The sequence below is a fragment of the Cannabis sativa genome, chromosome 4 (assembly GCF_029168945.1).
Source record: "Cannabis sativa cultivar Pink pepper isolate KNU-18-1 chromosome 4, ASM2916894v1, whole genome shotgun sequence".
NCBI classification, from domain to species: Eukaryota; Viridiplantae; Streptophyta; class Magnoliopsida; order Rosales; family Cannabaceae; genus Cannabis; species Cannabis sativa.
This window is the reverse complement of record NC_083604.1, coordinates 72,275,451-72,343,319: the sequence shown is the minus strand read 5'-3', so window position 1 is coordinate 72,343,319 and position 67,869 is coordinate 72,275,451. Positions and strand designations below refer to the sequence as shown.

The following is a 67,869-nucleotide window of genomic DNA, read 5'->3' as shown; positions in this document are numbered from 1 at the left end:
ACAATTTATATTTTTGAGAATATTTGTAAGAATAATTAGAATTTTTGTCCTCTGAACTTTTGATACTCCTAAAATATAGTAGTTACTGTTATAAATATTAATAATTATGTGGATGTCCAAATCTTTTATTTATTACCATTAATTGTAATCAACATTCCTCTTTTTCTTAGTTTCCCTTTTTCTTAGTTTCTTAATATCTCACTCTTGTATTTGTATAAATAGGGGTTCACCCCATTGGAATAAACAACTCAGAAATTATTATTCACTTTCTCTTTCTCTCTTCATCTTCTCATCTACTTTATATTATTTTATATTATTTTATAACACGTTATCAGCACGAGTCTCTGCCCAAGCTTCAAGCATGAGTCTCTGTCCAAGCTTCAAGCATGAGTCTCTGCCCAAGTTCCAATGTAAGTATCTTGTTAAAGTTCTTGAATTGTTTCAAAGTCAAAATACACTAAATATATATTTATATATATACTCATCTGACTGAAACAATTTCAAGAATTATTTGGTTTCTTTTTTCTTTTTATCTATATATCTATATATTATATATGTATATATGTTTTTATATATTTATTATTGATTTCATATATATATATATATAATGTTCTTATCATTCATAATATTTACAATATATGTGTGCCTATGATATGATAGAGAAAATCTATATAAATTATACATATATCCAGAAGATTATGTATCATCGATAAAATATTGCATATATCCTAAAGATTATGCATCATCGATAAAATATTGCATATATCCTAAAGATTATGCATCATCGATAAAATATTGCATATATCCTGAAGATTATGCATCATCGATAAAATATTGCATATATCCTGAAGATTATGCATCCTCGATAAAATATCGCATATATCCTGATGATTATGCGTCCTCAATAAAATCTTACATATATCCTGAAGATTATGCAAATGTAATATTCATTATATAGTTGATGGATATATAATGAAAGAGATGAATACATATTTATATATATGTTCTTGTATTCTTTGAGGACAATGAAAAGTAATCTAATATCGATATAGATTTTGACAAATATTTCCTGAAGTAAATCTATATTTATCGAAAAAAAAATGATTTGATTTATGTGAATACAACTAAAGAATCATTAAAAATGATTATTATTGATGCAATTTTATAGTGGGTTTTGAATACCCAAAAAGAATGTTAAGAAAATTGCATTGAAACATCAAAGTATAAGAATAACAATGAGCATGACTAATGTTATTTAAATACATGAGGCATGTATTTATTGTTCATCATTCCCTGCAGAGAATGATACGAATTGAAGTCAATTACTTTTAAAGATTCCTCGTATTAGTCATGTTATTATACATTGTTATTACTTGCAATGTTAAAAATTATTGAATCTGACATATGTTAAAGATTAAATTTTGCATACATCCTGGAGACTATGCAAAAATTACATTAATATATTATTTGAAATATCGTAAAAGAAATTGTTGATTAATTTCTCATATTTTTATGGATGAACAAGTAATAAATTTTTAAGAAATTTATAATAATGTTCTACTTGTTCAACGTCATCTCCCGAAGTGAATGTAATGATTTTAAATAATCAATGACATTATTTACTACTCAAATATTTCCAGAAAAAAGTGGAAACAACCAAAAGATGAGATACCACACACAATCAAAGTGCATGAAATCTATATATCATGTGTGGAATTGAATAATAGCGGTCGCGTACTTGTAGTACGGACACACTTATAATCAAGATAAAAGTATACTTGATTATTTAATAGAATGTGAATTGTACAAACTTATTGTACATTTAGAATATTTAAATATCATTACCTAAAGAGAATGAATAGGCATGAAATTCTATTTCAAAGAATATAGATTTCACATATATTGGTGATGTCAGAAGCAAATTAATATATACATATTTTATTATTTCTTGAAATCAATAGTTTCAAACTATTGTTGGTACATGATATGTAAATATATAGTTACCATATAATTCAGTTTGCATATTCCCAAAAGTGGATATATAATTTACTAATATTTGTTAGTGATCCAATATAATCAAAGTGATAAAGAATCACAAAATGATTAGTTGAAAAGCTTCCTGAAGAAGTCTTACATACAATTGTTACTTTGAGTAGTAAAATGTCTTTGTATGTACCTAGATTTGTAACTTTTATCTAGTTATGAAAGTGATAATAAATAACTTATTATATGTACTTGTTGTACATTTAAATATATAATATATCAAGTCATGATAATTAGACTGATGAATAGTCTATTAATAAATTAGACGACTTGTTAAAAAGATATCAGGAAAAATGAATGATATGTTATGGTTATATCTATTTGACCATTACAATAACATGATGAAGTTGTCATGTATCTTTTAAATTATACACATCATTGAATTGATGATAGTGATTCCTGAAGAGTGTATATATTTTGGAGAATAATATAATTATATTATTCGTGTATATAAAAATGAAACTTGTAATGATTATGTTGTAATGAATTTACATTACATTTTGAAAGTTTCATTGAAATACAAATTATAGTGAACCTGAAGTTCATGAATTGAATTATTTTGACATGATCAATCATATGCAATAAATTGTCAATGAATTTGACTAAATTTTGTTGAAGAACCAGAAGATTCTTCTCATTGTTATTTATAAGGCTCAAAAGAAGAATGTGCATATATTTGCACATAGAAAATATTTAAATTATATTTCCTTAACAATCTTGAGCCATTGTTAGATTTTTATTGCATAGTTTCTTATCGATGTGATAAGATTATATAATCAGGCATTTACAAAATGTGTAAATTTATGTATTTCTAATTATACACGTATGACTCATTCTTAGAAATGAATTAAGTTCATAAGGATTGAACTTGAAACTGAAGTTTATTGAACCTGAAGTTCAATGTCATATAGTATATATGAGTTTAAACAAATATTGATTCATTGTGATATACTGAAATCCCTACAGTATTAATATTATTAGATATCACAATTTTTAAAAATTCTCTCGATCAGGGGGAGAGAAGCAGTTGGGATCGATGATAATTTTTGAAAAATGATCCTTGCACAAAGTATATAAGAACAATATAGTTCAAAATGATATACACCAACTGCAAATCAATATTATTCAAAGTTGAGATAGAATGAGTTGAAAACGCCTGAAGCGTAAATGAACAATGTAGAAATTATTAATAAATGTTCATTTGATTTGCCCTGAAGTTGTTAAATCTAGAGGTACTCATGGAGATACCTTAATGTTATAAAGTATTAAAATGATAACCGTGATGAAAACGGTACTCGAAAAGACTCCCAAGAGAAGTTAGACATAACACATTTGATCATAATTGAATCCCTGAAGTGATTCTATATAGGTACCTATAAATGATAAACATATTTGAAAAATATGTAATTTAAAGAGATCTCTATAAGTTATGTCAATATGGGAGAAATTATCATTTATTGAAATTTTTGTCGACAATAAATATTGAATGTTTGCATATGCAATAAACTAACATGAGACAGCAAGGATCATGGTATTAGATTTGTCGAGAATCATCGACATACATTTTGATTTTTGGCCAAAATATTATGACGCAATCCAGGCAAATTTACTCACATAAAGTGAAGTAAGACCTGTAGGGTGTGCAAATAAATATTTCTAATGAGAAATTTGCATATATGTATTTGTACATAATGAATTGTTGTACAAAGTTTGCATAGACATGAGATTGATTGAAGTAAGGCTTAAATATTGAGAAAATATAATCATGATTTGATTATAGCCTGAAATATATTTTATGAGGATTTATAAGCGTCACATAAATGTTGCAACAAAAGGTTATTTATTTGGAGCTCCTAATATAGTGAGAATTTGAAATAAGCCTTATCTAAAAATTCTAGAAGAATTTAATACATGTCTTAAGTGATATAAATTCAAAGTCGCGCGCACTATATGACAAAGATCTTTGTATAAAATAAAGACATGTAAGTAAATTATTATTTGAAAAATACCTATGGTTGTCTATGCAATATAAATATGTAAATTATACGTTGTGATAGACTCTTGAAGAGTTTTTGATTAATTGAAGAACAAACTTTTATTTCTTTTGTATTTCGAGAAATATTAATGTATAAAGTTTGTTCATTAGTATTGAAGTCCTGAAGTACTTCATATGTATCAAGAATTATAGATATATGATCATTTGATATGGAAATTAAGATCATAAAACAAGATGGAATAAATATATGGTCTTGGAGTACCATCATTGTCACAAATGAAAATTTGTATTACCATTAATGTGTTATGTTCATATCTACTTGAAATTTTAAATTTTCGTATGAACAAAGTTGTGTACTCACATGAATGATACAATTAGTTGGATAAATATTAATGTTCCACGAACCCCTCATCTATAATTTAGAAGTCCATACATACTCTGGAAGAGTTATAGAAAATATATGATCAAAGATTATATATGGTGATATTTTAAAAGTGATAACAATAATCTTATGAGATATATTATCACCAAAAGAATTATGGATCATATGTGCATGAGGGGGAGACATATTCATGTTGCACTCTTTTTCCCTTAGTTCAGGTTTTGTCCCAATGGGTTTTCCTGGCAAGGTTTTTAACGAGGCAACTTGCAAATAATTATGAATATGAAATATATATTGTACTCTTTTCCCTAGCTCAGATTTTGTCCCACTGGGTTTTTCTGGCAAGGTTTTTAACGAGGTAACTATAAATCATGTTAACATACTTGCATTTTATGAAGCAAGTAGAGAATGTGTGGGAGTGGGATCATTGACATAACATATTCGGGAAACATATGGATTGCACTCAATAAAGAAGTATCAACCCAAGCAATTCTCTATGGATAATACTGCTTGCATCGTTCAACTAAAAGGAGGTACATTGAAGGAGATAGAGTTAGAACACATTTCACGAAATTCTTCTTTATACGCTTCAAGAAAATGCATATTGGTGTTCAACATATTCAATCAAGTGTCAATCTTACAAACTTATTCACAAAGTTATTACCAACATCAACATTTGAGAAGACGACAGACAAGATCGAAATTCGTCGATTAGAAGATCTCCACAAATGTCTAACTGAGGGGGAGTTAGTTTACACTATACTCTTTTTCCTTTGATCAAGTTTTCAGCAAGATTTTTAATAAGGCAGTTATTATGGACATCCAAGGGGGAGTGTTATAAATATTAATAATTATGTGGATGTCCAAATCTTTTATTTATTACCATTAATTGTAATCAACATTCCTCTTTTTCTTAGTTTCCCTTTTTCTTAGTTTCTTAATATCTCACTCTTGTATTTGTATAAATAGGGGTTCACCCCATTGGAATAAACAACTCAGAAATTATTATTCACTTTCTCTTTCTCTCTTCATCTTCTCATCTACTTTATATTATTTTATATTATTTTATAACAGTTACATAATTATGTAATATATCCCTTCTTCTATTTCTTTTACCGTTAAAATTTAACATAGTCTTCTTTAAACTTTAACTAATACAAAATTTGCCCCATTTTATTTAAAAAAATTAATAATTTCAAAAATTATAATATTTTATTAATTTTGAAAATATTAATAAAAAAATTATGAAAAATTGAAATAAAAATATTAAATTAATAAAAAAAAATAAGTTTACTCAAAAAACTTAAATTATGTTGGGTTGAATAAAAAGTAACGTAAACAGACCAACGTACACCTCTATTGTCTATAGTATCCCACTAATATTAGTGTGACACTATATACTACACGTCTACACCAAATCTTTTTTATTAATTTTTAATATTTAAATAACATATTTATAATTAAACTTTTTGTGTATGTATTATTATTTGTGTTTATTTATAATTTAATAAAATAATATAGTTTTAGTGTAATTTTTAGTATTGTGATTGGAATAGAAATCAATTTAGTGTTAGAATTCTATTATTTTTGTGTTGATTTAACACTAAATTTAGTATTTATTATTGGAGTTGCAATGACGTGATGGAAACTGATAGTATGTTGGTTATGCCAATAGGAGTGAAGCTAAGTGTAACTAGTTGGAGCGATTAGGAGATAGAATTTTGATCTGCGGGGATGGGCATCCACCCCGAATTGGGCGAGAAATACCCACTTTGGTGGGTTATGGGGTAGGGGTAAGGGATAATTTTATATACCCGAAGCAATTTTGGGGCGGGATCAGAGGTAATACTACTCACCCCATACCCAATCCCAATACATAAATTCCAAATAATTTTCTAAATATTTATTCGTATAATCATATTAAATTATTGGGTACAAAGTTGATGATTGTCAACTATCTTCATATTACTGTTATAATAATATAATGTTCTACTTATCAATTTCGATTGTCAATATCTTATTTAATTTGTTAGTACGTACTTACAAATTTAACATCAACATATTTAGTTGATTATGTTTCTAGCTTATATGTCTTTTACAATTTATAAAGAATATAAAGTACAAATTAGATAGAATGATTATTTTAAATTCGAAAACTCTTTTTATTTTCATTTTTAATTACATTGTGTTATTTTATTACTATCATTTTTATAATCTTTATGGATACACAAGAGTTTCCATATCCAATAGGAATTCCCCAACCCGAAACTCATTAGAGATTAAGCGAGGCAGATGCAGAGATGAGGGACATAAATAGGGAGCGAGGACATGAATGGGAGGTGCATTCTTCGCTCATTACCCACCCAATTTCTATCTATTTAGTATTTAGGTCTAAATTATTTTTTGAGCATTTATACAAATACTTTTCTAAGTCAAATAATATTAATTAAGATTGTTTGATATAGCAGTAAATATTTCTTTAAAATTTAAGGAGGTCACACAAGTTTAACACTCTACACTTTCAATTTTTTTGTTTAACAAAAAATAAAAAAGAAATTAAAATATTATTGATGGGAATTAAACTATATAGCAACAAAGTGTAAGGTGAAAATATAAAATTTCATTAAAATCACTTTAATATACTTAAATATATTTTATTATATCTAATGTTATAATTTTATTAAAATTTTAAAGTCTTGACATAATATAAATATGTAATGGTTCCACTTCAACTTTATTTTAGGTTCACCCCAATATGTGAAGCTTCGAAAAATAAATATTCTGTAGTTGCCCATTTTGGCTTTGTTTTAGATGATGTTTTGAAAAATAAATAGGGTGAAAGTTTTGGTTTAAATCATTGTGAGAGATCAAGCAAAGCAATACCATTGCACATAATTTAGCCAAATAAGCAATGGTACACCATCTTATATATTTGACCTGATCTGTGTCTTTTTCCATAGACCATGAAACGTGTAAAATGAGAATATGCATTAATTTGGTGCCACATTTTGGGGTAGTAGAATGTAGAAATAAGAAAGCTTTGACTGTTCCACTAGTCCTGTTGATTGCTTTCGTATGAAATTGGTCAAACTTGAAAATTGGATGATAATTGATAATACAAAATTACAGATTAATAAGTCCTTTTTCCATGCCTTATATCAACAATTTGACTATTCCAGCCATGTCTTTTCTATAAAGACTTTCGCATCCATAACTTCCTCTTTTGTTTTTAATGAGATTTGAAGTTTGAAATTTTGTTTTTCATGAAAAATCGTGGAAGAAATTAGTTGGTGCCTTTAATTTGAATATGGATCTTAAGGCCATTTCCAACCCAACTCTAAAACATCAAATATAGTGTAGTTTCACACTATATTTACTCCAATGAGACTCTAAAGTTATATTCATAAATAGCTTTGTCTACAGTGTCCCACCAAATTTAATGGGACACTGTAGACCACGCTATTTTTTTTTAATAATTAAATAATACTTTTAAGAAAAAAAATTAAATTATTATATATATTTAATATTAAAATATTCTTATTATATTAATAAAATAATGAAATAATAAAGAATATAAAATTTGGTGTAATTTTTAGTGTTGTTGGAATTGAAAAAAAAATAATGTTGAAATAGTAGTTTTTTGGTGTTGATTTAACACCAAATTTAGGTTTCCCCATTCGAGATGCCCTAAGAGGCTATAGCCAGCCACTATTAGGCCTCGATTTTGGGGTAAGTTGAAAAATACTAATCAATTAATCAAATTTACCTCTAATTTTATATTTATTTGAAACATACCTCTTTTTATATGTATTGTACCTAAAATACCCTGACATAAGAGAGTCACATGGAGAGTATCTTGAAGTGACAGGGGCAAAATTGGTACAATGTTTAAAAAAGAGGTAAAAATGATACTTCAAAAAAGAGGGTAAAAATAAAAGAGGTTAATATAAAAATGGTATACAGTGTAATTTCCTCCTCGATTTTTACATATAATTGGACTCGCTTGAAATATATTAGATATGATTGAATTGGAGGAGATTGAATTTAATTTAATTTTTTGCTAAAGTTAAACTTAATTTTCTTAGTATTATATTATGTTTGGTACAGTATAAAACTATATAAGTATACAATATATTATAAGTTTATTAAAAACAATTTTATTTTAATAATTAAAAATATAATTTAATATTAGTGTTGTCGGAAGAATTTAGACAACATTAAATAATGCGAGTATTTGAGCAAATTAAGAACACTCACCAGCAGTTCTGTGAGTACTTCCTTAGAATTGCAAGTACTCAAAATTTGGGCTACGAAATAGACAAAAGCTAGAACAATAATTACAAAAATTTGGTCTGCTTAGTCCACTGTTGGTAATTGTTTTTTAGATTTTTTTATTTGATTTGGATCACCTCTTTATATAGAAAGTAACTATCTTTTAAAATTATATAACCGATCAGATAGGACCATTATTACAAAGAATTAAATTAACAAAAACATTCCAAGAGTAAATGTAAGAACAATTTTATCCGTTTTTGTCTTAATTGCAACAACATGTATGACCTACTAAGTCGTAGCTTGTCTAATAGACCATTGAGTTTGTAATTTATGAATGTCTGTGGTCATCTTTGATCGCATACTCAGGTTTTTCGCGCGTCGACAACTTAGAACATGCGAGTCTGTGACGAGTCATCGAACACATTAGTCATTCAGATCACACTTATGTAAAGAATCTGCATTTACTTGTCGCGAGAGAGATATACTTATTCGTCACACATAATCGATATGCGCGATCAATATTAACTTCTCTTGCCAAACATAATTATGCGACTAGACACTTGTCCCGATCGCATCTTTTCGCAAGTTTGAGTCATGCGAGGTTGGCTCTAGGAAAGCCATTATATTGACACGTCATCCTTTTCCATCGAGAATTGAGTCCACGTGTCCACTTCTCACAAGACTATACTCATATTTCAAGACAAAAAAAGTGTACTATAACACTTGCCCCTAGTTTTGCAATGACATCTATTTGTCAACAACAAAACTATATTTTTAAGGGACAAGCTAGTTGTATTGTAACATCGCGATGATTTTTGGTTGTCTTGTCGAGAATTTTAAAAGGATGATTGCATTTATTATTCCTATCTTTCCAAAGTGCCACGTCACTAGACCCTTCGGGGTTTGTGCAGGTGTGACTTGGATAACTGTTGGATTAAATGACCTTCGGTCTCCAAACACCGCATGTCATGATCTCAACGAATGAGTCTGACACCTACATACTTGACCCCTCCCTTGCCTTTGGAAAATTCTCCGATCAGATATATTCCTTAAACTGTGAATGGCCACGAACTAATGATAGAGTTCATGTTACTTGGCGGGCAATGGACATATGATGCAATACGCTAGCATTTGTCACAACTCTTGGCAAAGTTGATTGCATCTGCACGAAGCGTTGGCTAATAATATCCTTATTGTATAATTTTTTGGGCCAAAGAATTTCTACTAGTATGATTACTGCATATACCTCCATGTAGTTCTCAAAAAATGTAGTCGCATTTGCTACTATTAATGCACTTTAGAAGGGGTTGATTAAAACGTTTGCGGTAGAGTTTTTCATTATAAATAACATATCGAGTCGCTCGATACTATAATCTCTTGGCTTCATTCTTGTCTTCTGAAAGCTTCCCAGTTTTTAGATATGCAACGATAGGGGTCATTCATGTAACCTAGTTGTCTTCGTTTATCTACATAATTTCTTCTGGATCAATGGTTGGTTTATCGAGTATGTCAACAAGAATTACATTGAGTAAATTGGCCTCACGAGTTAAGGCCAATCGGGCTAAGGCATCTGTATGAGATGTTAGTACGAGGTATTCAGCTAACCACAATCTTTTTGAACTTGGACAACAACCTATAAGTGTAAACAAGGTATTTGGTAAGATGGCCACCTCAGGCTAGATACTCTCCATTGAATTGGCAAACAACAATTTATGAACCATTGAAAGCTTCAAGATACTCAACCTTCATTTAAAGTGCAAGTTTAATCTTGCAATTAAGGCTTCATACTTAACCTCATTGTTAGAAGCATTAAATCCAAACCTTAGAGCCGCGTGAACTTTAAATTTTTTTAGACTAATTAACATGATTCATCCCCCTGATTCTTCACTGTTCTAGGCTCCATCAACATATAGAGTCCATCCTGTATCCTCAAGGAAGTCTGGGTCAAGACACTCTTCTGAGTTTGTTGCTACATGTTCACAAGGAAACTTAAGGATAAAGTCGGTAAGGGATTAGCCTTTTATTACGAATCGCAATTTGTACTGGATATCAAAATGATTGAGCTCAATTGACTGTTTAAGAAGGAATCTAGATGTATCAGGCTTGGCCACTACTTTTGGGAGAGGATAATTAGTTAATTACTCGATTGTATGAGCTTAGAAATAAGGTCACAACTTTCGAGAAGCTACGATGAGTGCAAAGGCTAATCATTCCACTTGTGGGTAACATGATTTGGCATCAAGCAAATGCTTGCTCACATAATAGACAAGATGTTGTCTTCCTTGGTCTTCGCGAATGAGCACTGAGCTGATTGCATAATCAAATACCGCAAGGTACATGAACATTATCTCTCCAGGTAGTGGCTTAGAGAGTATTGGGGTGCCCCAGCTGCATTTTTAAAGCCTAAAAAGCCTCTTCACATTTATCAGTCTATTGGAATTTCTTATTACCTTATAAAATCTGAAAAAAAAAAATCTTTGCATTCATTAGAGGATCGTGAAACAAAATAGTTTAAAGCAACAATTTTACCAGTGAGGCTCTGAACTCCTTTAGGCTTAGTAGGAGATCGAATCTCTACTAAGGCTTTTATTTTTGCGGGATTGGCTTTTATGCCTTGATGATTTACCATGAAACTAAAAAAATTCCCAAAACTCATGCCAAAGATGCATTTGAGTGGATTGAGTCGCATCTTATATTGGCTTAAAATTTTGAACATTGAATCCAGATGAGTGACATGGTCGTTCGCGTATTGAAACTTGATGAGCATGTCATCAATATATACTTCCATGGTCTTCCCTAAAAGATCTACAAACATCATGTTAACTAATCGCTAATATGTTGCACCTGTGTTTATCAGACCAAATAACATAACTTTATAGTAGTACAAACCTCAGTCTGTGATCAAGGAGGTGTGTTCATGGTCTGGCTCATACATCAGGATTTAGTTATATCCCGAATATGCATCCATGAAGCTAAGTAGCTCATGACATGCAGTTGGATCAACGAGTTGTTCATTACTTGGTAATAGAAAGTTATCTTTTGAACAAGCTTTATTTAAGTCTATAAAATCAACACAAGTGCGCCAAAAGCCATTAGGCTTTGGGACTAAGTCAGGATTAGCTAACTAGTTTGAGTAAAATGATTCTTTGATAAATTCACATTGGATCAGGCAGTCAAATTCTTCTTTGAGCGCTTAGTACCTCGCGGGGTCTATTTTCTGACGCTTTTGTCGTACTCCTCGCACATCAGGATCAATTTAGCCGGTGATACATGATCTCAGGCAGTATTCCGACCATATCTTAGTGTTTCCATGTGAAAACATCTAGATTCTAGTTGAGGAAGGTAATCAACCTTTCTCACTGATGTATGGTTAGTTTAGATCCAACTTTTAAAACTTTTGAAACATCAGTGGGATCAATAAGCACCTCAATTGTTTCTTCAGTAGCTTATGCTGTGTTTGTGTAATCGAGGACTCTGGGGTCCAGGTCTGGCTTTTCCACATGAGGAACTTCCTTGATTCTGAATGACTCGTATCATGGCGTTGGTGCCTCAAGCATGTAAATCATATTACATGACTTATTCTTTTATGCGATCTTAACTGCAATGTTGTAACATTCTAGTGAGTCAGAATGGACTCCTTTCACTGAACCTACACCTAAGGGTGTAGGAAACTTCATTGTGAGGTGGTAGATTGATGTCACGATCTTCATTTCCTTCAAGATTGGGTGGTTTATTATCGCATTGTATGTTGAATGTTGATCAATCACTATGAAGTTTGCCATCGCTGTCACGTGTGCTTCACTAAGCATTATAAGCAACTTGATCATTCCTTTCAACTCAATTGTGTCTCCAGTGAACTCGTAGATGTTTGAGGCAACTGGTTTTAAATCTTTCTCATGTAGTCCCATCTATATGAATGCATGGAGATTCAAAAGGTCGACGATACTACCATTATCCACTAGAATGATGTGTACATTATCGTCCCAATATTTGCAACTACTACTAGTGTATCTGTGTGGGGGTGGTTCACCCATCTCGCATCACTCTCCATGAAAGTGATATCATCACACTCTTTTTTAAACAACTTTGCTGGTCTGTCACTCAAGTTGTTCACGTTGGTCAGCAGTTTCTCCTTGGCTTCCTTTGCATATCAATCTTGAGCCTTCTTCGAGTCCTCGCCAACATGGGATCCTCCAATGACAATCAAGATATTGTAAGGAGCCTTAGAGCCACTCGCTTCTTTTTCTTGGTCAACTCTATTTGCGTGGGGATTCGCCTCACTGTCCTTCTTATATTGGTCGAAATGCCCTAGGCAAATCAACTCTTCGATTTCATCCTGGAAATACCAACACTCCAAAGTAGTATGGCTAATATTCTTGTGATACTTATAGTATTTTGGGGGTCCCTTTTTCTTTCGATTGCCCCTGATTAGAGGTGGCTTTCCGAGGACACCCTTATACTCTTCAATAACATGTATGTGATCGTGAGGCACACTTAGTTCTGTATAATTGATGAAGCGTGGGCCTCCCTTATACTTTGGAGAACTTTCTTTTCTCGTTGGGGACTTTGCTAGTTTTGGGTTTTGATGTCTTGTTGGACTACACCTAGGGTTGCGTCCTCTTGAGCTTTTTCGTCACGAACTCCTTGACTGTGCCCTAGGCACCGAAGATCAGTGCTTTTCCTTAGCTTTCTCAAGTCTTGCCAATGAGTTCTCAATTCTTTTGTGGGGCTCTGCCATGGCAAAGAATTCCACCAACGTCTCGAGATGTCGCGCTTGTAATTCCTTCTAGAAGTCTACTCTTGACAATACCCCTACTATGATCATGCAAACCAGCAAAGACCCAAGGGCCTTCTCTACCTTTGTTACCTCAACATTAAAACATTTAAAATACTCTTGTAAGGTCTCCCCTTGTTCTTATTTAATATTTGCCAAAGTCGTGTAAGTCAGTTTATAAGTCATTGTCGCCTGAAAGTGAGTGAGAAATAGATCCACCAATATTTCCCATGTGGATATCGATGCTTCTAGAAACTGATTGAAACAATCGTGTGCGTTGTCCTCCAAAGTTACAGCAAGAATTCAAAATTTAGCCAATTAAGGTACTTAATCTACTTTCATAATTGTATTAAATTTGTCAAGATAATCAATAACACTCATAAAAATATTTCATTGTGTTTTCAAGCACAGAAATTAATTAAGTTGACAATAACACTCCTATAAAATTAATGGAACCATGAGAGTTGAAATCTTCCTTTTGGCATTTCTTGAGAGACTTTAGAATTGGGCAAAACTTAAACTACTGATGTATACTGTTAAACACGTCTAGAATAAGCTCCAATTGCTCAACCATAAATTCCTTAATCTCTCTTTCCCTTTAAATACACTAGACAACAAAGCAAAACGACTTTGGGGCAAGATAGAGTAGACTGACTTGTGACCAAGTCAAAATCAAATAACATACAAAGATAGTGTATTTTATGTCAACTGGAACTTACAATAACACAGCTCGTTTATATATATTTATTTCTATTCTTTTCTTCTTTTCTTCTTCTTCTTTTTTCTTTGCAGAGATAGACTCACAGACGATTTGGTCACTAGTATGATGATTGATTAATGCCATGTATACATTCTTTGTAGTTTAAACCAAGTAAATGATAATGTCAGAGAGACAAGGATGCTGAAATCTAGGGTCAACTTCATACAAAATGGTTTTGAAATTTGATTACCTGAACTAAGATATAATGTCAAGTAATGGACATTATTAAAGAAACAATCTATCAACATATATATTTATATCATTCCTTTCTGATATAAAAAATCACAGAAAAGCTCTGTCATCTCTGAGAATATGACAATACACAATAATAATGAACTGTCATTGCCTGTGGCTGTTGTGGTAAATGACTAAGCTTAAGAAGATAGTGGGAATGAGCTGAACTACTATTAGTATTTTCTTATCCTGTCCTGTGGTGTATGGTTTAAATTGTAGACATAATGGTAAGAAAGAGAAAACCTAGGACTATAAGACATGAAGGGCTAAAAATTGGCCTGCAAAGTCTGACAATGTAAAGAGTATGAGAGAGAATAAGATGAGAACTCTAAAGCAATTCACGGGAGTTGTATGGTGAGGATAAGATGTACATGCACTTGAAGTCTGATTACTCTTGTTCTTGTTAATCTCCTTTGTAGATTTTGGGGTAGAATTATTGCTTAGTCCTGCAGCAACAGCAGGAGGCACATTGGTAGAATTGGGATTTTCAGAGAAATTAGTATAGTCATCAACATCATAACCTGCATTACAGCACCCAATTCAGTAAGGTGTAAGAGAAAGATAAGAAAAATGAAAGTATTCATAAATGAAATGAACACCTACAATCGAATTTCTTCCAGCCCAAGATGAGTTTCTCTCTATCAAACACCACTCGATAGCCAGTCATGAAGTTCTCTGTCAAAAGTTAGTTATGGTAGCATAAGTAATATAACAAAGAAAACTGGCCCATCAAAACTGATATCATTGTATTTGTAACCCCCCACCAAAAATAAATAAATAATGAAAGTGTATATTCACCCAGTGAAATAAGAAAGGTAAAAGTCATCACATGGTTGTTAAGGCCTAGACAATAACAGGGATGTCTCATTTGTTGTTGTGGATATGATAACAATGGACTGGAATTAAAAAGACTGATTTAATTGATCATTTGCCAAGACTAAATTATGAGAAGATGATCTATATATAATAATTATCCTAAGTTCCTCAATGAGATTAAACTATCTCATTCTAGATGGATTAGTTTGACAGTTGTATACTTGAATTAACTTGTAATATATTCTTTAATTTCATAGCATACACACATGAGAAAAATTGTCAATTCCTATCCTGCTCTTCAAAAGTAACTTAGGAGTTCCAATATACTACTAGCATCACCAATGTGCATATTTGCCATTATATTGATTCATTATAATCAACTAGAGCATATGCAATCGCTCAACAGAAAATCCTGCCAATTACAATGTTAAAAGACTTACGTCCAATTATATTCAGTTCTGCACTCTTGACAACTGCCAGGCAATATACAATTTCATTCTGCAAATCAGGTGCAAGAAGGATTAGTACTTAAAGGATGTAGCGAATATATAAAAATTCAACAACTAAGAGGGAAAGAGACAGGAATAAAACTTACCTGAGTGGAGATGACAATGATGGGATCAACGACAGCAAATTGACTTCCACCTTTCATAGTTAAGCGCAGAGTAGGAATCAAACTAGAATTCACATCAACACTGCCCATCACCATCCAGAAAGAATTAGATTTGGAGGTAAACTTTTTTTGAAAGGAAATACGCATAAATGTATGTGCGTACTCAAAATGATGACAAACCTCATATCATAACAATATTCAAAAGGAATCCTTGAGTCTGATGGACGTCGTGTATCATGAACCTGTGAATGAAACTGCAAAAGAATATGAATGGAATGCAAGTGTGAGAGCAAAATTACAAAACCATAAATGGTGAGCATGCATTTCACTGTTTTTCTTACACTTTCTGCAAGCTTTGTATAGGCTGGGTCAACCAAATATGTGAACGAGGTCCCTGAATCAAAAAGAGCTGCCAAATCCACATCAAATAAAGTTGTTCCAACTCGAATTTGGGTAACACTGATATTGTATGTTGGACTGCCAGAAAAAAAAAACAAGAATATTACATAAATAACAATGCAATGGAAAATTTGTGTGTTTGAAGGTTATTCAGCATCTGTAAATAGCATAGTGCATGAGATTCAAAGAGTTATAAAGTATAGGCTGTATAGTATATATAGTAAGGAAACAAATGCTTGTAATTTCAGATTAGTTAATCGCCTAATGTCTGTTGAGTAGGCTTTGTCCAGGCGGTTTTTGTTGCCTGTTTGGTGTAGCCTTTTGGCTTGTTTGCTGATTAATGAATTCTTTTTCATTGATCAATAAAAAAAAAAACAATGCCATGGAAATCTTCTACAATGCCCAAATTTAATATTCCAACTTAAATAATTATCAGCATCAAGTACAAGAGAATTTACCACTTACTGTGATGGGTTCAAATTAAATGGGGTCTCTTCCTGATCGAGACTGCCCTTGTCACCAAAACTAATTCTTCCAACCCCATCTTGTCCAAAACACATGGAAAAAGAATTTGCTATAAACCCTTCCCTCGATAAAATGCTAGGTACTGATATCTTCTCCATTCCAAGCCCAAATAAACCATTGGGAGCTGCAACATCAAGGAATGAACCGCTTTGAACCTGTCCACAACTGCGTATAATTCATGATACATAATCATCTATAGACGTTTAAATTGTGAAATGAACAATACCAATCAAGTTTAACAAAAATTTCATTTATAACGAATAAACAAGATGAAATGGAACTCACCCAAAAGTGACGTATGCCTCAACAAGTTCCTGATATTTATCCTCCCTTTTCAAGTGCAGGACATCCTCTATCAATACTCCAGAAGTAGATGTTTCTGCTGAGACATAAGAGACCATGTAAGGGCAACTGCCTAATTCAAGGCAACGATTCCGACGGGCACACATAGTATTGTTGCAAGTAACCTTTTTGCTTGTTGAAGAGCCTTTGGGGTCATACATATTAGACTGAAAATCCTGGAACAATGAAGCATAACTATACACAGTTAATGAAGCGGCCACAGAAAGTATTTGAATGCAGCACTAACTATAGCATGTAAGGATGAATGTGCAAAATCATTCACACATATGAATGCGTTGAAGATTCCAAAAGTTTCACTTTCACTTTGTAACACCTTTTTCTATAAGAAATGACACTCCAACCGATAAATTTAGTCAATGTTCACAATCTAGAATTGGACACAGTCTTCTCTTTTGAAGTAGTAATAATTACAGAATAAAAAACCCTCCAATACCATTGAGCAGAAGATTAATATTAAGAAAAAGCACTGGTAATATCATTTTAGCATTAGATAAAATATTATATTTTCAATAAAGAAATGAATAAGGAGTTAAAATAATCAGAAAGCATACAGAGGAAAAAGTTGTGCCATCAGTAGGAGCACATCGGTTACAGTCACAGGGCACCCAAAATAGGTCACTTCCAGTATCTAGAGCCACCATGAACATCATTCCCGGAGTACCCAACTTGACCGTCGTATAATGCAGACTACGTTAATCTCCAAACACATTTCAAGAAAATAAAAAAAGAAATTTTAGAAACCCTGATTTCAAGAACCCAAACAGAAACAGAAAAAATGGAACAAAAACGAAAAGATAAGAAACATACAATCCCAAATTGCTGAGCCTAAAGGTTGAGTTTCCTTCGGAGAAGGCAAGCGGCGCATCGATTTCGGAGAGCTTCCGGCCACGGAGGAGGCGATCGCGGTGGGCCAATGCGGCGTAGTACTCGTAGCTTCCCTTCTCCGGCAAATTTTGAGGTGGAGAGAGCTTACCGGCACCGGAAGTCTCTGACCACTTCTTGACGGGTTCTGAGAATCGATGGTGCATCTTGAAGCTGAAGATGCGGCCATGGCAACTCCGGAAACCCCAGATCAAAACCAAGAAGGAAAAAACGATGACGGTTTTGGTCCCTAAAGGAAACAATGGCAATGGCATTTTTCTCTTTTAAGGAAATCTTGGCATGGAAAGAACACTCTTTCACTTGCACTACACTAGATCTTGGAGTTGCAGAGAACCAAGGAGAAAGAGAGTAAGAGAGAGAGTGGAGTGATTTTCTGAAGTGTATTTTCTTTCTTTCACTGAAACTTTTGGGTCTTCTTCTTTTTGGGGTCCCACTTCCTTCAGTCTGTGACAGTTAGGGAAGTTATATTGGCGGTTTTTTTCTTCTTTAATCCATACTCTTTTCTTTTCTTTTTCTAATCCAAATTAAAATTGTTTTTGTAAAGCTTATAAAGGAGTACTATTTACATTCTCTCTTTTTTTTTTTTTATAATTAATCAATTTTTAGATTTATAATTACATGTTAAAATTATAAATAATTTATTTTACTGAAAATAAAATTTTTTATATTCTAATCACACACGTATTCAAAAAAATTTCAAACTTATTTTTAACACTATAAACTATTCAAAAAATTTTAAAATTTTACAGGAATGATGTTGTAACAAATAACAAACACCTTGAAAAAAAAATATTCTAATACGTATTTGTAAATACATAAATTAATTAAGAAATTGTAATAAGATTTTTATGAGCATCTTTAACTTTAACTATGCTCTCTAAACACATTCCTTAGTTAAAGTTGAGAGTGAGAATGAGCTAGTAGCTTCTTACGTTTTTATTAAATTTTTTAATATGATTTTAGTCAAAAATACTTTTTTTTATTATTTTATAAAATTAATTTATATTTGATAAATTCAAAATATAAATATTATTCAAATAATTAAATATTACCAAAAGAATATAATTAGACCAACAATAATAAAATATAAAACTCTACTTTCATTTTCATAGCTCTTAAGTATATTTAATAACACTGATTTTTAGGGGCTGTATTCGCTATACAATGTTCCCAATAAGGCTAAGTATGAGGTATTATCATTTGATTATATAGTCGTGTTATTTTAAAGTATTGTTGTTTTCAAGATCTAGATCGACTGATTGATAAGAAAATTAATCTAAATCTTATACTATTAAGTAATTAATATTCTCTTATCATAATTTATGATTTGACTTTTGTAAAACAAAATTAATGTTTAATATTCATGTAACAAACAATTCAAAGCTCACAAGATTCCCTACTTATTTATACACCCAACAATCCTCCCCTCAAGTAAAACACTACATTGCCTCCCCTCAAACGATTATAAATTTAAACTTGAATCTCTCGATTCCAACACTCAAAATCTCCTTGAGTATCAAAATCTCTTCGAACACCTGAATCCTTTGATTCTAACACTCAAGATCCCCTTGAATAAGCTAAATGAATCTCTTCACTAGTTAGATTCGAAATCCCTTCAAATCAAATTTGAACCTTTAGCGACTTTAGCAGCAAGCTTTACTTCTTTTGTTTGTCAATTCGAGAATTCATTCACGTGGCTAATTTTAAAGGGGAAATTTGATTTTCTATACTTAGAAAATTTTAAATTTTTTTCCATAAATACATACTTAATAATATTGGTAATATATGACCACATTCCTAATATCCCACAAATACTCCTCCCATTTGAAAAAAATCAAAAACTGAAATCATCCATGGCTGCCTCCCGAACCTCTCTCTCCCATGGCTGCCTCATCCCGACCACCACGCCCGGCCACCGACGACTACCCACCACCCCAACTACGCACGACCACCGTCCGAACCACGCACGACCCAGCCACTTCTCTCGGACCCACTCTCTCTCTTCCTCTCTCTCAAACTGAAAAAAAAAAAAAAAAAAAAAAAAAAACCGGAGGTCCGATGGCTCGGACCACATGGTCCAATGGGTCCGACCCGTCGGACCATGTGGTCCGACCATCGGACCAGTGTCTCTTTGTTTTCCTCAAGCAATCAGATCCCACGATTATATATATATATTAAGATAATCGGTCGGACCTCTGGTTTTTTTTTTTCAGTTTGAGAGAGAGGAAGAGAGAGAGGGGTTGGGTCCGAGAGAAGTGGTTGGGTCGTGCGTGGTTCGGACGGTGGTCGTGCGTAGTCGGGGTGGTGGGTAGTCGTCGGTGGACGGGCGTGGTGGTCGGGACGAGGCAGCCATGGGAGAGAGAGGTTCGGGAGGCAGCCATGGATGATTTCAGTTTTTGATTTTTTTCAAATGGGAGGGGTATTTGTGGGATATTAGGAATGTGGTCATATATTACCAATGTTAAATTAGATCTCACTATAATATTTATTATTACTGTGTTACAAGATGAAGTGAAAAATACAGATAAAAGCACAAACAGAATACAACAGAAAAATAGATCCTATGTGGCTTTGCCTCTAGTGGATCAAGAACTAGCTGTTAGTTACAATCGAAGTTGTAACTAACCCCTAGTTCTGTGATCAACCCTAAACTAAAACTATAAAAGGAACAGAGGGTAGAGAGATCAGATATACCAGACTCAAAAGCCCTAGTTTACCAGATCTGAGAAGTTGTTCAGCTCCAGATGATGTTTCAAGTCCATGCACAAGAAACAGAAGTGAGTTAGTGAGAGAAATCAGAAAGAAAAAGAGAAATAAACACAGAAAACAAAAAGAGAGAAAAACCTAGAAATACCAGTCGATCTGTGACTTGGATTTCTTACCTGTTGTAATATTCTTTCATCATAGTGCAAGATCTGAGGTCGATCTTCAAGGCGAGCTCATCAGAGGATGTACCCCTAATTTTAGGGCGAACCTCTATATTTCTGGTGTTTGATTTCTTACTCTAAACTACTGTGTTTTGGCTAATCTTTGTGTATATGTGTTTGTGTTGTTTCTGGGGTGATTTTCTGGGTTAGATCGATCAAGAGATCGAGGGAGATCTCTGGTTCTAGGGTTTGAGAACCAGAGAGAAGGCAGAGAGAAAGAGAGAGAGTTTTGAAACTCTCGAAGGTTCGAGGAGAGAAATGAGCTAGGGTTAGCTCTGAACTCTCTTGTTTTTATTCGAGGAAGAACGTTAGATCGTTTTGATCAAACGATCTGTCGTGCAGGTAAGGAACGACAAATTCCTTTGTCATTCAACAGGAACGACCAAGATTGCCAGTGTCGTTCAAATTGGTTTTAACTTGAATTTTCTAGGACAATTTTGTCCTTGTTGTTTTAACTGTGAAATTGAGTTGGTGTAGGTTAAACTTGGAATTTCACCAAGTAAATTCCTACAGTGGTATCAGAGCTTTGGTTCAAGCTTAAAATCAACTCAAGAAAGAATCAAGAAAGTGACAAAGACTGGGAGAAGAAGAAGAAACACAACAAGAAATTGTGGACAGTGGAAAACCTGTGGAAATTCCACAAACTGATAATAAATCAATCTTTCTAAACTCAACTCAAACTTAATTTTGATTTTTCTAACATGAGTAATATCAAGGTTGACATTGATCGTTTTGATGGATCTGGTGATTACAGGATCTGGAGAAGAAAGATCAGATCACTGTTGGCTCAACAGAAACTACTTAGGGTTCTTGAAGACCCTATTGAATGGCCAGACAACACTTCAAAGATTCAACAAGAAGAACTGTTGGAAACAGCTACTGGAATCATAATTTTCAATCTTTCTGATGCCATTATCAGATTGGTTGATAAAGAAGAAACACCAGCTAAAATCTGGAAGAAACTTGAAGAACAGTTTCAACAGAAGTCCCTAACTAACAAGATCTACCTAAAAGAAAGGATCTTTGGGTTTAAGATGAGTCACACTAAAACCCTAGATCAGAATCTTGATGAGTTTCTCAGAATGCACATTGAATTGGCAAATTCAGGAGAGAATGAAGCTCTAAGTGATGAAAATCAGGCAATAATCATTTTGAATTCATTGCCTGATTCATACAGAGAGGTAAAGACAGCAATCAAGTATGGAAGGACTTCAATCACACTTGATGAAGTCATTTCAGCCCTAAAATCTAAAGACTTAGAGATGAAGAGTGAAAAATCCAATTCTGGACATGGTGAAATGAACCTAAGTAGGGGAAGGCCATCTCACAAGAAACCCTACCAGAACAGGGGTAGAAGTAATGGTGCACATCATCATAGAAACTCAAACAGAGGGAAGAGTAGATCACCATCAAGAGATTCTGGTGATTCTACAGGGTGTTTCTATTGTGGAAAACCTGGACACTACAAGAAAGACTGCTATTTCTACAACAACAAATACAAGAACAAGAAAGGAGGCAGATTTTCGTAAAGATCGATCAAAACAAACAAAGAAATGACGAGTAACAAGAAGCAAACTACTCAGATGGCTATGATAGTGGTGAAGTCTATGTTGCATCTACATCTTTCAAAGATGACTGGATTTTGGATTCAGGGTGTACTTTTCACATGACAAATTCTAGGGAAATCCTAACTGATTACAGGAATTCTAATGGTGGCAAAGTAATTCTGGGAAATAACAACACATGCAACATAGAAGGTTCAGGTAATGTAAGTTTCAAAATGTTTGATGGGATTGTCAGAACCCTAACTGGTGTAAGGTATGTCCCTAATCTTGCTAGAAATTTAATTTCTATAAGTGTTCTAGATGACATGGGTATTGTTAGCAAAATTGAAGCAGGTTCAATGAAGCTAAGTAAGGATGCTATGACAATAATCAAAGGCCACAAACATGAAGGGTTATACTACTTAGATGGAGAACCAGTGACTCACTGCAACAATGCAGTCACTAGCAATCCAGAAGACCTAAAAGCTGTTCTATGGCACAGAAGGCTGGGGCATATCAGTGAGAAAGGCCTACAGATCATGAGTGATCAAAGACTACTGGGTAAGGACAGAGTAAGCAAAGTTGACTTCTGTGAATCTTGTGTTTTAGGTAAACATCATAGACTAAAATTTAAAACAGGTATTCATAAAACTAAGCACATATTGGAGTATGTTCACTCTGATCTTTGGGGACCAGAGAAAACTCCAACACATGGTGGAAATGTGTATTTTATGTCTATTGTTGATGACCATTCTAGAAAAGTTTGGGTATTTTTACTTAAACATAAAAATGAGGCTTTATCTAAATTCATACAATGGAAAACCCTAATGGAAAATTTAACTAATCAAAGGGTTAAAACCCTAAGGACTGACAATGGCTTAGAGTTTTGCAGTGATGAATTTAACAGATATTGTGGCTCTGTTGGAATTCAAAGGCACAGAACTGTGAGAATCACTCCTCAACAGAATGGGGTAGCTGAGAGGATGAATAGGACCTTGATGAACAAGGACAGATGCCTACTATTACAATCTGGACTTACAAAAGGGTTTTGGGGAGAAGCTGTGTTAACAGCAGCCTACCTGGTGAACAGAAGTCCATCCAGTGCCATTGAATTCAAGACACCAGAGGAGATCCGGGTCGTGTAAGCCTCCTGATCTCTCAAACTTAAGAGTATTTGGATGTGCAGCCTATGCACATCAGAGTGTTGGTAAGTTAGAGCCTAGAGCTCTCAAATGTGTGTTCCTAGGATATCCTGAAGGCACTAAAGGCTACAGATTATGGGTAAGAGAGAAACAAGGGTTTAAAGCTATAAATAGTAGGGATGTTGTTTTTAAGGAAGATTTATTTCCTTGTATTACTAATAATAATGCAATATCTAGTCCTACTTTAGACACTAACCCTGCAGGCACATCTGTGGACATGCAAACAAGGAACACTCAACCTAATACTGTTCAGGTGGAACTGCACAGTGGAAAATACTCAGGGAGATGAAAACTTGGAAGGAAATGACCAAGTTCAGGATGACAACATTCAGGTGGAACCTATTACTGAAGAAGGACAAGAAATTGAGGCAATACAAGATTACCAACTGACCAGAGACAGAACTAGAAGGGTCCCTAGACCTACACAGAGATTCAGCTTCACAGCTTGGGAAGAAGTGCTAGCCTATGCATTTTTCTGTGCTATGGGAGTGGAAATGACAGAACCTAAGTCCTATGAAGAAGCTATGACTGATAAAGATGCCAAGAAATGGTCCAAGGCAATGGACACAGAGATGGAATCTCTGAGAAAGAACAGAACCTGGATACTAGTGAAGAAACCTAAGGGAAAGAGCATAGTTTCATGCAAGTGGCTTTTCAAACACAAAGAAGGACTTAATGAGACAGATCCTAAGAAGTTTAAGGCAAGACTAGTGGCTAAAGGGTTTACACAGAAAGAGGGAATTGATTTTAATGAGATATTCTCACCTGTGGCTAAGTATAAAACCATCAGAATTATACTTACCATAGCTACTCAATTTGACCTAGAAGTTGATCAAACGGATGTAACTACTGCATTTCTACATGGAGAACTTGAGGAAGAAATCTACATGCAACAACCTAAAGGATATGAGGAAAAAGGCAAAGAAGACTTGGTTTGCAAACTGATTAAGTCCCTGTATGGACTTAAACAGTCACCAAGGCAATGGAACAAAAGGTTTGATGAGTTCATGATCAAGAAGGGGTTCTCTAGGAGCTATTATGACACCTGTCTATACTACAAAGGCACTAAGATTGATGAAGTCATCTACTTACTGTTGTATGTAGATGACATGCTCATTGTGAGCAAGGAAAGGACCAGGATTGACCTAATGAAAGGTTGGCTAAGGGAAGAATTTGAGATGAAGGATTTAGGCAAGGCTGCTAAGATCCTAGGCATTAACATCTCTAGGGACAGGGAGCATGGGACACTAAGGCTACATCAGAAAAACTACATAAAGAAAGTCTTAGAGAATTTCTCTATGACTAATGTAAAGCAAACTAAGCAACCTATGACTAATCAGTACTATCTAAGCAAAGATCAATGTCCTAAAACTACAGCTGAGAAAGAATCTATGAGTGAAGTGCCTTATTCAAGTGCAGTGGGATCTGTGATGTACCTAATGGTCAGTACCAGACCTGATCTAGCCTATGCCATTAGTGTACTAAGTAAATATATGGCAAACCCAGGTAAGCAACACTGGGAGGCTATGAAATGGTTACTAAGATACTTATTGGGATCTACTGAAGTGGGATTAAACTACAAGAGAAGGGATAATAACATAATGATCACTGGGTACAGTGATGCAGACTATGCAGGTGACAGAGATAGTAGAAAATCTACCTCTGCCTATTTCTTTACACTATGGGGTAATTGTATCAGCTGGAAAGTACAACTGCAGCCTGTTGTAGCTTTATCTACAACAGAATCTGAGTATGTAGCTGTTACAGAGGCTATTAAAGAAGCCATTTGGCTTAAAGGACTACTAGATGAACTTAAACTACTAGATGAAGAACCTACAATCTATTCAGATAGCCAGAGTTGTATCCACTTGTGTAAGAATCCTGTCTTTCACGACAGAACCAAACATGTGGAAATCAAGTATCACTTTATACGAGATAAAGTGACACAGAAGGCTGTACAGATAGAGAAAGTTCCCACTGAAGAGAATCCTTCTGATATCGGTACTAAGGTGCTACCCTTAACCAAGTTCAAGCACTGCTTGGACTTGTTAGGGGTTGGTAGTGGTGGATGACCACTACCACTATGAGCTAAGACCCTTGAAGACGAAGCACAATAATAATAAACATTACAGAAGAGATCTAAGGTGGAAATTGTTAAATTAGATCTCACTGTAATATTTATTATTACTGTGTTACAAGATGAAGTGAAAAATACAGATAAAAGCACAAACAGAATACAACAGAAAAATAGATCCTATGTGGCTTTGCCTCTAGTGGATCAAGAACTAGCTGTTAGTTACAACCGAAGTTGTAACTAACCCCTAGTTCTGTGATCAACCCTAAACTAAAACTATAAAAGGAACAGAGGGTAGAGAGATCAGATATACCAGACACAAAAGCCCTAGGTTACCAGATCTGAGAAGTTGTTCAGCTCCAGATGATGTTTCAAGTCCATGCACAAGAAACAGAAGTGAGTTAGTGAGAGAAATCAGAAAGAAAAAGAGAAATAAACACAGAAAACAAAAAGAGAGAAAAACCTAGAAATACCAGTCGATCTGTGACTTGGATTTCTTACCTGTTGTAATATTCTTTCATCATAGTGCAAGATCTGAGGTCGATCTTCAAGGCGAGCTCATCAGAGGATGTACCCCTAATTTTAGGGCGAACCTCTATATTTCTGGTGTTTGATTTCTTACTCTAAACTACTGTGTTTTGGCTAATCTTTGTGTATATGTGTGTGTGTTGTTTCTGGGGTGATTTTCTGGGTTAGATCGATCAAGAGATCGAGGGAGATCTCTGGTTCTAGGGTTTGAGAACCAGAGAGAAGGCAGAGAGAAAGAGAGAGAGTTTTGAAACTCTCGAAGGTTCGAGGAGAGAAATGAGCTAGGGTTAGCTCTGAACTCTCGTGTTTTTATTAAAGAAGAACGACAGATCGTTTTGATCAAACGATCTGTCGTGCAGGTAAGGAACGACAAGTTCCTTTGTCGTTCAACAGGAACGACCAAGATTGCCAGTGTCATTCAAATTGGTTTTAACTTGAATTTTCTAGGACAATTTTGTCCTTGTTGTTTTAACTGTGAAATTGAGTTGGTGTAGGTTAAACTTGGAATTTCACCAAGTAAATTCCTACAACCAATATTATTAATTATGTATTTAGGGAAAAAAATTTAAGATTTTCTAAGTATAGAAAATCAAATTTCCCTTTTAAAGACTGACTCTGATATTACTTGTTAGACTCAAAGTAGACAATATCATACCAATAGAAAGATATATGGTGTCTGACGGTTCTAACTTAACTTATTCATTAGTGTATAATGAACTTTGTTCTTGATTTCTCTAGTGAACGAAGCTTTGATCTTCCCCTAAAAATATATATTGAAATCCAAGATGCTGTGAGCATTTAAATATTAAACACAGAAAAAGAGCAAATACAGCCATTTTGTTTAAGCCGTGGTTAAGTAATAGAGGAAATAAAACATTTTTTTCTAGGAAATAAAACATAATTAGTTAGACATAATTTAAGAAAAATACCGAAACAATTTTATTGATGAAATCATGTTGCTTACACCCTATTACAGCCCTTACAGAAAAAAAAAAAAAACAGAAAAAACCTATTACAGCAAAATTCAACGTTTAAAAAAATAAAAAGAATCCCTAATCTAAATAATATCATATATCTATTTTTAACAAAATTACAACAATAATAATAGTAATATATATCTGCAATTAATCTGTTATGAAATATGAAATGAGGTGGCAAAACGTGGTCGTTTTCAGTCTCAAAGAGGAGATGTGGAGTTGGTGAAGACAAATCTTGTATCAGAGAGGTTGGCTCGTGTCAATGGCGAAACAAGTTCCATCTGGTACTGCGTAAAATGGACGTCGTGAACCAACGGGTTATCGGTTCGACCCGGAGGAGAACCCGAATAACATGCCGCTACTGACTCTGATGAGCATATACATTCCCTTCTCTCCACTACACCATTCTTCACAACAACACCATATTCATTCCTTTCAATATTAGTATTATACATTTTATTAATATACAATCAATCAACTTTTACAATTTCAATCAATCCTAACCTTATCTTCTATCAAATTCAAGATTCCGCTTCTTTCATCGCTGCTATATTGGCTGTAATCACGAAAAAACACCAAACAATTTGGGGGCTGATCAGATTTTAAGACCTCAATGTGGAATAATAATAAGAAGAAGAAGGGTGGAGAAAGAAACCTGTGATTGGAGCATCTAAGAGGTTTGAGGAAGTCGGGAATGGCAGGTCCAACTGGTCGGCGAGGCTTGGGACAAAGAGGCCGTTCATTGCTGCTGCCGCCATAGCCGAGCTTAAGCTTATTTGGATTTGAGTTCGAATCTGAATCGAAAACATTGCTTTTCACAACAAAATGATGCATTTTTTTAAATGGGTTTGTTTTAGTTATTAAATGGGTTTATTATAAGTTAAGCCATGCATGCATTATATGTATGTATATATATATATATAGGAATAGATATGTGGCAGAGGGAAAGTGAAAATGATTAACATGTGGAACCAAATTGAATAGAAGACCCTGTTCAAGTGAAAGAAGAATAATAGAGAGCTTATTGGTTGGTTAAGAGTGACTATAGGGACGATAAAATTCACTACTTGCTTGGGTTGGTGGTGTTTCATTCATTTCCTTATGTTTCTCTTATTACTTGCACTAACCACAATTCATTTGGTCCACTTTTCACCTCACACTATACTAATTTTCAGGCATTTCTTCTTACAAGCAAGTCACCCACTTTTGAAGATGGTGTGTTTTCTTGTAATGAGGTTTATTTATGCCTAAGACCAATTGGTCAGAGAATCATAAAGGTCTCCTTATTTACACTTTATAATTATTTCTACTCTTTAAATTCAATTGCAATGATGGTTGTTTCACTTGCAGGATAAATGTGAATGTCACTAATCATTATCTAACATACATGTATAGCCTTGGGAAACAAACAACTAACAACTTGGTACTTATTTCACAAATACACAAAAATAATAAAAAAATTACAAAAATACGATTTTTATGTTGTACTCTTGTTAATTTTTTATCCTCTTTATGTTATTTTTTGTTGTTGTTTTAATGTTATTTTTATGTTACTTTTATGTAATTTTCTTATTGTTTTCGTGTTCTTTTTATAAAAAACAGTAAAAATATAAAAAAAAAAATTCTTTAAACGTAAAAATATAATTTTTTCACAAAAAATTGTACCTTATATAATTATTCTTAAATAATAAGATGAAAATAATTGCGAAGAAAGTAAGCAAAAATGGAGATCAAGGGAAGAATTATCAATTTTTCGTGTTTGTCATTAATTCAGTTTATACTTTAAGAGGGTTGAATAAACAATTGGGAGGAACAGTACAATTTAAATCATTGATAATATACATCCCAGTCAAACTTAGGTTGTGAAAAGATCTCATAATCAATGGGACCATCGACTATGCTGTCAACAGTTTGCATTCCTCCCATAAGAGCTGGTTGAAATCCATCACCACTAGAAGGCAACAGTTTATACACTACCAACAACCCGAGTGTAAAAATAGCTTGGAGCTTCGTTGAATCGCCTTGAACCGAAAAGAACAAGAGCATCGAAATCAGGAACATATCAACACTGAACCGCATGATGCACAGTACTGTGTCCATCAACTTCCCATCATTCCCAGCAGGAAAGCCTCTTACTCTATAAACAAAGAGGAAGTTGTACTTATCAACAACATACCTATACCCAAAATAAACTGCACCAACAGGAACTACAAGCGGGGAGAACGAAGAATATATCATTGTCAGGGCGAATATTGTCAAATTGAATGCGTAGTATTGAGCGAAATCAAATGTCTGTTTCGGGGCAGTTGAGGTTCTGTTGATTGGATATACAGAAAGATCATGTCCCTGAAAATCGATATGAATCTCCCTTGGAGAATCATACGTGTCATTAGCTACCAAGGGTCTTCGAAGATCATCTGTTTCCTGATTCTCAAGTTGGTATTCTTCTGTTTGTTCTGGGACTAGTTGAAGCATGTCATTCTTCCGAAATTTTTGCAGTCTCCTTTTTATCCAAGGTATTGGAGCAAGGAGATCATAAGATATTCCCAAGAAAGTACTTGTGATCAGAAATGCTAGAGAAGAAAGGCAAGACCTTGACAAGAATGATGCGCTCATGTATTGCTCAATCCTCTTGCAATCCTCACCATCCAGATAGCATCGTCCCATTCGTAGGAGAGTTCCCTCCAATGATGATTCAACTAGAGCCCTAAGGAGAATAAGATTCACGAGGAAGAAGCACACCATCTTCAAAAGTGCAGCTCTTTGCTCCCCAGACACAGTAAGATGTCGTTCAAACTTCGAAAGATAGGAAAGAGCAGAAGGGATCACTATATACATACTAACAAATACAATGACATTGGGCAAGAACTGAAAGATGAGGCTTCCAAGCCAACTTGAGCTCAACACCAAAGCTAACCATGACTGCGCATTATCCATAGCTTCAGCATTTATTATCCGACCGGCACTCTTCACAGCACTGATAACAGCAAGAGGAGAGCTAAAGAACAAAAGCATCAACAGTAAACATGTGTTGACAAACACTCTGCGCAACCTCAGTGAAAGCTTGGACGATCCCAAGTGATTCCAATAAATATCAGTTGCCAAAGGTGCCCTCTCAACTTTCCATTGGGTCCTCTGTAAACGCAGTTCCATGAGGGAGAAGAATTTCCCTATCCTCTTCTTCTTCTCATTCCGAAAATCCTGTACTGCTTTATTGGCTGTGTACACATCCTTAAATACTACAAATGCAACTCCAGCACCAAGTGCCCGGCCTTCTTTGAAAGCTTCCAGTTCAGTTTCCAATTCAGCTCGCAATTCCTGCAATCTTCTTAGCTTATCTTCATACGTGTAACCTAAGCTAGACATTATCCGATGCCACGAATCACACAATTTCTTCCATAGGTAACGTAAACGACCCCAAAAACCATTAGAATCTTCACCTTGCCCATCTTCCGGCAAGAGCCGAGAGTCAATTCTAGCTACTAACCACGTTATGTCATCCCTAACCTTCACTATTTCCGAAGCTAAATCATCCAAAGCACACAAATCCATTGGCAAAACTACCCTGAAAACCTTTCCAGGGTACTTGTGCTGAAAGTATTCTAGCAGCACTGTTCTATCCGAACCTAGAGTTTTAGGTATACCCTGAACCATTATAGTGAATATTGCAGTAGAATTTGCAGTTGGGTCACTCAAATTCCCATACCCATCCCTAAACCTAGTGATTTTTAACCGTTCCTCAATAGCAGAAATACCAAAGTGAACCAAACCAACAACCACAACCACAAAAAGAAAATGCACCCAAAGCAAAGGCGAACCTTTTTCGATGTGATTAATCGTCGTCTTCGAAAATTCATCGGCTAAAACAGCTTTCCCAGCATAGAGATTAAGAGGAAGCATTACAAATACCGACAGTACAGCAAGGGACAGAAGCAATCCGCAGCTGCCGCCCTCGATCAGCAGGAATTGTGAGGCATCGGCACCGCAGTGGCGAGCAATTTCACGGCCAGTGGCATGCCACACAGCTAGAAGCTTTGTCAGTAGTGCAGAAGGCCCAGGCATGCGGTGGTGGTCGCTGCGAAGCTTTAAGAAGACGAATATGAAGACGCAGAAGAATGCCCCAATCGCCGAAATGTTAATCAAGTACTGGATATTCCCATACCACGCTCCGTAATCATCGAAACCGCCACTTCCATCGTCAGATGACGGAGGAGGAGAGAGGATTTGGTTCGCGGAGCCGAAAGGGGATACTGCCAAAAGCAGCTGATGGGGATCCATGGCGGTCAATGAGAATTAGGGTTCGAACAGCAAAGATTTGGGATTTATTTGGTGAGATTGGAAGTAGACTGAGTGTGGGTCTAATTCAAAGAGTTTCTTCTTCATATGGAAACTCGCAAGCACAATTTTCGAATTTGCAGGAGAAATTCGAAATCAATCTCAGAAAGATTGTATTTTTTTTATTTTTATTCGTCAGGGTTTTCCAAAATCTTAGAGAGAATAAGAATTTATGTTAGTCGGGTTCACTTTGTTTGGTTCCCGAGAAAGTGGGGATGGAAAATTGTGTTAATTGAGAATAGAACAGAGAAGATGGTGAAAATTGAAGTATTAGTTGCTTTCCTGTAAATATTTGTAGAACATATGAATTATTATCGTTATGCGGCTTTCCAACCTTTAAATAGAAAACAAAAACATAATATCTTATTTCTGATAAAAAAAAAAAGATAATATCTTATTTCTGATCGAAATAGGATTAAAAAAAAATTATGTGATTAAAATAATTTGTAAAAAAGAAAAAGAAAAAAATTCATTATACCCTGAATTATTAAATTATATCTTTCAGATTTTTTGTTTTTTTAGAAAAGGTCTGCTATTATAAATCAAATAGAGTCATTTACAACAACAGAGAAAATAGTAGAAGGAATCTATATTTGTTTTAAAAAATATAGTACATTTAATATAATTTAATTGATTTGTTAAAAGAAATATAATTTAGTTCATTAAATATTGTAAACTTTAGAGAAATTTACACTAAGTAACTCTTTTTACTAATATTAAACATTTATACTTGCTCTCTCTTTTTTTTATATTTTTACATTTTAGATTTTTCTTTAATACTCTTATAAAGTTTAAAAATTACAATTATACGGTTCACTATTTTTTCTTCTTCCTTCTATTCACACAGCAGCAACCTTCTACACCCTTCCATCTCGCATCCAGTCGATCTCGTCTCCAGCCATCTCGTCCCCAGCCCGTGAAACCACTACTCAACCTTCTGTCATGGTCTAGGGAGAAAGAGGCACACTCGAAGCTTATTTCCTTCTTGGTAAGTCATCTCTCTCTTTTTCAAACTTCTTTTTGCTGCTATTAAGTTGTTCTTTTCTTGTTCTTATTCTTTCTTTTTTTTTCTTTTCAAATTACATTAATAAAAATTTAAATTTGAAAGTTTAATAAGAATATTGTTTTAGTGTGATTGTTTATTATTGATTCTACTCATTTGTCCTCAAATTTTGTAAATTTTTTCTTCTTCTTTAAGTTGAATTTTTTGTTAATATGTATATAAGGGCACACCTTCTATGTGTTTGACAAAATGTCTAATATAGTTATTCTTAATCACTAGCCTAAAGAAAGAGAGCATATTTAATTGTGCTATTGTAATTTTTATTCTTCTTTAAACTGGGATTTTCATGTTGTTCCTCTGATGTTATTTATGTTCATTTTGATGTTATGAATTAGTTAATTTATCAATAAATTTGATAGTGTTGTTTATGTGTTGTTTATAAGTTGTTTATACGTGTTATTTTGCTACTGCAGCAGAAAGAAAAAACTTTCATTCCAAATGTTGAAGTACTTCCAAGTTGATTAGGATAGACTTTGTGACAATTTCTATTTCTTTGGTAGAATGAAGTAAGTTGACCACATTGAGAGTTTACAAATGCTCTATAGTTGTGTGTGTGTGTGTCAAAATACCCATGACATGTGTTTGGTGAAATGCCCAAAAGAATTGAATTTTCACTAACATAAAGAAATAAAACATATTCTTTATATTTTTTCTTCTTCTTTAAGTTGAACTTTTCATATTGTTACTTGTTATTTTTGTTCATTTTAGTTTTATAAATTAGTCAATTTTTATTTATAGATGTTTGATAATTTTGTTGATATAGTGTTGTGTTAATGTTGTTTATAAGTTGTTTATATGTTATTTTTGTAAATGCTTTCAATGATTATGTTGATATAGTGTTGCGTTAGCGTTGTTTATAAGATGTTTATATGTTATTTTATAAATGCTTTCATTTTTTATTTTGTTTGTTTTGCTATTGCAGTTGAATGCAAGAAACTTGATTTTCAGTGATGATGTACTTCAATGTTGATCAGAATAGGTTTGCCGTCCATTTTTATTCCTTTAGTAGAATGAAGTGAGCTGCATACATTGAAAGTGTACAAGAAAAGATTCCAATCTTCCAAGAAAGTTCAAGCTATTGTGTATGAATTAGTGATTGAGAGGTGTGCTTAATTTTGGTTGTGTGCTGAAGAGCACTATTTTTTTAAGAAACTTTGTTTTTGTATATTTTTTAAAACTTTTTTAATTAATTTTATATGTATTTTTCACTTGATATTGAACATTATAATTTTATTTAATTTGTTTATATAGTTTAGTACAAAAAAAAAATTATTATTATATTTTTAATTTATACATTAAGTATTTGTATAATTATATTTTATTTTTTTTTTAGAAAAAAGACGATAATTGTTAGTAGGTTTTTTTTAACTGTTGACAATATTTTGCTACGATTTAAAAGTATAAAAATAATTGTATATGTAATTTAAGTAACCTACAATTTTTAACTACTATAATTTAACGTACAAACAACGTGAAATCAACATATATAAAAAGTAACGAAATTAAACAACGTGTTTAAAACTTGAAAACAACTGTAAAACAACAAACAATGTTATTACTAAATATAAATAATTTTTATTCATATTTACAATCTCTTTCTATCAATGCCCCCACTTGATTAAAAATACACATGATGTATATTCTATTATTTATTTTCTATGTCTGAATATGTAAGAGATAAAATAAATTTTTATTTTAACATGTAAAACTCTATTTGCTTTAATTGTTGAACAACCACTGTAATGTATAAAAAATCCATAACAAACTTTACAACAATATGAAAATAACTTGATTTTATTTTCAATGAGAAATAAGATGTCGCAAAAATAACACAAAAAAACTTCACATAAGGTTTTCTTTTAGTTGTTTACTTGTTGATGTATGGTTTGATTTAGTTGTCAAAGTATCAATATTAACTAAAATAATATCTTTTGAAATTGATCATCTCCTTAAAGAAGATAAAAGTTGTTTAGTTGTTGTGTCTGTGTTGTTGTCAGGTTGTTGTACATCTGAGTGTACTGAGTGATTGCTATTTTCTTTCATTATCATATTATTGCACACTTTTATTTGGGTAGCTGTCAAAAAAAAAATTGTGATTCTGTGTTGCTGAATGCGTACACACATAATGGATATTGCGTGAAATTAGTTTCCTTGGTTAATAGCTTTATGTAAGACATCAAACTTTTGTCATCCTTGAATTGGAGTGGTTAGCAACCTTCCTTCAGTTGGTATTTTAGTTGTTTTTGAGTTGTTTCACTACTGTTGCATTGTAGTTTCTCCATTATTATTGGTACTAGTTCAACAAAAGTACAATCTCTTGATACTAGTTCTCCACTTGATTCGTAATCAACATAATGCTTGTTGTTATCTTAATGACTATTGCTCTGTACCAAAATTTGCAGAGGTTTCATAACTGAAACTAATGTATCAATTTTTCAATTTTGTTAAGCAACCATTTTAATACATGAGAACAATGTATAAACAACTAATTTGTGACAGTTTTCAGTAAATAATCTTAAATATATCACTCCTCTCTCTCTCTTACTTTGTCAAAAGCCTATAAAATTAGACCCCTAAGGATCAACCTTAATGTTTCAGCAACACAAAAAAAAGGCCACCAGATTTCTTGCCGCTCTTGCTGAAAAGCAAACACAAAGAAAAAAGAATAGAAGATAAATTGTTTTTATTTTTTTTATTTTTTTTTTTAAAAAAACTAGTTGTTTCAGATCTGTAATTTTTCTTCTCTTGCTCAATATAAATAAAAGGGCTTGAACTAAAGAAGAAGATAATCGACTTATTGCACACATAAGGGCTCACTACCTAAGGTGTGCCAAGAATTTTAGGCTTAGTTAGATTAATTACCTACCTGATCTCAAACGTGGAAACATCATCAATCTTGTACGATTTTTGCTTTACGATTGTACCCTTCTCATTAACGATTTTTTTTTTTTCAGATCTAAAATTGTACCTTGGTTGAGAACAAAAATGGAGGAGATGGGGAAGTTCTGGTGCGGCTGGAAACGAAGGAGAAAGAGGGTGAAAGGGACTGTTTTGCTCAGTCCGTATTTTTGAAAAAAAAAAGTTTTGTCTTTCCTTTTTTGTTTATTTTTTCATACTAAGATAAAAATGTAAATTTTGGATCTAAAAAACCTATTAAGGAAAATATCCCTAAACTTTATCAAATTTATTTTTAGGAATATAAATAATATCAAAAATATCGAAATAATCATTAAAATATTAAAGGGAATTCAAAATTAATAAAAAAAAATCCCATTATAGTAAAATATATCATATATATGATCGTGGCCAACATTATTAATAAGATAATCAATCTAGCAAATTATCGGTGTTTTGGTACTTATTAAACAATTCTTATTTTTTATATACAAAAAATTAAAAGTAAAAATATTTTAAGAAACTTATAAATAATTATATAGAATAATTTGCGGCATAAATAAGTTTAACTCTCAGTTACAAATAAATACCTAAGTTTAATTTTTCGCGGTAATACCTAACTGTTAAATGTGTAGTGATTATATCTACGTGTCATTTTCTTATTGGTATATTTGAACTAATTTTTTTTTAAAATAATGAAAATTTAATGATTTAGACCAATCAGGGATTGCCACGTGGCAATTAATTTAATTAGGTACTTACAAAAGTTTCAAAATTATAACTTAGGTATTATTACCGCCAAAAATTAAACTTAGGTATTTATTTACAACTGGGAGTTAAACTTAGGTATTTATGCTGCAAATTACTCTAATTATATATACAACTCAGCAATAAAAATTTACAAAAATACCTCTTGCTCTAACTATTCAGCCTTACTAACCACCTTTTTCAACAACGACAACTTCTAGCAACCAAATCAGCAGACCAACCGGAAAAAACCAAGCAAGACGGAGAATCACCATAAAGTTCGGTAATTTCACTTGAGAAGAAGACCGTAAAAAATCCAAACACATATAATTTCAAATTTATGTAAAATCGGGTAGAAAAACTGGTTCGAAATTGAAATTCAACCTTGAATTATGATTAAAATCGCAGAAAAATAATCCTTTTAATATCAATTTTCAGATTCATAAAATGTAGATTTGTCTTAAATAGATCTAGAGTTCATGGTCAATCCAAATCAAGTACAAACCTAAAAAAAAATATATCAATACACTAACTAATGTTTCTCCAGTTGCATTAACGTTGTTTTTTAGATTTTTGATGGTAAATTTATTATATCAAATCACGAATAACAAAAAAAATTTAAATTCATCCAGAGCCACGTACATAGAAACATTATTCTAGTTTTTAAATTTCTACTTAGTTGCATTGCAATTGCATTAATATTTTACTAACGCTCTGAAATTAGACATATCAACGATTACAAACTGTCAACAATACAATAGTTTTTATGATATTTGCAGGTATTTCATATCCACAATGCAACAACAAAGTTATTTAAAAAAAAATTATAACATGGTTAGTTTTATTAATATATTCATTTGGTTGTCATAAAATTAGTTTACAAAATTCTAACAGTTGTTTCTCTACATAATATTATTAAGGTGCAATTGATTGTTGATTAGTGACAAAAAAATACTGACAAATTTTTTCATCACGATACCCATTCAAATTTTCTATTTCTAGTTGCATTTAAATTGTATATTAGTTTTATAATAGTTGTAGTACTACAATATTATTATCATTTAAAAAAAAATAGAGTTCAGAATTGACAATACACGACTCGTACAAAGAAAACTCGATTGTAGTAAGTTTTGTTTGTATTACATAAGGGCATTGTTTAACGCCCAAATGTGACTTCCACTAGCGGTGGTTGTAGTATAGATCGGGCGGTCGATTCCACAGGAAGGTGATTATGGACAAAAGCATTAGTAGAAAAATAAAAACAAAAGGTTAATAATAAGTGATAATAGTAACCAATGATTTTGTGATTTTTAATTTGATAATAAATATTAAAAGAAAGCAAATAGATGTGTAATCAATAGTAAAAGAGAGAAAGGCTTCAAGAATCATCCATATGCTTGTTTAGCTATTTTGTACCTTTGATTCACTAAGTTGACACAAATGATGTAACATTAAAGTTTATTATATTTTGAGTATACAAGTTCTTAAAAATAAAAGAAATAATTTAATCTTATGTAGAACCTAGAAATGACATTATACATCAAGCAATAATGCAATAAAAGATTAAATATAAAACTAAACATCAATATTATTTTTACTAAATAGTAACACATAGAAAGAGCATGACTAATCCTATATATTTTTAGTAAAAATAATGACAAAGAGATAGAGATGGAGATGGAGGTGATAGTGAAGGAAATGAACATTAATATTACTTTTATTAATTTTTAGACACATAGGGAGAGCATGACTAAACCTATATATCATTTAACAAAAAGTAAATAAAAATGAACATAAAAGATAGAAATGAGCAATACTACCATTACTATAATCACTAAATAAAAATATATAGAAAGAGCATGACTAAGTCTATATATTTGGTATAATAGCATAGATAGTATAGATGGAAGAAGAACATAAAAATAAAAGTGGAATATGAACTTGCATTACTCAAATAAACATTACAACAAAAAGTGAATCAAAGATACAAAATAACCTCACTTTGCATATGGAATCATCCCTAACCTTCCAAGGAAGATTAGGCCATTATGCTAATCATTCTCATAAAATTTCTAAAGAGAAAAGATGAGAAGAAAAATTGAGAGAATTTTGCTATAGTTTTTCTACACTAAAAATTACACACTAAAAATTACTAAAATGAGCTCCTATTTATAGAGCCATAAAAGGACTAAAAATAAATAAATAAAAATTTGGGATTATAAAATAAATATTAAGATTAAATTTGACATTTCAAATCAAAAATAAAATTAATATTATTTTTGTTATTATTGTGATTTTGACTTCTACTCTTTGGATGAATGTTGAGTGTGGAAGAGAAAAATATGGTTGATGATGACCTATACTTATCATCATTGCATCACATGCTTTGGAAGAGACAAAATTGATGATGAGCTTCATGGGCTAGGCTTAACCTTTTTGGGTTGGGTTGCTTTGGACTTCAACAAAAATGCCATTTTTTTCTTCATTTCTTTTCAACTTTGCTCATTCCTCTTTCTTTCAACAAAAATACACTTTAATTCCTACAAGAAAGACATAAATTGAATCAAAATCAAATATTTTCATTTATAAAATATATTACAATAATTTCATGAAAATATCAATTAAAACTCAATTTATTTTATCATTTAAAATAAATAAAAGTGTATTTTTAACCACTAATCAGGCATTATTAGTTGTTTTAAGGTTTGATATTAGTTGCCTCACAACACGTATAATTGTTGCATTACAATTTCGTGACAGTTATACCATAGTTGACTTACAATACTTATATTTTCAAACTGTCAAGAAAAAGATTCAATTTCGTTTCTCATATTTTACTATGGAGAGTTTGATCAAGTAACAAATTATGTATATTACGAAGCTACTGACCAATACATTTCAATAGATTACAAATATGAAGAACTAGTACACAAGTTAAAACAGGTGCTGGAATGCAACAAAGAAAATACTCTACTACAACTGAAATACCAAGTGAAAGAAGGATACCAACCGTCGAGGATAAATGACGATCCAAGCTTATTCTTCTACATACAACTAAAATTGAAAATCCTTATTTCACAAAGTATCCATTGTGTGTGAACATGGTCAGCAACACAACAACACCTCATTTTTTGCAAGGAGCAACTCATTAGTTGCACAATAATTGCTTTAAAGTTGTATGTCATATCCAGAATATTATCAAAAATATAAAGCATTATCAATATCATATTTGACACATTAATGTAAAGTTTCAATTTTTTTCTTATTACATTGATTATTCTGTTGAATCTTTAAAAATTTCTTATTACTAAAATAGAGCAATTTTCAAGGCCTAAGATAAAGAACCATGGGGACTCGAACTCTGGAGAACAACTAAATGAGGAACTATTGCAAAATATTCCAACCAACTACACCACACACTCGATGGAACAATTAATTAGTCATTTAAAAAATAAAAAAGAATCGTTACTTTTGTATATATAAAAAAAGAAACTTAAAATTCTTAGAGATATTTAAAAATAAAATAAATAGGATTTTTACCTCCCAAAGAAACTAGTAATAAAAAAAGTTAGGACAATGTTAGTGCAAAACTATAAAGAAACTAGAAAGAAACCTTCAGACTCTCATCATCTTGGTTCTTCCCTTTCTTAACTTCAGAGAGGGAAATATTTTAAGCAACATTAACCTTCGATTTCTTTTTAATAGGGCAACAATCACTTTTTTTGGTAGGCGGAGCAAAGTCTGACTCATCATCTTCAACAACGGGTCGTTTGCCTTTAGATTTGTTGGCAAGAGATTTAACACCAATTTTTAAAGGTTTTTTCGGCAATTGTAATGTGCCCGCTTCAAGCCTCCATTAGGCCCTTACACCAGCGAAATGATGGCTCTTATACACGAGTATATCACTTTGGTTGCTTCATGGACTGACGATTGGCCATATGGACCAACACGAGTGTTTCCAGCGTGCACTTTCAAGGAGGTCACCCATCCTAAAATTATTCTAGGTCAAGCACGCTTAACTGTGGAGTTCTTTCGTTATGGGTTACCAGAAAATAAGATGCACCATGTTGATATAGGTAGTACTAATCAATCCATTTAAGCTCTATCCAACTGTGTAGTCCCATACCTACACAGTCTCAGAATCATCCCACTTGACCTTCACCAGGCGGTGTGGGATTGCACAACTTACCCAGTATTTCCCCTTACGGATCACGGGACTACTGACTGTCACAATCAGCCCCCCTTACGGGGTCCGACGTTCTCGTCAACTAAACTTTTGGCTGGGTCAAGGCTCTAATACCATTTGTAACATCTCTGCTTCAAGCCTCTATTGGGCCTTGACCCTACAAACCAACACAAGTGTTTCCACCATGGTTTGTCCTCTCTCGCACGCTTCGTGGGAAAACTTCCTAGGAGGTCACCCATCCTGAAATTACCCTAGGTCAAGCACACTTAACTGTGGAGTTCTTTTGTGATGGGCTACCAAAAATTAAGATGCACCTTGTTCATATAGGTAGTACCAATCAATCCATTTAAGCCCTCTTTAACTATGTAGTCACATACCTACATAGTCTCAGAATCATCGCACATGACCTTCCCCAAGCGATGTGGGATTGTACAGCTCACCCGATATTTCCCCATACAGATTATGAGACTACTGACTGTCACAATCACCCCCCTTACTGGGTTTGACGTCCTCGTCGACCACACTTCTGGTTGGGTCAAGGCACTGATACCATTTGTAACGTCCCCGTTTTAAGCCTTCATTGGGCCCTTACATCCAATAAACGATGGCTCTTATACACGACGATGTCACTCTGGCTGCTTGATAGACTGACGACTGGCCCTACAGGCCAACACGAGTGTTTCCAGTGTGCTTTGTCTTCACTCGCACGCTTCTTCGGAAAACTTTCTAGGAGGTCACCCATCCTAAAATTATCACAGGTCAAGCACACTTAAATGTAGAATTCTTTTGTGATGGGCTACAGAAAACAAGATGCACCTTGTTGATAATAGGTAGTACCAATCAATCCATTTAAGCTCTCTTCAACTGTGTAGTCCCATACATACACATAGGGGGGCATCATCCAATCCAATCCAATTGAACCGAACCGATCCAATCCAATCCAATTACAATTGGATTGGATTGGATGCCAAAAGTTAGATTCTAATTGGATTGGATCGGTTATTGGATGTCAATATCAAAATCCAATTAAAAACCGATCCAATCCAATTACATTTATATATAGTAAAAAATTATTTATATAATAACAAATATTGAAAAATATAATAAATATTTATGATATTTTTATTAGATTTTTAGTATGTTGAATTTGTAACACTTGATCGTTTAGTGTATTTATTTTCATGATGTTTTGTTCTATTTTATTACTTAGAAATGTTATTATTTTAATTATTTAAAACTTTTAGCTACAATAAACTTGTAAGAATAGTATATTTATGAAATATTAAACTTAAATAAAAAGTGATACTTAGTTTTTTACGTATTTTTCTTTATATTTTTAAGCTAATATTGAAATTTAGGTGTGTAATTGGATATCCAATTAAAAAACCGGTCCAATCCAATTAGTAATTGGATTGGATTTTGAGGTCTAATTGGATTGGATCGGATGATGATTTTCCAAATCAAATTACTAATTGGATTGGATCGGATGAGGAAAAAAAGATTGGATTGGATCAGATGCCCACCCCTACATACACAGTCTAAAAATCATCTCACTTGACCTTCCCCAAGCAGTGTGGAATTGCACAGCTTACCCGGTATTTCCCCTTACAGATCACAGGACTACTGACTGTCACAATAATGGTGATGGGAAAGATGAAGACCAAGTAATGGTCACTTATAGAACAGAAAAAAGAAGAAAAAAATTGGAAAAAATGCGGTCAGATGATGGAGGAAGACAGTTGAGGAAGATGAACGAAGTTAGTTTTTTTTTTTATCAAAAATAGTTTTGATTGTGTGAGAAGTTTTCAAACAGAAAGTTACAATAAAAAATGAAATGAAGCTGAAAAAAAAAAGATGATAGAAAAGGAGGGAAGATAAATATTGTATGAAATTGGTATAATAACATCATGTATGTGTAAGATGTATTAATGTAAATAAAACAAAAAAAAGGTAAAAAGATTAGAGTGGCCTTGTGAGGGTATATGAGTGATAATTTTAAGTTTTTGTATTTTTCATGTAAATTTTTTAACCGCTTTTATTTTTTATTTTTCAAAATAAGAATCAAAATTTATGAGTTATTTTAAAAATTTATTTAAATATATTTTTTAAAAAAATTATAGTCTTTTTTCAATTTTCTTTTGTTAATATTTACTATAATAATAATAATAATAATAATTATTATTATTATTTTGAATGGTCCCAACCCACCATCAAAGAGAAAACCTCTAAGAAGGGAAAGAGGAAAAAAATATGTACTCATTCGTTACTTGCTTCATGCAATATAAGAGATTGAACACAACGAGGGACATCACTAAAACTTATAGTGTCCATAATTAGTACGAAACACAGTTTTCTAAACATTCTCTTCCTTAATCCTTAACCGATAAATCCAAAGTTGAGTAACTCTTACAACTAAACCTTCAATTCTCTTAGCTCCATGAGCCATTTAATAGGGCACTTAGATACCGATTCTGCTCCCAAAACTAATTCAATGACAAATTTAATTTTCCGGTGAGTAGATAATCCACACAAATCTTCTGGAAATACATCTAAAAAGAAAATTCACAGACAAGTTTATACTTTCAGATTCGATCGTAAAAGGCCACCTAGTATAAACCACTTTAACTAGGAATCTTATGCAATCTCTGTGCATTAGGTCTTTAGCCTTCAGAGCTATAATTCCGGGTATACGAGATCCTTGTACTATACCCACAACACAACTAGGTTGGTACTAACAGGTTCGAACACTACCATTTTCTCGCTTACAATCGATCATTACTCCATACTTGAACAAGAAGTCCATTCCCAGAATTATATCAAAGTCACACAATTGTAACTCGATCAGGTTGGTAGTTATCTCACAACCGTCAATCTAAAAAGATAAGAATGTAATCCATCTAGTGGACATCATCAACTCTCTAGATGGTAATAGGATTCTAAATCCCGAAACATAAACATCGAGAGGTTTATGAAAACTTCCATCACTCTACTTAACATATAAGAGTGTATAGCTCCAAAATCAAATATGTAGTGCCTTGTCCCGCAGAAACGCCACATGTGTGCTTTTATTAATTAGTTTATAATAACAAACTATCAGTTTAAGAAAATGTGATTTAATTAAAAATTTTAATAAAATAGCTTAATTCATAACCAAAACTTTTCTTACAAAATACCACTAATTTCGGGAATCTCCTTATTTATAAACTTTTATACCATATTGCAAAACAGTTGTTACAAAATTAGATTACATTTTCAAAATACAACCAAAAGATGGATCTTCTCCACTAAGAACCAAGACACGGCGACTGGTATGTACATTGTTGGGAGACCTCTGACTCATGGCTGGTCCAGTTTTCTTTTTCCCTTACTTGGACCACAGAGCACTCGAGAGTTACAAAGACTCAGCAAGAAAAACAGATAAAACATAATTAACACATAAAGCATAATCTTAAAACAATACATCATATATACTAAGCAGTCATTCAAGCATAATGAAGTAAAGGTAATCAATTAATTATCTTATAAGACAAACCGATAAGTACGAAACCTATCAATGGTTTCCAATAATGAGTAATAACTCATTTATAACAACGCTAATTATTGTATCTTTACCTCGATTATAATCGAGTCACAATTGATAATAATCGAATCTTATTTGACATGCTAAGCAGTGCAATTGGCTTTTCTTACCTCAATCCAAAATTAGGTGTGTGGGCCGACCTGAGTGGAATAATGCTCGACGATCTCGGATCCTAAGTCACGACAACCAGGGCCGACCCTGAAATTATATGGGCCCAAGACGAATTAAATTTTGGGGCCCTCAAAAATATCAAAAGAAGAGTGTTATGGGATTTGAACCTATGACCTTGGACATTATGCCATCCACCTCAGCCAACTAAGCTATGAATATTTGTTGCTTATAATACACTTAAATTTTACTTAAATAAAAGCCTAATAATTTTTTTTATTTTTTTTATTTTGGGCCCTCGGAAAGTGTGGGCCCTAGGCACGGGCCTAGCCCGCCTATGCTTAGGGTCGGCCCTGACGACAAAAAAACTTGATAAACAACTTAACTAATCCTGAAATAGGATCTAAAATCAAAGTCGAACAAACCCTAATCAATATAGGTTTGGAAACAACCTAAACATCGATAAAACGCCCTAAACTAGGTTTTGAAAAACACACCGAACAAAAAAACCAATTAAAAAAAAAACTAGGGTTTCCCCTACTGGCCAACTGGTCGACCGATTTCTCAATATCCTGTAGAATCGGTCGATCAGCTTTTGCTGTAGAAATGGAAAACCCTGGTTTTTACTTCAAAAACTAACCAAATCTCCTCTAAACCTAATGAAACTTTCCAGAACAGTATAAAATAAACACACACAAACATTCAAAACTCAGAAACACATCAAAATGACAAAATCACCATACTTGAGTGAAATTTGAGTTCTTGAACTCAATTCACCCAATTCAAAAAATAACAGCCATGGAATCATCCAAATCACACTTAGACAATCTTAATTTAAACCTAAAAGCCTAGTCATAACTCAAACAAAACCCACAGTCCTTAAACTATACAAAAATCCCAACAAAACTTAACCTTGGACCTTAAAAATCAAAGAGAAAGGATGAGAAACTTACTTCCAAGCTTGCACAGCTCCTAGGGTTAGTTAATTCAACTAGAAACGGGTTGATTTATGCAAAAATTACCTTGGGTTCTTACCAATCTTAGGGCTTCGAAAGGGAAGAAGAAAGAGAGAGAGTGAGTTGTCCAAATTTTTCCTAATATTCCTCAATTATTAAATATAATAATAATAAATCAAATAAACTATCCTAATAATCAGCTAGAAGTTACTAAGAATTTACATATAAGACAATTTAACATCTAACTTAGTAAAAATATTATTTTACCCTTAATTAATACTTAAGCTAAAATACAACTTTAGGGTATTTTGGTCATTTCTAACTACTCCAACTAAACTGACAACTCAACTTTCTAAACTAGTCTGGTATATTTCCAATATAATTCATTCTATTATCTGTTGGGTTTTGTGCCCTAAATAAAACCCATTTCAATATAATCAGATTTACTTATTAATAAAGAGCAGAAATAACATTTTATGTTGCATGGTTCACATGATTTATTTCATGATTATATATATAATGTATGAATTCTATTTAAGTCCAGAACATATGAATTTGTTAAAGATTATAGTGTTGTCAGCACAGTGGAATATAATCTTAATTATATGTTCGAAAGTTTATTCCCTGATTTGTTAGAACACTGGATTTAGACTGACATGGTATAATCTGCGATAGGTATTCTTACACCTTGGAAAAGTGTTATGTCATTTCCAAGACATTGGCAAAGTTTACCAGTATCGGATGAATGGAGTATACATCGGAAGGGACCGATATTGAACTTCGATTAGATATATTAGAATTTACCGTAATATCTATTCAATTCAATATCACATGTTGATCCTAGATCAAATGATCTTAATCCTGATATGATTAGGTTCAATCTCAAGAGTGTTATTCGTGCTCTTTGATTTGTTAGTTAAGCCTACTTTTGGGTCAGGGTGATACGTACATTTTGGGAACACGGTAGTGCAATTGAGTGGGAGCGCTAACATAAATATGGAATCTATAGCTTCTATCTGGCGAATAGAAAGTAAAGGATGATTTCCTTCGAGCTTAACCAAACGAAAATAAATGGTGGAGTACTCATTTCACTTATCTGAAATATCATTTATACAGGGTTAAGTGTTTTAAGGATAAAATACATTGTAGGGTGTTACGGTAATTTAATCCCTTTACAGTGTAAATCATCTATATAGAGGATCATTGATCAAATTAGGATTATAACAATGGATAACTAATGACGTATCTATATCGTGGAACATATAGAGCGTTCTATATGACTGAGAGTGCAATTCCAAGTTCTAAGAGTGGATTCAATAAGGAATTAATAAGTTAGGGAATTTACTTGGTAAATTCGGTTCGACTTATTGGAAGCTCGGTTATATAGACCCATGGTCCCCATACTAATTGAGACCATACTGCTTGTAAGACTCAGTTAATTGATTTTAATTAATCAATTATAATTCTAAAGTTAGACTATGTCTACTTTATGAATTTTCACTAAGCAAGGGCGAAATTGTAAACAAAAGAGATTCTAGGTTTATTTATTAATTAAGATACTTTATATGTCTAAATTAATAAATATATTAAATGGCAATATTATTTAATAATTATTTTTAAGTTATTAAATAATTAGAATTGACATTTAAAAGGTTAAATTAAAAAATTGGCATTTTTGAGAAAATAGGAATGAAAAATAAAATGGAAAAGTTGCAAAGTGAAGTCCAATTTTCTTATATGGGCCGCCCACTATGCAAGAGGTTTACCATTTTATTTTTTCATTATTGTAAGAGTAAATTAGGCATACGGACGGAATTTCAAAATTAATATCACAACTAACGATGCTTAATTAATTGTGAAATATATAGTTAGTTTCTTGAACAATTATATACGTAGGTTTGTACTTATTATTTTGCTTTTTTTTTATTTCTTTTTCTCTTTCTTTGAATGTACACACTACTTTATTTTTTATTTTATATTTCTTTCTTCTTTTTCCTAAACATCAATTCATCTCCTTCCTATTCTTTTTTTACCTGATTTGAAAGTACATTTTTGATAATAACAATATGATTCTTTTCAAAATTATACTTTCTGGTTTTTTTTTTTAAAAAAAAAAGTAGTTTTAAAATTATTTTCCAATTACATAGATAATTGTTTAGTCTTAAAAGTTCTATCATTATGATATATTTTTCAATGCAATCATTTTAGTATGGGGGAAGCATATGTTTTTTTTACTATTATTAGAAAAAATAATTTAAATTAAAAGTAATTTATAGTTTAACTAAAAAGCAAAATCAAAATTTAAGTTTAAACAAAATAAAATATATCAACTAATTTTATTGGTTATTAAAAATATATTTTATTATTTAATATTTAAAAGTTACTAAATTGTATACTACATAAATTTATATTATGAAACAATATTGATCAATTTCTTATTATATTTTTCAAGTCACAACATTAATAATTATTTGTGCTAAAAAATTACACTATTATGATCTACTCTTAAAAATTAAAGATATATATTTTTTCCGACTAGTATTAAATAGGTAACATTTTAGTTACTAAATTGTATTCTCACAAATTTTTTTTGTAGAGCATTTTCGATTGTTTTTAAAAATAACTTATAAGAAAAGAACTATAGGTTTTTTACCGAATAAAATTTTCAGAATTAAAAGTAACCTTATAGCTTCTTAATAAAAAAAAGTAATAAGTAATAACTTAAATAAAATTCAAAATTAATGTGTCAACTGATTCATATTATTAAAAATTGTTTGTAATTTTTTTATAAAAGTTATTATATAGTATATATTCTATATAAACTTATTTTGAAAAGAAAGTTATACTTATTTTGCTAATATAAGCTACTTAGTAATTTTATGTATTTTATTATACTTTATTAGATTTAAATATATTTTAAAATAACGTAAACGTTACTATATAAAAATAAGCAAACAAAAAAGTAACATAAATGTATCTTCATGAACTATATATATAACTCAAATAAAATTATAATTTTAAAAGTTAGTAACAAATATATATTTATATAATATATATATGGGTGCACTCTTAATGGGTATTACCCATGAATGGGTAAAATTAGAAAATTTTGAGTTTTTATACTTAATTTTTTTGTCTAATTAAAAAGATCTCTTATTTTTATATCATATGGGCTGAGATTGTTCCATCGGTAAAAAAAAAATAAAAAAAAAGTTTTTTATCAAGAAAATAAGAAAAGAAAAACTTGAGTTTGAGTTAAATATTTTTGTATGAACATATTTTTGATATAGTGTAAAAAGAGATATTTTTTGATATTTTTTTTAATTAAGTAGTTAAATTAAGAATAGAAATTTAAATTTGTGATTTAATTATTCGTTATTAGATCAAAATTCGAATGTTTGATATTTTTAAAATTAATATTTATAGTTAAATTTGTTTAGTAACCATTCAGGGTAATACCCATTAAGAAGTGTTCCATATATATAAAGATAATAATATTTTACAAACAAATTAGTATTTTCGTGTCTTATATTTTTTAATAACATGTTATAGTAATTTTTAAATATATATTTTTAGGGGATTTTTTTATTTTTACATTTTAAAGTAGTTTTTTTTTTCACATTTTTATGGAAATCCATATAGCAACCTACATATCAACTAATGGAGCAATCTAAATCACAACTTAAATTTAAATAACAACTACCGAAACAACTGAAATCATAAAAATAAAAACAAAAAGTTAAAAAAATATTATATGAGATGATTCCCTTCTTTTTATTAACAACAATGAAAAAAATAAACTAAAAGGTTTATTAGGAAAAAAAAAACTAAAAAGTTATTTTTGATTTTGAATATATGTTTTACACATTTTAAAATGATGACATTCAAAAATAATATTGTAGTTAGAAAAAATGATAAAAGTTAAAAATTAAAAAAGGAAAAAATAAATAATTTGTTGTTAAAAAAACGAAAAGGAAAAAAAAAAGGTCAGCAAAAGTGACGCTGACAATGAATTAATAATGCAGTGCATTATTTCTTATTCGGTATTACTAACCTTATTTTTAATAATTAAAATTATTTTTGTTATTTTTATAAATAATTATCTAATCATGTATAAATATAAAAAATCCCCTTATTTTAATGCAACACAATTCTAACCTAAACCTAAAGGGCATTCTATAAATAGAAAGTAACGGCTTCAGGAAACAACACACAATTGTATCTCATTATTTTCAGAGTGAATTCTTGAGCCACCACTTTCCTCTCTCTTTTCTTCTCTTCAAAATTTCGAAATTCCTTGAGTGAATGAGTAGTGCCCACACACATCAAGTGGTACCTCAATCATAGTATGTAAGACTATGGAAAATCAGCACCAACAAGAAGGAGTGAAAGAGATCCAGATTCAGATCTTGATGATGCTTGCTATGGCGTAAAGGAATCAAGTGGCTGTAGATTCGAATGGAAGGAGTCATTATATTCCGCTGCACCCAATGTAAGGTTTTCTTAAACTCTTATGTGTTTATTTCATTGTTTTAGAATTCATATTAGGATGTTAATAAAACATACTTGGTAGTAAATCTAGATCCTGGTAAAATAATTTCCAACATTATCATCGTGACATATTTGACCAATTGTAACATCCCCGCTTCAAGCCTCCATTGGGTCCTTACACCCACGGAAATAATGGCTCTTATACACGAGTACGTCACTCTAGCTGCTTCATGAATTGATGACTGGCCCTACAGACCAACACGAGTGTTTCCAGCGTGCTTTGTCCTCACCGCACGCTCGGAAAACTTCCCAGAGGTCACCCATCCTTGAAATTGCCCAGTTAACACGCTTAACCGTGGAGTTCTTTCGAGATAGCTACGGAAAATAAGATGCACCTCGTTGATATAGGTAGTACCAATCAATCCATTTAAGCCTCTTCAACCGTGTAGTCCCATACCTACAAGCCTCGGAATCATCCCACGGCCTTCCCAGGGGATTGCGCCTACCCGGCAGTTTCCACGGATCACGGACTACCGACCGCCACAATCACCCCATAAACCGACGTCTCGTCGACACACTCGCCGGGTCAAGGCTCGATACCATTTGTAACATCCCGCAGCCTCCATCGGGGTCCTTACACCCACGTAAATAATGGCTCTTTTATACACGAGCACGTCACTCTACCGCTTCATGAATCGATGATCGGCCTACACAACACGAGCTGCCGCGGTCTTCACTCGCACGCTCTCGGAAAACTTCCCGCAGGTCACCATCCTTGAAATTGCTAGCCAAGACGTTTAATCGTGGAGTTCTTTTCGAGATAGGCTACCGAAAATAGATGCACCTCCGCCGACAAGTTAGCACCAATCAATCCATTTAAGCTCTCTTTAACCGTAGTCCCATACACCTTGCCAGGCTGGAATCATCTCACTGGCTGCAGTGGATTACAGCGCACTGCACGGCTTTCCCACGGACACGGACTACCGATCGTCACATTCAGGATGGGGCCGCAGTCCCGTGATCCGTAAGGGAAAGACCGGTAGCTCGTGCAATCCCACACCGCCCTGGGAAGGTCAAGTGGGATGATCTCGAGACCGTGTGTACGGACTGCTACACGGTTAAAGAGAGCTTAAATGGATTGATTCGGGTACTACTTATGTCAACAAGGTGCATCTGTTTTTTCGTAGCCCATCACGAAAGAACTCCACAACAAGCCGTGCTCGACCTGAGCAATTTCGTAGATGGGTGACCTCCCCGGGAAGTTTTCCCAGAAGCGTGCGAGTTGAGGACAAAGCACGCCGGAAACACTCGTGTTAGTCCGTAGGTCACTATCGATCCAGAAGCGGCCTCGAGTGACGTACTCGTGTATAAGAGCCATTCATTCCGTGGGTGTAAGTGGCCCAATTCGAGGCTTGCCGTGGACGTTACAAATGGTATCGCAGCCTCGACCCAAATGGAAGGTGGTCGACGAGGACGCTCGACCCGGTAGTGGGGGTATCAGGACACTCGCAGTCCCGTGATCCGTAAGGGGAAAGACCGGCAGCCGTGCAATCCCACACCGCCCTGGGAAGTCAAGTGGGATGATTCTCGGAGACCGTGTAGGTATGGGACTACACAAGCAAGAGAGCTTAAATGGATTGATCGTACTACTTATGTCAACAAGGTGCATCTTGTTTTTCGCAGCCCATCACGAAAGAACTCCAGCGCCAAGCGTGCTTCGACTCCGGGAGCAATTTCGAGATGGGTGACCTCCCCGGGAAGTTTTCCTGCAAGCGTGCGAGCCGAGGACAAAGACGCCGAAACACTCGTGTCGGGTCCGTAGGTCACCATCGATCCAGAAGCTCTTGTGAGTGACGTACTCGTGTATAAGAGCCATTCATTCCGTGGGTGTAAGGGCCCAATGGAGGCTTGAAGCGGGGACGTTACACCAATTCACCGAGTTTCCACTGTCCCCGAACTTGAAAATATTTTATTTCAAAAATAGTATATAAATTACCCACATATTCTGATAAAATCTTCGTAATTAATAAATTACGCTCAATTTATTCATTACTCAAAAATCACTAATTAACTCATAATTAACTTAAGTAAGATTATAATCTTACTCTAATATTCATATAATTACATATTTAATAAAATTTGTCCAATTTCACATGATTATAATTTTTGGGATATTACAACTATCCCCTCCTTACAAAAATTTCATCATCAAAATTTACCTGAATAATTCGAGATATAGCTCTCGCATCTGTGACTCTAACTCTCAAGTCGCTTCTTCAACCTTGTTGTTCCTCCACAACACTTTAACTAGCGAAATAGTCTTGTTCCGCAACACTTTCTCCTTCTTATCCAAAATCTAAACTGGTTGTTCGTATGATAAGTCTGTTTGTGTGACAGTCAGTAGTCCTGTGATCCGTAAGGGGAAATACCGGGTAAGCTGTGCAATCCCACACCGCCTGGGGAAGGTCAAGTGGGATGATTCTGAGACTGTGTAGGTATGGGACTACACAGTTGAAGAGAGCTTAAATGGATTGATTTGTACTACCTATATCAACAAGGTGCATCTTGTTTTTCGGTAGCCCATCACGAAAGAACTCCACAGTTAAGCGTGCTTGACTTGGAGCAATTTTAGGATGGGTGACCTCCTGGGAAGTTTTCCTAGGAAGCGTGCGAGTGAGGACAAAGCATGCTGGAAACACTCGTGTTGGTCTGTAGGGTCAGTCATCAGTCCATGAAGCAGCCATAGTGACGTACTCGTGTATAAGAGTCATTATTCCGTAGGTGTAAGGACCTAATGGAGGCTTGAAGCGGGGACGTTACAAATGGTATCAGAGCCTTGACCCAGCCGGAAGTGTGGTCGACGAGGACGTCGGATCCCGTAAGGGGGGGTGATTGTGACAGTCAGTAGTCCTGTGATCCGTAAGGGGAAATACCGGGTAAGCTGTGCAATCCCACACCGCCTGGGGAAGGTCAAATGGGATGATTCTGAGACTGTGTAGGTATGGGACTACACAGTTGAAGAGAGCTTAAATGGATTGATTTGTACTACCTATATCAACAAGGTGCATCTTGTTTTTCGGTAGCCCATCACGAAAGAACTCCACAGTTAAGCGTGCTTGACTTGGAGCAATTTTAGGATGGGTGACCTCCTGGGAAGTTTTCCTAGGAAGCGTGCGAGTGAGGACAAAGCATGCTGGAAACACTCGTGTTGGTCTGTAGGGTCAGTCATCAGTCCATGAAGCAGCCATAGTGACATACTCGTGTATACGTTGTGAACTCCAAATAAAGCAAGGGGTAAGGCTAGCCGATAGGCTATCTGGCCTACCCTTTCTAGTTTTTTTAACGAACCAATAAATCTGGCACTTAGTTTTCCTTTCTTTCCAAATCTCTGAATCCCCTTCATTGGTGATACTCGAAGGAAGACGAAGTCCCCAACTTGGAACTCAATATCCTTATGCTTCAGATCAACATAGCTTTTTTGTCTACTTTGTGAGGCAAGCATACGAGAACGAATCTTCTCAATGGCCTCACTAATTCTTTGGACTGCATCGGGTCTAAGATATCTTCGTTCTCCGACTTCATTTCAATGAATGGGCGAACGACATTTTCTTCCATATAGTATTTTCTTACATCGATGTTTTGCAATTTTGATTGGCGCCATCACTGAATTCAACTTCGACACCCTGACTTTGAGTAGTTTAAAGCTTTTAGGAGTTGCCCATTTGAACAATGACAATGTTTGAATCACACGAGACCTTCTGGTTCCTAACTCCAGCTCTGGTAGAGCGGTTTACCATACCAGTTAGATTCAAGCAGATCATAACTCATTCACTAACGAGCTTTTTCACATTCTATACTTTCTCAGTCATGAATCTCAATCCTTTTTCGATCGGCATGGGACTTGCTTTTATAATATATATCACCAAATGAACTGGCAGTCAGTGGTGAAAGAGAGCGAGAAAGATGATGGGAGTGCTTTGTGAAGGATACGGTGGCTGGCTCGATGGGGTTTCATGCAAGAGGGAGTGGTGGAGGTCTAGAATTGAAGGGGTATCGTGGCTTAGGTGAGATTGGGTGGTGGAGGTGAGCTAGCCGGGAAGTGGTTTGGCAAGATGGAATGAGGTGGGGATGGAGTGTTGGGGGTGGAAAAAGAGAAGGGAAGGCGATTGAAAAATCTGGGCAAAATTGAATTCGAGTGGGACGACTATGAAGGTCCGAATGTAATTCATTCAGGCAAGAGGGAAAAAGATTAGTTTTTTTTTTTTTTCGAAAACTAAGATTTTGGCTTTTTGTTATATAAAAGAATAAAGGATAACAATTATTTATATTAATAAATTTAGAAATTTATATTATTCTTTTTAATTTTACAATAATTTTTATAATTTTTAAATAATTATATTACATGTTTTAATACATATGTTCCACGTGTATAAAATTGTTCACATAAGCAGTTCATGTCAATAATTAACTAAAAAAAATTGATAATATTTTAAATTTATTAACGATTTAGAAATTCGAATAGTTTTACTACTAAAATTTAAGTTTAAATAATTAATTACACTTGAAATGATAGTTGAGAGTATTTAGTTGCCCAAAACACGTTAATTGCACTATTGGTTTTATTATAGTACGTAGAACAGTGTAGCTAAAATTTAAAATTTGAAGAATATTAGTGTAGTACATAAATATGCTATAGCAAAGAATTTAGGTTCTTAGGCTTGTGAATTTTGAAATGCATGCATATCTAGAGGAAGAAAAGGCAGCCATTGATATATCCCTGAAAGGAACTTGTTGGTGTGAAGGGCCATCTTATTAGACATGACATTTTATTCATCATATATCTATTCATTTAGACATTTTCACAAACACTAACTGTTGCTTTCACGGCTGATCAAGAGATTTTGAGCTTTCTATACCAATTAAATATGGTACCTATATCATAATTGTAATCAAATAATTATTAATTTGACCCAAATATTAACAGTAGTTTCAAAGGAATAATCTTTCATTCAATATCAATGCAGTCCAATACTCCAACTCTATTGGTTTATGGGTTGAAAAAATGAACTATTATTCCATCTCAATCCTAACACCTAAAGAATGAAAAAAAAAACAGTGAAAGGAACAAGTTTATGGTTAGATATTGACATTGTTGACTTTGATTTAACAAAACAACTATTTTTTTAGGAGTACTACCGTCAATCTCTTATTATAATTTTTTAGTTAACATTCGTGCTCAAAAAATACATGTTGAAATATTTTTTTTTTTCATTTTTTAATGGCGGTGTTCGTTATGCTTATAACATCATTCCTGTAAATTTTTGAAAATTTTCGAATAGTTTAAAGTGTGAAAAATATATTTGAAATTTTTTGAACACGTGTGATAAATTGAAATATTAGGAACTCTGTTTTCGGTATACTATAAACTACTCGAATTTTTTAAAAAATTTACAGAAATGATACTGTAACTATAATAAAAAAAATTGGAAAAAAATATTCTGACATGTGATTTCAAGCGTAAAAATTAACTAAAAAATTATAATTAGAATTTTTTTTTTCTAAACACACACTTTAGAAACAAGACAGTAAATAATATATGAGGAATGCTAGAGACTCAAATTGCAGACAATATTTACCTGTAATAATACATTTTTAATTTAGCTATATATAATTTTAAGTGGAATTATATCACTTTTAATTATGTACTATTTGAGTTTGAAATATATTATGTAATGTTTAAGATTAATTATATATTATTGTATGTAAAAAGTAAGTGTAATTTGAGTATGTTACAAACATTATACATGATATATAGAGTATTTTTAGTGGAATGCTATTTTGATAGTGTATATGTATTTTTTGATTTATGTTATATCTTTTTAGTATGCTACTTTTTTATTTATGTTCATAAAATTAAATTTTAATTAGGATGTATAATATAAAATAAATGTTATATTTTTATTTATTTTTTTACACTTATTACTTATTAGTACTTTTAATGACCTTTTATATTTAATTGAATTCACTTTCAATCTAAATTTAATAAGATTTTTTCACACATTTTTATAAAAAATAAAGTTAATTTACTTTTAATATATTGGAGTAAAATTATAAAATTTTCAACTAAATTTAATATTAACTGGTTCTTTTGAGTTAATGTAGCCCATCTTCAAGATAACTCACAAAGAGACAATCTGCATTTATATGTATATGTATTATATGGAGAAAGAGAGGATGGTGGAATCTGAATCATTTGGTTTGTGTATGTTTCATAATTATTTGGCTATTATCATTATTCAATAATATTATATATCTATATGAAAAATTCCAAAAATTGTACAGTTTAATTATTTTTCCTTCTAATTTTCAATGATACCCTCTCTTAATTAAACAAATATATATGATTTTTTTTCTTTCTTGTCTGATAAATATCTATGGTTTTAACCAACATTTTGTAGGAAAGAGAATACTATTAAAACACTAAAGTCAACACTTCTTAAGAATCTAAAGTATATCTCATCTTCTTTCCAAGATTCCAACAAAACTTATAAAATATCCCCTAAAAAACAAAAAAAACCAAGCTTATACACTAATAGCAAACACAAAAAAAAAAAACACAAAAAAATAAAATGGGGTGAAATCAAAAGTTATGGAAAATACCAATTGGACTTTTGTATGAAGGGCGAAAATAAAATTGACTCATATACTTAATTTTAGGGTCAATTTAGCACATATGTACTGTGGGAAAAAACAACTGTAGCTGTGCTGTAAAAAAAAACAGTTAAGTGTTTGGTAAATTATAAATTTCAAAGTACTGTGAGTTGTTAAGATCTATTATAATGATAATGATAATGTTATAATCTAGTTTATTATAATCACAAATATGTAAAAATATATTTTATATAATATTTTATTTTCTATATATTTTTATTTTTTTACAAATATAAATTTATATGCATTTGATAAAAATAATTTATAATATTTTTATATCATATCTTATCAAATATAAAAAAAAAAATTAAAAACTCAAGTATATAAGAACAATTTTAGATTGATGTTGTTTGTTAATATTAAAATAAAATATAATTTTTTTTTAAAAAAAATATTAGATTTAATAATTATTTATTTTATTATAATTAGTTTATTTTTAAATTTTTTAATACATAATAAATAAGTAAATATAGTTTTAGTAAAAAGAAATTATTATAGTCTTTTAATCAAAATAATTTTTTCTAAAAAATAGGTTGGAGCAGCTTTAACTTTTAGTTGTAGATTCTCTAAAAAAATTTTAAAAAGCTATTTTTTAACTACTTATCAAACATATTTTTATCCTAGTTTTTCAAAAAATAGCTTTTAATTTTGGGTTAATTTCACAAATGCACAAAAACAACAAAAATACGGTTTCACGGAATTTTAAATATTTTTACGATTTTTTTGATTTTATTTACATAAAATACGGTCTTTTTATGTTGAAATTTTGTTCATTTGCTATTAATTTTTTGTTATCTGTATGTTATTTTTTGTTGTTATTTTGATGTTACTTTTATGTTGTTTTCTTGTTGATTTTATGTTGTTTTCGTGTTATTTTTTGGAAAATCGTAAAAATGTAAAAAAAAATATTCTTTAAACGTAAAAATGTAAATATTTTACAAAAAATGGTACCTTATTTAATTATTCCTTTAATTTTTTAAAAAATTAGTGTTAAACGGGCCCTAAATAACAATCTAGACTTTATATTTTACAAAATGGATAAAATACATTAAATTCAATTTTGTTAAGTTTTTCAGTAAATTTGATAGTCTTAGTCTAATTTTTCAATAATAACTTCAGATTTAGGTCAAGTAGCGATTTAGATTTAGGTCAAATGACGACTTTAGTTTTAATTTTATTAAAATTATTTGATAAAAAATGAACCAAAGATTTTAGTTTGAATCATTTTACAAAACACGATCTAAATCATCATTTAATCAAATATAGAAGTAACACTAGCACAATAGATAAGTGCATGTTTCCAAATTAAATTGGCTTCGAAGTCTTGTAAAGTTGTTATTATTATTATTACTATGTTAAAAAGCTTCAAAAAAAAAAGCTTCAAATCAAATGCTATGAAAATATGGTTATGACTATGTATTGAGATTTTGATGTTTTTGTTGGCTAATTTCTCATGTCTATTCCAGAACATCCAAATAGGCAGTATTGAACTCCACCGACCAAATTGAGAAAGTCCATCTACAAAAGTAACACCTTTAAATATTTAACAAAACTCATTTTAGTAATAATAACAATATAATAGTTTTGTGTTAAAATTCAAATGCAAAATATAAACAAGTGATAAAGTTGAGGTCTTTAGAATCAAGCACGAGTCTTTCAATAGTGGTGATTTTTTTTAACTGCTTTTTCACCTCAAAATATTGACATTATTAAAAATGAGTGAGATTCACTATAATATTATTAATTGTTGTTTTTTTGGTTGGGAAGAAAAGTTTGTAACAGTTGCTCAACCTCATAAATAATTTGCCACTTGCTTCACTACTTGGCTGACACCTGTCCCCTTATTCCTTATCTAAGGGACACATATGCAACCACACCACCACATAGGAAAGAAAACATTTTTGGATTTTTTTTATATTTTTATTAAGGAAAAACATCTTTGGGATTTTGTTATTTTGGTATTAGGTGTTGCCCATGCACATAATACTCAATCAACACGCAATGAGTTATAGTTGGAGTTCAACCAATTATAAATAACAAGAATCTTAAGAAAAAAAAAAATCAACAAAAAAAACTTAATAATGATTATAAAATATTACAAAAAAAACACATATTCATTGAGCTTTTGATTTTAAAACCCAATTTAGTCAAAGATTTTTCCTTACAAACATAATGTCAAATTTTAATTATGAGCAAAAATTATCTTCTGTTAATAAATTGATGATTAAATGTAAATTTATTGGATCAAACAAGCCCTTACTAAAATATTACTTGCTCTTAAAACAAATAAATAAATGAATTTCCCATTTTATTTAATGGATGAAAAAAATAGTAGAAAGGTACTTTTGATGGAGGAGAAGAAAAGAAAGAACTGTTTGACCTAACTTATAATGCGTTTGCCAAAAAAACAAGTAAATAAAAAAATGAAATAAGAAAAGAAAATTATTTATTTTTTATTTAATAAAATAAAATAGTATTATTATTTCTTCCTCTTTCTATCTACTTTCTCTCTCTTTGGTTATATGTGGAGCCCATATGCATTGCTGGCTTTCAGCCATCGCTATGTTGGTTTTCTTTTATATGAATTTGTCTCCTATAAATAATAATAATAATAATATAATTAATTAATTACATAATTACAAAATAAATAAATAAATAAAAAATAAGAGTCTTTTAGTTCGTTCAATCACACTGATTGAGAGCTCCATATTCAATTATCTCTCTTTTTATCTTCTTCTTCTTCTTCTTCTTAGTTTTTTCTATCTCTGTAACCAACCCAGAAGAGAAAAAAACAAAGATAAGAGAAGAAGGGTGTGACTCATATCCCCAAACCCTATTGCCAACACTTTGGTTTGATTTGATTTGATTTGATCGATCTATAGATCTAAAGCTTTCAAAACACATGTATCGTTTTGTTTCTTTTAGATCTCCATCATTATCGTCTGCTCTGATTCACTGAACTGATCACACAATCTTAATTCTATTTATTGTTGTAAGTTTTATCTTTTTTTTTTATCTTAACCCTTTTTGTCCTTTTTTGTTTCCTTTTCAAAAATCAATTTTTTATTTGTTTATTTTGTTTGATTTGTTCTTTTGTTGACTTTCAATTGTTGTTAATCTTTAACTTGTTATTGAGTTCTTTTTAGTCTGATGAATAATCTATAGCTATAGTTGTATAGTAGAGGAGAATGTATAGGTTTAAGTTTTAGTATCAATGCTATTTTTGCTATCTATTCATCTCTCAGTCATTTCCTAATAGTTTTTTTCAAAGTTTTTGAGCAGAAATGGATTTGGATTTTTGATATTACGCCTTATTTAACCACTTTGTTGTGTGGTATCAGCTGAAATCTTGATGAGTGTTTTTTTGTTTGGTTATGGAAAATGATCAAATTTTATTGCTTGGGGTTCATTTATTTGATATTGATTTTGCTTTTTTATGGTGTATAATTTGGTATGTGCAGAGGAGGTAGGCTTGTGTAGTTTGGTTTCTCATTGGATTGTTTGAATACATCCATTTTTGGATGTGGAGGTGTAAGAGGCTTGCTGGGGTGAAATGAGGGATGTTATCAAGGTTGATGAACATTCTGAGGGCCTGCTGGCTGCCGTCCTCGGACCGGTATGTTCACACAGGTTCGGATGCAGCCGGCCGGCAAGATGGTTTATTGTGGTACAAAGACACAGGACAACACATGAATGGTGAATTCTCAATGGCTGTTGTCCAAGCCAACAATTTGCTTGAGGACCAGAGTCAGATTGAATCCGGTCCTTTGAGCACACTTGACTCTGGCCCTTATGGCACCTTCGTTGGAATTTATGATGGCCATGGGGGTCCAGAGACCTCACGTTACATCAATGAGCACCTTTTCCAGCATCTCAAAAGTAAGTTTTTTTAATCATAATAAATTTGTTTTAGTTACTTTTTTGTTGCTTTCTGGGGTTGTTGTTGTTGTTATTGTAAACTAAACATCTAAAATTTGCTATGTGTTCTTATAGTTGAGGATTAAGTCATGGTAGTTGGTAATGTTAGTTAATATTTGATTTTGCTAACAGGGTTTACTTCAGAACAACAGTCCATGTCTACTGATGTGATTCGAAAAGCTTATCAAGCCACTGAAGAGGGGTTTATGGCCGTAGTTACAAAGCAATGGCATATGAAGCCGCAACTCGCAGCCGTTGGATCTTGCTGCCTTGTTGGTATTGTATGTGGAGGCACCCTTTATATTGCTAATCTTGGAGACTCCCGTGCTGTGTTGGGGAAACTTGTCAACGCAACTGGGGAGGTCCTGGCCATCCAGCTATCTTCTGAACACAATGTTGCTCTAGAATCTGTGAGACAGGAGATGCATTCTACTCACCCTGATGATTCACATATCGTTGTTTTAAAGCATAATGTATGGCGTGTTAAGGGCTTAATACAGGTAAGAAGTGAAGTGAAGGGTCTATTTAAAATGATTTTCATTTGGTTATCTTCTGGGTTTCCTCTTTGGAAAACTCATTACTAGTTTTTATGTTTTGCCAACGCTTTGGTACTAGTAAGAATATAATGATGGCTTTATACTATGTAATCTAATCTATTTGTTAAAATAACTATTCTGGCCCTATTATTATTCACAGTTAGAAAAAGAGAATATAAAGATCATGAACTGATGATTTGTTGATAAGGAATAGTAGTAACATGCTATTGAAATGATAGAGAAAAGAGTATTTAGCCTTTTTGTATTGTTTAATGTATCAATTAAAATATTTGAAGTCCATTTCTACTAATTGTGCATGAAACTATTGTGTTGTTTTTTCTTAGTGCATCCTAGTATGCTTTTTTTTTCTTCTTTTCTTTCTTTCCCTGATATCATATATCCATTGTCATTCTGAATTTGAACTTTGTTTTCTCTACAGATTTCTAGATCTATTGGTGATGTATATCTAAAAAAGGCTGAATTCAATAGGGAGCCTTTATATACCAAATTTCGCATCAGGGAACCTTTTAAAAGGCCAATTTTGAGCTCTGAGCCATCAATTTCTGTGCATGAACTTCAACCTGATGACCAATTTGTCATATTTGCCTCTGATGGACTGTGGGAGCACCTTACCAATCAGGGAGCAGTTGATATAGTTCAAAATCACCCACGCAGTGTAAGATAATCCTCTTTCTACAAAAATCATTTCATTCAGTTAGTAGTCTGCACCATTTTATTGCTCAAGCTGATAAATTACTTGTAAGAATTATGGGGAAGCTCCTTGTGTTTTTTTTTAATAACTGGTGCATGTCATTCAACTTTTGTGTCAATGATAAAGAGTTTTTTTTGTTTATTGAAACCTATGGTTCTTGGATTCATAGCTATTTATTTAGTTGGTTTATTTGATTTATTACATGGGATGCAGATGTATTAAAATTATACCTAATGAATCACATCAAATGCCATGCCAAAACCGCTTCCTTTAAAAGAAAACAAAATTTCAGCTGGCTTTGTTGTTTTTACAGGGAAGTGCTCGAAGGCTTGTGAAAGCTGCCTTGCAAGAAGCAGCCAAGAAAAGGGAAATGAGGTACTCAGATTTGAAGAAAATAGACCGCGGTGTTCGCCGACATTTCCATGATGACATCACGGTAATAGTCTTGTTTCTAGACTCGAATCTTGTGAGTAGAGCCAGTTCAGTTAGGGGTCCAACTATGTCTTTGAAAGGGACTGGTGTTAACATACCTACTAAGACTCTGCCCCCTTGCACAATGGAGTTCAATACTACATGATGAATGATGAACCAAAACCCCGTGCGCATGACTGTCACTTAGTGTTACCTTTCTCTGAAGTCGAAAACCCCACGATCGATCAGCTCTGTAAATCTAAGAGAGATGAGAGAAGGTGCAGTCAATTAATTTTTTTCTTTTTTACTGTACTATGTAACATTTAACTTGGGACTTGTATTTTATTTAGTTTCTGAGAACTGGAGCAGAAGTAAAAGGAAAGAATCATGGAAAGTTGCTCTTCAAAATTTGATGCTGTGAAGATTCTTTCATCAAGACTATCTCCTCTACGGATTTTTACCCTTTTTCCTTTTTTTTTTCCAGAGTTCTTGCCTTATGTAAATCTTATGTGAAATGTCATTTCTGAAAATTCAGAACTCTGTGTTGCTGCTGTTTTTTTTTCTTTCTTTCCCTGAAGATGACTCCTCTTGGGGCTACCACTTGAAGAAGGGTTACCCTTTGCTTTCTAATGCATGAGGCTGTTGAAATATTCTGAGAATAGTGCCTTTTCTAAAGCACTGGATAATGATTCTCTTTGTTTTGTTTTGTTCTTAACAAATTTAAAACTTTTGGGGTATTTTTATATTAGAGGGAGGAACTGTAAAGATTTCATGGGGTCTACCTTTAACCTTAGCCTACATTATGGTTAGAGATCCAAGAGCATTAATCATATTATCTTTTTCCCTTTTTCTTTTATGGGTTAAAACCAAAGAATCTGATTTCAAAGCTGGAGCAAAGCACAACTTATTAGTATAGTTTTGCATAATAATAGTAAGGTTTTATTTAAGCTCTTCACTAATAAGACAATGTATTAGCTTTTTGAACAATCATAAAAGAAAAATGTAATCAAAATTTTGCGTGAGATTTCCAAAAAGGACTAAATAAAGTCTTCTTAACAACTGAAGTTTAAGAAACTCAACCTCATTAAGTGCTTTTGCCTTTTTTTTCTCTTTTCTTCCCCCCACCTTGCTGTGAGTTGTGACCTTTGGTTTTGGCTTTATCTTATACCAAAGTCCATACACATATATTTTGCATTATTTCACAACAACCCATGAGATGAGAGAGGCCCCTCTCCCTTTTAACTTTGTCTGTTTGCTTCTCACATTTTGAGGGCACAATTCTCCACAGTCCACACCAACTGGCAACTAATAGTATTAGTATTAGTGGTAATAGAAGAAGAACAGTACTACTGAAAGCTTTCTGTCTCCAGCTCAGTAATGTACCTGCATTAACTATCAATTTGAGCTCTTATTTATACACTTGTGACTTATGATCACTGTTCTCTTTTAGTGTCAATAGCACTTCGATGAAACTTATATAGATAAAGTGCACTTTTAATGGCAGTACTTGTTTTTATCCTAATATGGTTCAAACAAAAAGTTCCCACTTTGCACAGTAGATTATAATCACTTGTGCCCATGTATCATATCACATTCTATCCCAAAGAAAAATACTAAAGAGCAGCATCTTATATTACTCAACACACCATTATTATTATTAAATATTTGGTGTTAAAAAATTACAACTAATATGAAGAATCAAATCAACTAAAATTTAATCAACAAAAAATTAGTAAAGTTAAGATTAACAATTCATATACAATAATTGGATAGTATTAAAATCAGAAACGATTAAAGCTACAGAACAATAAAATCAACACCAAAATATATACTAGTTCAAATCCTATAGATTAATATGATTTATGTACTCCAGTTCTAGAACACCATCAAAATCTTCTTTATTGATTGAGCACATGTCACAATACAATCGAGATTGATTCTCTGATGGATTCTCACAAAGTGTTTATCTCTCTCAATCTGACCCAAAAATATTCTTCATCTACAAAAGATTCTTCATACGAAATCTAAACCCAATCTCTCTATTTTTTCTGTACCTCTCTCTCTCTACTTCTTAATTTTTTTTCTTTCAAGATCACCTCTCGAAAACTCTTCTGATCTCGTTCTCCCCAAAAATATAGGTGTGTCCAGGATATAGATTCTAAAGCTAGTGACTGCATGTGTTAAGTTGTTAAATTAGTTACGACTTAACAAATTTAATAAACTCCTATAGAAATATCTCTACATCAGCACAAGTTAAAGTGCTTCCGGATGAAGCGAACAATTCCGAGACTAAGAACTGAAGTGTAAAGTACACGTTAAAGGGTCTTTCGAGATAAGAAAAAAGATAGTTGGAGTCGACTATCCGGGACTCCCTTCTAGGAAGGAACAACTAGCCATCCGAAACTCCTTTTTGGAGGAAGACTAGTTTTCCTGAAGATTCCTTCCAGGTGGACATGATAGACATCCGGAAACACTCTTCCGGACGACATCTATCATTCTAGAAGACTTATTCCGGATGGTGAAGTTAGACTTCTGGGAACGCTCTTTCAGATGTCATCTAACTTTCAATAACCAGAATAAGTTTTGGAATCTTTTTATTTGGAGAAACTATATTACAATTGGCTTTCATATATTTAATGGAATTTTTTTTAAAATATGGGAAAATTTAATGGAGTGTACTTTTATATGGCATAAATAAATAATGCAAAAAGATATGAGATTAAAAAATAATTAAAGTTTAAAATATGGGAAACAAAAAAAATACAATAAATAAATTTGATAAAATTTCTAATAATAAGTTTCGCCAAAAAAGTCGCAAGAAAAGTCATCATCGCTGGAAAAATCACTAGAAGTAGATGTCTCAGATGTAAATAAAAATAAAATCGGTTCTATAACATTATAAATAAATATAAATAATATAGAATAACTCAAACTGGTTATAAATTAAAAATTAAAATAGAACTGGTTCTATAACATAATGAATAAAAATAAGTAACACACAATAATTTAAACTAGTTATAATTAAAAATAGAACCTGTTCTACAACATAATGAATAAAAATAAATAACACAGAATAACTCAAACCGATTATAATTAAAATAGAATCAGTTCTATAATATAATAAATAAAAAAATAACATAAAATAATTTAAACCAGTTATAATTAAAATAGAACCGGTTCTTTAACAATATTATAATGAATAAAAATAAATAGCACGAAATAACTCAATTCGGTTATAGTTAAAATAGAACTGGTTCTATAACATAATAAATACAAACAAATAACACAGAATAACTCAAATCGGTTATAATTAAAAAAAAAAAATCAATTCTTAAAATACTAAACACATAAATTAAAAAGAGTAATTGGCGGCTAAACCCTCCCAACTCTTATTTTACTTGCACTTAACCATCCAAACTCAAATTTTGGTGGGAAAACCTACAAACTATAATTCTGTTTGCATTTTTAAGGTGTCGTCTAACAAATTCTGTTAATTTGTTATTTTGCTTACGTGGCTAGTGACACATCACTATTAGAATCTAACGTGGCTGCCAACATAAATTGTACATGTGTACAAATATAGACGTGTCACATTTAGATTGGTCTAATTAATAATAAAAACTAAAGTTTAAAAAATAAAAATTATTTCAGATTCTTATTCTTTACAAAAAAAACATCAAATCCTTATAAAAAAAAATCAAAACAAAAACAATTAATTAATAATTAAAAAAACTAAGAAAAAACTTAAGTTCTCTCTTTCTCTTTCACTCTCGTGTCTTCTTCTTCAACAAGCAGCCATGCTCAAATTCATTGCGGTTGGAGTTCGGTGATCTAGGCACTCGGATTCGGGCACACATTGGTTCTGAGATGAACAAATTTGGGCAAGTGCGACACTGATTCCTCCTCTTCCTTGTTGCCGTTTGGAGTCTCGCTGGAATGTGCAGGTCGTACATGGCGGCTTATGCTCAGATCTGTAGTTTTTCATGTTTCTCTCTGTGTTCGGGGTTGTGGATAGGGGTGGGCATCATCCAATCCAATCCAATTGAACCGAACCAATCCAATCCAATCCAATTACAAAAAATTGGATATCCAATTACAATTGGATTAGATTGGATGCTAAAAGTTGGATTCTAATTGGATTGGATCGGTTATTGGATGTCAATCTCAAAATCCAATTAAAAACCGATCCAATCCAATTACATTTATATATATTAAAAAATTATTTATATAATAAAAAATATTGATATATATATAAATTATTTATTATATTTTTATTAGATTTTTTTTATGTTGAATTTGAAATACTTGATTATTTAGTGTATTTATTTTCATGATATTTTGTTCTATTTTATTACTTAGAAATGTTATTGTTTTAATTTTTAAACCTTTTAGCTACAATACACTTGTAAGAATAGTATATTTATGGAGTATTAAACTTAAATAAAAAGTGATACTTAGTTTTTTACGTATTTTCCTTTATAATTTTAAGATAATATTGAAATTTAGGTGTGTAATTGGATATCCAATTAAAAAACCGATCCAATCCAATTAGTAATTGGATTGGATTGGATTTTGAGGTCTAATTGGATTGGATCGGATGGTGATTTTCCAAATCCAATTACTAATTGGATTGGATCGGATGAGAAAAAAAAGTTGGATTGGATCGGATGCCCACCCCTAGTTGTGGAGATCTGAGATCTGAGATCTAAGTTGTAACGTCCCCGCTTCAAGCCTCCATTGGGCTCTTACACCCACAGACTAATGGCTCTTATACACGAGTACGTCACTCTGGCTGCAACCTGGACTGACGACTGACCCTAAAGACCAACACGAGTGTTTCCAGCGTGCTTTGTCCTCACTCGCACGTTTCTGGAGAAAACTTCCTCGTAGGTCACCCATCCTTAAATTGCTCTAGACCAAGCAAGCTTAACCGTGGAGTTCTTTCGTGATGGGCTACCGAAAAACAAGCTGCACCTTGTTGATATAGGTAGTACCAATCAATCCATTTAAGCCCTCTTTAACTGTGTAGTCCCATACCTACACAGTCTCAGAATCATCCCACTTGACCTTCCCCAGGCGATGTGGGATTGCACAGCTTACCCGGTGTTTCCCCTTACGGATCACGGGACTACTGACTGTCACAATCACCCCCCTTACGGGGTCCGACGTCCTCGTCGACCACACTTCCGGCTGGGTCAAGGCTCTGATACCATTTGTAACGTCCCCGCTTCAAGCCTCCATTGGGCCCTTACACCCACAGACTAATGGCTCTTATACACGAGTACGTCACTCTGGCTGCTTCATGGACTGATGACTGACTCTACAGACCAACACGAGTGTTTCTAGCGTGCTATGTCCTCACTTGCACGCTTCCTGAGAAAACTTCCCAGGATGTCACCCATCCTTAAATTGCTCTAGGCCAAGCACGCTTAACTGTGGAGTTCTTTCGAGATGGGCTACCGAAAAACAAGATGCACCTTGTTGATATAGGTAGTACCAATCAATCCATTTAAGCCCTCTTTAACTGTGTAGTCCCATACCTACACAGTCTCAGAATCATCCCACTTGACCTTCCCCAGGCGATGTGGGATTGCACAGCTTACCCGGTGTTTCCCCTTACGGATCACGGGACTACTGACTGTCACATAAGTTTTGGTGTGCTGCGTTCGATTAATGTTGAAAAAATAACAGTTTGTAATTATTATTTGGGTTTTATTTTGTGATTAGAGGTGTAGTGGTGGTGGATGGTGTTAAAAATGGTGGTGTTGGGAGGAATGTGGTATTGTGGTGGTAATGGGTATGGTGGTTATGGTGGTCTGGTGCTGTGGTGTCGACAGAAACAAGGAAAGAAGAGAGAGAGAGAGAAAGAAAGAGGAAGAGAGAGAGAGGAGAGAGAAAGATAAATT

The 67,869-nt window shown here is 32.8% G+C and overlaps 4 protein-coding genes across 7 annotated transcripts; 1 reads left to right on the top strand and 3 right to left on the bottom strand.

Moving 5' to 3' along the window:
• Positions 1–14,455: 14,455 nt before the first annotated feature.
• LOC115715284 (aspartyl protease family protein 1) lies at positions 14,456–18,612 on the bottom strand. 3 transcript variants are annotated; one of them, XM_030644132.2, is made up of 10 exons: positions 17,988–18,606; positions 17,732–17,867; positions 17,103–17,335; positions 16,758–16,982; positions 16,235–16,370; positions 16,074–16,147; positions 15,876–15,975; positions 15,721–15,778; positions 15,068–15,139; positions 14,456–14,985 (listed from the first exon to the last, which is right to left on the bottom strand). In XM_030644132.2, exons 1-10 carry the CDS (start codon positions 18,314–18,316, stop codon positions 14,714–14,716), a joined length of 1,635 nt encoding a protein of 544 aa, XP_030499992.2. In that variant the 5' UTR covers positions 18,317–18,606; the 3' UTR covers positions 14,456–14,713. The 3 variants fall into 3 exon arrangements, with proteins under 3 accessions (XP_030499992.2, XP_030499991.2, XP_030499993.2); XM_030644131.2 differs by having other exon boundaries at positions 16,074–16,370; positions 17,988–18,612; XM_030644133.2 differs by having other exon boundaries at positions 16,074–16,370; positions 17,732–17,877; positions 17,988–18,126.
• An 8,735-nt stretch (positions 18,613–27,347) lies between these two features.
• On the bottom strand, positions 27,348–28,214 carry LOC115712265 (uncharacterized). Its single transcript, XM_030640521.2, has 3 exons — positions 27,970–28,214; positions 27,819–27,870; positions 27,348–27,721 (listed from the first exon to the last, which is right to left on the bottom strand). Exons 1-3 carry the CDS (start codon positions 28,146–28,148, stop codon positions 27,515–27,517), a joined length of 438 nt encoding a protein of 145 aa, XP_030496381.1. The 5' UTR covers positions 28,149–28,214; the 3' UTR covers positions 27,348–27,514.
• An 839-nt stretch (positions 28,215–29,053) lies between these two features.
• LOC115714209 (CSC1-like protein At4g35870) lies at positions 29,054–32,115 on the bottom strand. The gene has a single exon (XM_030642800.2). The coding sequence runs from the start codon at positions 31,590–31,592 to the stop codon at positions 29,142–29,144; it is 2,451 nt and encodes an 816-aa protein (XP_030498660.2). The 5' UTR covers positions 31,593–32,115; the 3' UTR covers positions 29,054–29,141.
• Positions 32,116–59,005: 26,890 nt separating this feature from the next.
• On the top strand, positions 59,006–62,613 carry LOC115712666 (probable protein phosphatase 2C 46). Of its 2 annotated transcripts, XR_004010907.2 has the most exons (6): positions 59,006–59,378; positions 59,848–60,265; positions 60,437–60,804; positions 61,280–61,516; positions 61,866–62,241; positions 62,314–62,613. XR_004010907.2 is itself a non-coding variant. In XM_030640986.2 (5 exons), the coding sequence occupies exons 2-5, from the start codon at positions 59,947–59,949 to the stop codon at positions 62,127–62,129; spliced, it is 1,188 nt and encodes a 395-aa protein (XP_030496846.1). In that variant the 5' UTR covers positions 59,014–59,378; positions 59,848–59,946; the 3' UTR covers positions 62,130–62,613. The 2 variants fall into 2 exon arrangements, 1 of the variants encoding a protein (XP_030496846.1); XM_030640986.2 differs by having other exon boundaries at positions 59,014–59,378; positions 61,866–62,613.
• Positions 62,614–67,869: the final 5,256 nt, after the last annotated feature.

Coding starts and splice junctions, on each gene's coding strand:
- LOC115712666 (XM_030640986.2), top strand. CDS start 59,947: ATGTTATCAAGGTTGATGAACATTCTGAGGGCCTGCTGGCTGCCGTCC. Junction 60,266..60,436: donor CCTTTTCCAGCATCTCAAAA/GTAAGTTTTTTT, acceptor TTTTGCTAACAG/GGTTTACTTCAGAACAACAG. Junction 60,805..61,279: donor GTGTTAAGGGCTTAATACAG/GTAAGAAGTGAA, acceptor TTTTCTCTACAG/ATTTCTAGATCTATTGGTGA.
- LOC115715284 (XM_030644131.2), bottom strand. CDS start 18,316: ATGCCATTGCCATTGTTTCCTTTAGGGACCAAAACCGTCATCGTTTTT. Junction 16,983..17,102: donor GAGGCATACGTCACTTTTGG/GTGAGTTCCATT, acceptor AATTATACGCAG/TTGTGGACAGGTTCAAAGCG. Junction 15,779..15,875: donor TCATTGTCATCTCCACTCAG/GTAAGTTTTATT, acceptor CCTGATTTGCAG/AATGAAATTGTATATTGCCT.
- LOC115712265 (XM_030640521.2), bottom strand. CDS start 28,148: ATGCATCATTTTGTTGTGAAAAGCAATGTTTTCGATTCAGATTCGAAC. Junction 27,871..27,969: donor CTTAGATGCTCCAATCACAG/GTTTCTTTCTCC, acceptor TCGTGATTACAG/CCAATATAGCAGCGATGAAA. Junction 27,722..27,818: donor TGAATTTGATAGAAGATAAG/GTTAGGATTGAT, acceptor GTTGTTGTGAAG/AATGGTGTAGTGGAGAGAAG.
- LOC115714209 (XM_030642800.2), bottom strand. CDS start 31,592: ATGGATCCCCATCAGCTGCTTTTGGCAGTATCCCCTTTCGGCTCCGCG.